Source organism: Anomaloglossus baeobatrachus, unplaced genomic scaffold (assembly GCF_048569485.1).
Source record: "Anomaloglossus baeobatrachus isolate aAnoBae1 unplaced genomic scaffold, aAnoBae1.hap1 Scaffold_2898, whole genome shotgun sequence".
Classification (NCBI taxonomy): domain Eukaryota; kingdom Metazoa; phylum Chordata; class Amphibia; order Anura; family Aromobatidae; genus Anomaloglossus; species Anomaloglossus baeobatrachus.
The window spans coordinates 53,679-125,767 of NW_027442351.1; the positions used below are offsets into that span (position 1 = coordinate 53,679).

Sequence of the window (72,089 nt, forward strand, 5' to 3'; positions counted from 1 at the left end):
TGCGGGCGCCCCCCGCCGCCTGTCTGTGCTGGAGGCCCGCCGGCTGCCTGCGTGTCCCTGCTGGAGGCCCGCCGGCCGCCTGCGTGTCCATGCTGGAGGCCCGCCGGCCGCCTGCGTGTCCATGCTGGAGGCCCGCCGGCTGCCTGCGTGTCCATGCTGGAGGCCCGCAGGTTGCCTGCGTGTCCATGCTGAATGGGTGTGGATGGGGAGTGGAAATGGGTGTGGTTAGGGGGCGTGGCCTAAAAACGCGCGCCGCAAACTTTGTCACTCTTTTCCTTCTTTAAAAGTTGGGAGGTATGCAAAAGGGTAAAGTCCGGATGGATTGGGTGGTGGCTGCCCCCTGGCGTATACCCAACAAACTCCCTGTCCAGGCTGAAGGTCAGTGGGCTCCGCAGGAGGAGTAGATCCTGATAAACTGGGACAATAGAATGCCATCCCCAGGGACCCCTGTCACGACTTATAGCTATCTCTGTGGGTGGGAGAAGGACCCCCGTACGGACCATATGAATCTGTCTGAAAGTATGAAGATGAGGGAGTGGATGAGAAGCTCTAGGAACAGAGAACCAGGGAAGTGGCTGGCCGGTAAATTGAGAGTAACTCCGGTTGCTAATGGTGACCACAGTGAAGAACCGGAGTAGAAATCCAGAGGACTGTGTAATTTGAAGTGTCTACCCGCTGTAACAGAAATAAGATGTGCCTGCCACTGGCGAGATGAACAATCAAAAAGACTGCTGGAACACCATTTCAAATGTGAACAGGGTGCTAGCTAAAAAATACACAATCTACAGTACAGATCAAAAGTTCTAGAGATGAAAAGGTGTGTCCAAACAACTGTTAAGAGGAGACTGTGTGCAGCAGGCCTTCATGGTAAAATATCTGCTAGGAAACCACTGCTAATGACAGGCAACAAGCAGAAGAGACTTGTTTGGGCTAAAGACCACAAGGAATGGACATTAGACCAGTGGAAATCTGTGCTTTGGTCTGATGAGTCCAAATATGAGATTTTTGAATCCAACCACCATGTCTTTGTAGAAAAGGTTTCTACATGGCTGGTTCCCACAGTGAAGCATGGAGGAGGAGGTGTGATGGTGTGGGGGTGCTTTGTTGGTGACACTGTTGGGGATTTATATACAATTGAAGGCATACTGAACCAGCATGGCTACCACAGCATCTTGCAGCGGCATGCTATTCCATCCGGTTTGCGTTTAGTTGAACCATCATTTATTTTTCAAAAGGAAAATGACCCCAAACACACCTCCAGGCTGTGTAAAGGCTATTTGACTAAGAAGGAGAGAGATGGGGTGCTACACCAGATGACCTGGTCTCCACAGTCACCAGACCTGAACCCAATCGAGATGGTTTGGGGTGAGCTGGACCGCAGAGTGAAGGCAAAAGGGCCAACAAGTGCTAAGCATCTCTGGGAACTCCTTCAAGACTGTTGGAAAACCATTTCCGGTGACTACCTCTTGAACCTCATCAAGAGAATGCCAAGAGTCTGCAAAGTAGTAATGAAAGCAAAAGGTGGCTACTTTGAAGAACCTAGAATATAAGACGTATTTTCAGTTGTTTCACACCTTTTTAAGTATTTCATTCCATATGTTTTAATTCATAGTTTTGATGCCTTCAAAGTGAATCTACAATTTTCAGAGTCCTGAAAATAAAGAAAACTCTTTGAATGAGAAGGTGTGTCCAAACTTTTGGTCTGTACTGTATATAAAGTGAAATCTGCACACCAAATTCAGAGAAATATGAATAAGCATAACTGCTCTATAATACATAAAGAAATGAAAAACACAATTAGCCATATGAAAAACTGGAAAAATTGAAAAATATGACTTTGCATGACTGCTAAGGATTATTTGAAAATAAGAGATATTTTGCAAATATATTGATCAATTTGTTACTGCCCGATACCACTTCATGGTAATCTCAGAGGTAACATTTGGTTAGGGACCTGATAAATAAGAGATTACCGTGAAGTGGTGATTTGGCAGTAATGAATTGATCAATATATTAGCAAAATATCTCTTTTTTTTTCAAATAATCCTTAGAAGTTATGCAATGTCATATTTTTCAATTTTTCCAATTCTTCATATCGCTAATTGTGTTTTTCATTTCTTTATGTATTATAGAGCAGTTATGCTTATTCATATTTCTCTTAATTTGATGTGCAGCTTTCACTTTATAAAGCTGGCGAGATGTAAGACCGTTTATGACTATGTTCAGTAAAGAGAAAGTTTTGGTTCAGAAGAATCTCGTCTGTGTGTGGTGTTTGAGGACACTGGGGCCTGCTGCAGTCGGCAGCTGTGAGACGGCCCCGAAGAAGCTAAAACCAGTCCTGGCCTTTGGCCTGGAAGTGGGTGTCCCGCACCACAGGTCCCAGCAACCCTTCCCCTGTAGTGGAATGGAGTGGAAAGTGCTGATCCAGGGCTGCGCAGCGGCCATACAGCAGTACCCGCTGCGACCACCCCCGCACCCCACCGTCCCTTCTACACAAGTATAGGAATTTACTTTATTTTTTTACCTATCAGATCCCAGAGCATAATAAGGGACATTAAATTTGCTGATAATTTTTTCAAATTGTGCCTGATGCGCTCATCTTTACCTTATACAGGTATTTTGGTGATAGACAACTACCGGTTATGATCCAGCACTGTCTTGATTAATCTGCCTGGTCCAGGTCCTGGATTTTGATAACATATTAATTCAGGTCATCGATTTCAGATCAGTGGGGTCCGACATCAGAGACCTCCAGTGGTCAGATGTTAGTAGGTCCCTGATAGCAGAATTCATTCAGTGTATGGAGCTGGAGCAGCACAGCTCCGCACATTGTGTAGTAGCCGTTCATATTCTGATGGTCAAGTAATCGGTTTTGCATGTGAATTTCGGATTGCAATTCTGCCACAAAGACTATACTTAAAGGGCTGGTTCACCAATATTTATTATTAGCCACATTGATATTATGTTGAGAAACAATGTTTCTCTCAAATACCTTGTGTTGCCAATAATGTCTGTGAGTTATTGTGCTCCACTCACCTCCTTCGTGTGACTCCCGGGGTCCGTGACCTCTGGGATCCGGGGATGTCACGTCAACTGAGGCCGGCCGCAGTCTCCGTTGGTGACTGGCCTGTGGGCGAAGTTTCACTGCTCAGCACAGCTCAGCGTCACAGCCCATCATCTCCCTGTCCTCTCCTCCTCCACAGCAGTGCCCTGCAAGCAGGAGACACAGACCAGTGATTCACGGAGACTGGAGCCGGCCGCGGTGATGTCACATGATCAGGAAGTTGACGTGACCTCACCTGATCTCAGAGGTCACGGAGCCGGGGGTCAGGTGATAGGGTGGAGCGGTCTGCAGTAGCGCCACTCACAGGCACTATTGGCAACACAAGGTATTTGAGAGAAATCTTGATTCTCAACATAATATCGATGTGGCCAATAATAAATATGGGTGATCAAATTATGTGAGCCTATCTGTCAATAACAAGTCAATCTCTTCAGATGGGATCCTACATTAACAGACTTACCATATTTTTTGGACTATAAAATGTACTTTTTTCCCTAAAATTTGATTATTAAAGACCGGATGTACCTGGCTAGCTGGTCGGGGGTGAGCGGTCTTGACAACGCAGCGGGGTAATAGACTTGTATGGGGCACCATTCACACGTTTCCTCTTTTTGGTGCTATTTTTTATATCAGTATACCGACTCGCAAGACATGAGGGACCTTTGGCGTTGGGTTGCGAGCTTGTGTATTTTGGCCAAAAAATTAACCACTACCTCATATATTTTTTTGCACATTATATTTTATACGCGATGCAGCCAGGCCCTTTAATACAGGCCTTGTAAACTGGGGTCTCTGTTCCTGGGTAGTGCACTTGTGACGCCCTGGCCTATCAGGTCGTCACAGGGTATTGTGCAATCTGCCCTTCTGCAAAGTATCCACCCTCCTTGGTTACGGGTCCTGGTCCTTTGGTGTTGCCAACAGCTGAGCCAATCAAAATCCTAGAGACACTTTACACTGTACCCACCAGACACACCATTGGGGGGCCTGAAGGGAATAGGGCCGCCCATATGGGGGGTTGGTAGGGGAAAGTGGAAAAAGTGAGAGTCGAGCAGAAGGTGTCGAGCAGAGCAGAGTGAAAGGAGAGGTGGAGGAGAGTGACCCTCGTGAGGAGAGGTCAGGGAGCAGGGCTCCTGTAGTTACTAGGTGGCAGACGTTGGTCTGGGCCTGGTAGGAGCTGGAACCCTGGTCGCAGGGGATTGTGTCAAGGGGCACGGACTGCCGAGGACAGCCGGTGGCCTTGAGCTATCACTGGGCAGGGGCCAGGGCACGATGGGGTACGTGGACCCTAGGCCGGGAAGTAGCTTCACGCGTCCTGGTAATTTACCCGACGGGGGGTGAAGACTTCAAGTGTCATCCCCAACCCGCTCCAAAATCGGGGTACTAGCACACCGATGGGATAGGACTTTCCCAATACAGTCCAAAGAAATCCTACGTGTGAACCCTGAGAGCAAGCTCACTCCATTAGCCATATGGGTGAGCGGGACCTGAAAAATTTCAGACTTGAGGGTCCAAAGAGAAACAGAGCTGCCAAGGAAAGTGCCACAGACTAACCGCAACACCAAGGACACAGACCCAAGCGTGCTCCCTCTAAGCTGCAGTGGTGCTCAGAACTCTGGTTTACAAGCTGTCGGTGTGGTTATTGCTGTACTGAGTGAGTATGTGACGCCCTGGCCAGCCAGGTAGTCACAGATAGGGCCCCACACTACACCGTTCCATAACAAGGTGTCAGCAGCCAAACATTTAAAACCCTAGTCAATCCCCCCAGTGCTTGATGGACACACCAGGGGGCGGAACCAGGCGGTTGGAAGATGCCCAACAAGGAGTCTCAGACAGCCTGGGGCTGGAAAGTTTAGTCTAGTCCTAAAGTTCAAGTCTAGAGGTCAGGATGAGAGGTGCGTGGGCTGGAGCTGTGTGCAGCCCCAGCACAGCAGTGACCCAAACTGAACCGGTGCCAGGGTAGGAGCCCTGGTACTGCTGGCTAGGAGGCAGACGGAGGCCTCTGTCTGCAGGAGCCGGGAAGACGGCTCGGTGGAACCAAGGTGGACCGGGACAGGATAGTGGCCCGCCGGTACCGACCCGGGGAACCGACCCGGAAACCGGAGCACAAAGGGGGGTACTCAGAAACTGTAGCTAGGTCCAGCAGCTACTGGGGGCTAGCTAATTAACTGATTGTGGCCAGGACTAGAGGTCCTGTCCCACCCAAAGTCCCAACTGAAGACAACAGCCCAACAAGGGCGATAGAAAGCTACCGCCACGACAGAGAGATCCCACGGGCCAGCATCTGCGGGCAAAGGGCTCCTAAGGCAACCACAAGCTGGGAGCGGACTCCTGAAGTTGCAAGCGCAGGTAGTCCACCATCACAAACAGGTGCAGGAGAAAGACAGAGCCCACCAGCCGGGTGGGGATCCAGACTGCAGCCGGCTGCGGGCACCGACCACCATCACCTTGATTTACCACAGACTCGTGTGTGTTTACTAATCGTGAGTACAACAGTGCCCTCCGACCGCCCTTCTCCCTGCACCGCCAACTACCCCCCAACGGGTCCCGGGGTCAACATCCCTGCCAACGGAGGGGTTAACAACTTGCTGTGCAACATTTCCTCCGGGTGCCCCGTAACTGCAGCAATGGTGTTCACATTCACCACATCCCGTGGGTGGCGTCACAAACTTAAAACATGGCTCCGGCCGTTCACCTACATCCCCGAACCGCCAATCCCCTTTTTGATCGACGTGACCGCAGGACCCACGGGTCCGGAGACCCTCGAGCCACCCACTGAAGGTCCAAATCCGAGCGGCTCGGCTGCTGAGCCCGTGGCGGCACACCTCGATTTCTGGCGTCACGAACAGGATACTTACCCATCCACTTACCTTGTGGAAGTGCGCCTTGAAGTGAAGTCAGCGGTGATCCGTTGTAAAGTTTTCAAAATCTGCCATCTTGCCGCCATCTTTTGGCGCGAAGATTCCCGCCAGAGTCTTCTTCCCCGCAAAAAGAGTGCGAAAGCTGAGGCCCCGCCCCCTGGGAACACGGCCGTAAAGGAAAGCCGGAAGTCGCAAAACGAAACTTACCGGCCGGCCAGAGGAGTGCCGCGAAAAGACCAAGGGGGAGAAGCAGGAAGATGTCCGCACCTAACCCCGACGGTGGAGCGGCGCCGGCTGCGAGAGCGGCGGCGCCTGCGGATGCGCTTGATGATGGGAATGTGGCGGCGGCCACTCCGGTCACACAAGCGGGAGAGGCCGTGGCTCCGTGGGTCACCCAGGTAATGCCAATCTCCTTGCCCTACGTGCCCGGTGCTGCCTGGCTACCCTAGTACGATGGGAAGCCTGATGCTTTGCAGGTGTTCCGGAAGAAAATATGCACGATCCTCGATTTATATGCCATGACCGGCAAGCAGCGTGCAGCGGTAGTGCTGGGGCAGCTGACCGGCGCCGCCGAGCAGGAGGTGGAGACCTGGGCAGACGCGGACCGGGCCTCGGTAACCGCCATTTTTTAAAAGCTCCAGATCGCATTTGAAACCCACAAAGAAGCAGAGTTGCGGATGCAATTTTATCACTGTCGGCAGCGGCCGAAGGACAGTATCCAAGACTATGCCTTGCGGCTGCAGACGGCCTTGCATACACTGAGGCAGGTGGACCCCATCAACGAGACTGACAGTAACAAAATGCTAGTAGAGCAGTTCCTGCAGAGACTGGGGTCCGCTGAAGATCGCAAACAACTGCGGCTGTGGTCTCTAGAGCACGCCGACCTGGACTTTGCAGTACTCAAAGAGCGGGCCATCAAAGCCCTACAGGCACCGGATGTTGGTGCCCCCGATCCACCATCCTGGCTGGCTGACACCGCTCCCGTCTCGGTAGTGCCCCCCTTGTTGGCCCTGCCAGCCCCTGCTGCAGCCACCGGAGCTCCGGAAGACCTGTCGTCGCAAGTCCGGTGCCTGAACGATGATGTCACCAGGATCCTCGCTGCCCTGCAGCTATCGACGAAAGTCAAGCCAGCGGAGAAGATACAGTTCGCCGACAGCCCGGAGGACATCCCCTGGATGCAGCGGAGGAGGAACGATTCTCGGTATGGACCGCCTGTTTGCTACAAATGTAATAAGACCAGCCACTACTCCAGACGGTGTCCGTTAAACGAGCAACCCCTGAGGCCAAGGGCCAATCCTCAGGAGTAGATCCTCAAGGCCCAGCTGATTGGCGGGATCAGTATGTTGGAGGTCGCCCCATCATCTTCCTGACGGTGGATGGTATCCCGACCGTGGCCCTTCTCGACACCGGATCGCAGGTAATGACTATGACTTACATGTTGTACCAACGGTATTGGTCTGATAGAGAACTTGCCCCTCCGGACGATAGTTTAACCATTATTGCAGCCAATGGACTCCCTATGACCCAGGTGGGGTTGAAGGAAGTGACTTTGACCATGGGGCGAACGGAGCTGAAACATCAGGGGATGATTGTAGTGCTGAATGATTCCAGTGATCGTAACCCAAAGGTGGTCCTTGGGACCAACGTGATTGAGAACTGCATGGGGGAGGTGTTGAGCCTGTTGCAATTGTTTGCCACTGCGGAAGGGGGTCAGCAGAGGGCTCTGCAACGTGAAATCCGGGCCCTCCTTCAGCGGTAGCAGGTGAACATGACAGATGGAGAAATTGGTGGCGTACGGGTGATGGACGCAGTGCTTTTGGTGGTACCGCCGTGGAGCAAGATGATGATTTGGTGTAGGGCAGCAGTAGGTCCCCAGGATTACCCGGCGATGATAGAGCCCTTGCCTTCGGAGCATTGGCCCACAGTAATGGCAGCCAGAGGGGTGATTGATGTCAAGAAGGGGAGAGTGGCTGTGAGAGTGATGAATTGTGGAGAGGAAGAGGTCAGGCTCCCCCGCTACGCCACCATAGCCAAATTATTCACTGTAGAGGCACATGCTATCCACGAAACAACCCCCACGACCACCACATCACTTTTGGGAAGCGACCCTCCACCCAAACAGTTAGAGGAGAGGTGCCGGGAATTGCATGTCGGCACCGAGTCCACACCCTTGCATCACAAGGAAGGGGTATACCGGGTAGTGCAGGAGTACAGGCAGGTTTTCAGCAAGCACCCGTTAGAATTTGGGAGAGTTAAAGGGGTTCAGCACCACATCCCCACGGGAACACATCCACCCATTAAAGAGAGGTACAGGCCAATCCCACCTGCACACTACCAGTGCGCCAAGGACATGTTGAGGAACATGAAGGAGGCAGGGGTCATCCGGGATAGTTATAGTCCCTGGGCAGCTCCGTTGGTGCTGGTGAAGAATAAGGATGGTACCATGAGAATGTGTGTGGATTACCGGAAGATTGACCAGATAACGCATAAAGATGCATACCCTGTCCCCCGCATTGAAGAGTGACGGGCTGCGCTGAAGACTGCTAATTATTTCTCTACCCTTGACCTTACTAGTGGCTACTGGCAGGTGGCGGTTGCAAAAGAAGACCGCAAGAAGACTGCATTTGCTACTACAATGGGACTCTGCGAGTTCAACAGTATGCCGTTTGGGCTGTGCAATGCCCCGGGGACCTTCCAGAGGCTCATGGAATGCTGTTTGGGACACCTCAACTTCGAGACTGTTCTGCTGTATTTAGACAACGTGATTGTGTATTCCAAGACATATGAAGCTCACCTGGAGCACCTGCTAGAAGTGTTCGCGGCCCTCTCCACGTACAGAATGAAATTTAAGCCCTCTAAGTGCCACCTGTTGAAACCCAAAGTGCAGTACCTCGGGCATGTGGTGAGTGCGGAAGGCGTGGCCCCGGATCCCGAATAGATTACCATTATCCAGAGCTGGCCGCAGCCGACCACCGTGAAGGAGGTGAGACAGTTCCTGGGCCTGGTGGGCTACTACCGTCGCTTTATCAAGGGATACACGAAGATGGCCGCGCCCATGCAAGACCTCCTGGGACAGACCAAGAATGGTAGGACTCCTGGCCCCCCGTTTGTCTGGGGTGAGAAGCATGAGGAGTCCTTCCAGCAGCTGAAGTCGGCCCTGACAGGAGAGGAAATCTTGGCTTACCCTGACTATGGCCTTCCGTTCATTCTTTATACTGATGCCAGCAATGTGGGCCTAGGTGCGGTCCTGTCCCAGGTACAAGATGGAAGGGAGAAGGTGATCGCCTACGCCAACAGGAAGCTCCGACCGACGGAGAGGAATCCCGAGAATTATAGCTCCTTCAAGCTGGAGTTCTTGACCCTCGTTTGGGCAATAACAAAAAGGTTTAAACATTACCTAGCGGCGGCGAGGTTCACTGCTTACTCGGACAACAACCCATTGACACATTTGGACACGGCCAAGCTGGGTGCCCTGGAGCAGCAGTGGATGTCTCAACTATCCAACTACAACTTCACCATCAAATACAGGGCTGGCCGTAAGAACACCAACGCGGATGCACTGTCTTGAATGCAACAGTTGCCCGATGAAGGAATAGAGGAAGACGGTCTGGAGGAGATTGAGCTACCCAAATTCCATCATCCAAAGGACGAGAAACCCTGTGTTGGCCAACAGCAGGCGAACCTTGACCCGATGCACAGCCAGGGGTGGCAAGAAGCCCAGGACCAGGAGCCCGCAATTCAGCTGGTCAAAATGATGATTGCCCAAGGCTCTTCCAGGCTGGACCCTACAGCCCCCTCTGAAGCTCAGCGGTTGTGGAAAGAGAGAGACCGCCTCTACCTGCATCAAGGGAAGCTTATAGGGGGTTAGTCAACCCGATGACACACGAAAAGTCCGATAGCTGGTGGTGCCCCAGGCCTGTGTGCCCAAGGTCCTGCAGGCCTACCATGACGGCGCAGGACACTTCGGCTGGAAGAAGCTAGAGATGCTGCTGAGGGAGCGCTTCTACTGGAGTGGGATGCGGGAGTCCGTAGAAGCCTGGTGCCGAGAGTGTGGTCCCTGTGCGCTGAAAAGACGGGACGAAACCAGTCAGAAGGAAACGCTGCAGCTGATTGTCAACCACCAGCCGTTGGAGTTGGTCGCTCTGAACATGTCAAGCTCACGCCCAGTCGGAGCGGGTACACCTACGCCTTGACCATTGTAGACCACTACTCAAGATTCATGGTGGTTGTCCCCGTCAAAGATTTAACATGCTGCACTGCAGCCAGGGCCTTCCAGGCCTACTTTTGCCGGCCGCATGGCTACCCAGAGAAGGTGCTCACAGATCAGGGTCTAGCCTTTGAAGCAGAGGTGTTTCAAGAGTTCTGTCACTTTTACGGGTGCAAGAAGATCCGGACCACAGCCTACCATGCCCAAATGAATGGGATGTGTGAGAAGATGAACCATCTGGTCCTTAATCTCCTCAAGACACTACCTTTGGAAATGCGGAATTTGTGGCCTGAGAAGCTGCCCGACTTGGTGGACATGTACAATAACATCCCCTGAAGCTCCACCAAGTGCACACCTACGTACCTGATGAGAGCTCGGCTGGGGCGGCTGCCAGTGGACCTAGAAATGGACGTAGAGGTACCTGAAGCTCTTTCCCACACTGCCAATTGGGATGCCAAGCGACAGGCGCAGTACCGACAGATCCAAGAGTATGTGGAAAGGAATCTGCGTCAAAGCCGGGAGAGGTAAGAACAGCGCTTCAACAAGCGGGCTCAGGCTGCCCCTTTCGGACCTGGATATGTGGTGCTGAAGCGTAAAAGGAGGACGCACAAGCTCGACGATCAATGGGAAAGGACCCCCTACGTCATACCGCCTACCGGATGGGAAAATGAGAAGACATATCTGATTAGTCGCGACCAGGGGAAGACCACAGCCACCCTTTCCAGGGACCACCTGAAGAGATGCCCAGGTCCCCTGAAGCTGACAAACGAGGTCCCCGTTCCCACGCCGAGCGTGGAAAAGAAGAAAGAGGTGATCGATACATTGATGGGTGACTTTCTAGCTGACTGGCCTATGCAGAATGGCGCGGTGATTGTTTTCGTGATAATGTTCCCACAACCCGTGGAAGAAATGGAGCCAGAGGTGTCTGTCAGCGAGCCACTCGAGCAAGCGCCCAGGGATGCACCTATACCACGCCCCCGCAGGTCTCTGCCCGCCATACCTGACGATCGGGAAGAGGGACCTGTCGTCCCCTCTGCCCCATTGCCCCCACCTGAGAGTATTGGGCCCAGGAGGTCCACACACCCTAATCTAGGTCAGCCCCCGCTTAAATACAGGGAGACCGCAATCTAGGGGTGTTGCATGTTGACTGTGTACATATGCGTGAATGAATGCCAATTAACCGAGATTCTCACCTGATTAAGAAGAAGACTGCTGAATAGGTAGTGGTTCCCAGCTACCTTCCTCCTGCCCCCATTGGGACCTTGTTGATTCCTGTTGTTTACCCCCATTTATACAAAAAGAGAAGGCCGAGAACTTGCAGGCCAACCCCAAAAACTATTGGGCTTTGTAAATACTCCCTGACCACCCTTTTTCATTGTCCTGCAGTCTCCGGAGAGGCTGGTTGGAGGAAGGGCCTGCGGGAAATTGAAGGCCGAGGTCTTGTCACCATTGAGACTGGTGACTTACCTCCAGGCCAGAGGTCCCCTGGACGTGGGGCCTCTGAGAGAGACTGCCGGGTAAGGAACTTATTACCCGGCCCGTGTGGGCAACACCCGGACCCGAACCCGTTTCCTGGACTGGGAAAAAGGGGTGCTGACCTGGTTTTTAGAGGCAGCATCAGGGCTAGGTTTGCTTGGGTGGGCAAAATGGAAAGGGTTCCGGTCCCGTCCCGTTCCCGGTTAATAAAAATGTTTTTCATATTGCAACGTTCAAGCAACCAGCCTCCCGCAAGGGAAGAAATCTAAAATATGCTTGATTGTACAAATGTTATTATGCTTGTAAATATGTTCTTATCTTTTTGAGTTAAAGCAAAAATAAACCGGTGGTGGTTGAACAGCCCGCGGACGGTCTGTGGTTAACCAAGAGGGAGTGTGACGCTCTGGCCAGCCAGGTAGTCACAGATAGGGCACCGCACTACACCGTTCCCTAACAAGGTGTCACAGCCAAACATTTAAAACCCTAGTCACCCCCCCAATGCTTGATGGACACACCAGGGGGCGGAACCAGGTGGTTGAAAGACGCCCACCAAGGAGTCTCAGACAGGCTGGGGTGGGAAAGTTTAGTCTAGTCCTAAAGTTCAAGTCTAGAGGTCAGGATGAGAGGTGCGTGGGCTGGAACTGTGTGCAGCCCCAGCACAGGAGTGACCCAAACTGAACCAGTGCCAGGGTAGGAGCCCTGGTACTGCTAGCTAGGAGGCAGACGGAGGCCTCTGTCTGCAGGAGCTGGAAAGACGGCTCGGTGGAACCGAGGTGGATTGGGACAGGGTAGTGGCCCGCCGGTACCGACTCGGGGAACCGACCCAGAAACCGGAGCACACAGGGGGGTACGCAGACCCTGAAGCTAGGTCCAGAAGCGACTGGAACTGGTTAATTAACTGATTGAGGCCAGGACTAGAGGTCCTGTCCCACCCAAAGTCCCGATTGAAGGCAAAAGACCACCGAGGGCGAGAACAGGTCACTGCTAGGGCTCAGAGATCCCACAGGCCAACATTTGCGGGCAAGGGCTCCTTAGGCCACATCCAGCTGGGAGCGGACTCCTGAAGTTGCAAGCACAGGCAGTCCACCATCACACAAAAGTGCAGGAGAAAGACAGAGACCACCAGCCGGGTGGGGGACCAGAACGCAGCCGGCTGCGGGCACCGACCACCATCACCTTGGTTTACCAGAGACTCGTGTGTTTCCTTCACTAGGGAGTACACCAGTACCCTGCGGTCGCCCATCTCCCTGCACCAGCGAATCACCCAACGGCTCCCGGGGCCACCATCCCTGCCCACGGAGGGGTTAACAACTTGCTGCACAACATCTCCCCCGGGTGCCCCATAACTGCAGCGGTGGTGTCCAAACTCACCACATACCGTGGGTGGCGTCACGAACCTAGTACGGCCCAGCCCGTACATATACATCCTATATCCACCATCCCCAAACCCTATTCATTCGGAGTGTCCGTGGGATCCCCCGGGTCCGGAGACCCTTGAGCCACCCACCGGCCCAGACCCAAGCAGTGGCAGGCTGCCGGCACGGGGGCGGCACACCCTGAAACTTGGCGCTGCGAACAGGGCACTTACCCATCCACTTACCTTATGGAAGTGCGCCTTGTATTGAAGTCAACGGTGATCCGTTGCAAAATTTCCAGAAACCACCATCTTGCTGCCATATTTTGTCACGAAGATTCCCGCCCAAAGTCTCCTTCCGTGAGAAAAGGGCGCAAAATCCGAAGCCCCGCCCCCTGGGAACACGGCCGAAAAGCAAGGCCAGAAGTCGAAAAATGAAACTTACCGGCCTGAGAAGTGCCAGGAAAAGACCAAGGGGGGGCAGGTGAAGATTCTGTGATATGTGACCGAGCAGATAAAGGGAAGGGACTCCAGGACCCTTCCACCCTTCTGGTTCCTGGACCTCGTGAGAGCAACATGGCCGCCCCGTCCAACAAGCCCGGAGTGCAAGAGCTCATGCCCGGAACAGCGGCATGGGTAGAAGCACAGACCGCACGGATGTGTCGCCGGATCCAGGCGCAGGCGCGCTTTATGCTGGAGCGGTGGACGGCCGAGATGGAGGAGCTGGCTGCGGCCGTGCGGGCATGTGAAGTGGAGGCAATCTTAGAGGAGCGGGTAAGCGACCCATGCCCTTATGTCCCCCAGGGACCGGCCGATCAGGCTGAGGGACCCTGTCTGCCCCTGCCCTCCATACTGCCTCCCTAGCCGCCCGTAGTGATTGCTGCTGACGCCCCGCTCGGTCCGCTGCCACCAACACCAGCAGCAGAGTCCGCCCCACTGCCCCGCGAGGACCAGCCCAAAGAAGCCGCCAGCAGTCAGCCCATCACCGCCCCGGCATCGACCCCGGTTCCACATACCACCAGCATCCGGAAAGTGCCCCGTTTTGCTCTGGACCCACCACCGATCCCGGAGGAGGCTGCGCCCGAGACGACAGAGGCATCGGCGGTCCGCCCAGCCATGGCAGAGGCGGTCCCTGACTGGAAGCCGGCGCGACAAGAAATGCTGGCCGCTCCCAAACTCCCGGCTGAGGTGCAGCTGTGACGCCCTGGCAAAACCAGGGTGTCACAGAGCCTGCAGAAATCCAGCAAAGTGCAGGCCATTCTCCTCCTTGGTAACCTGATCCCACACCAGTGCAGCAGGACAGACACACACCCCCAGTTAGGATCTAAACTGAGCTAAAGGGGAGAGGCTGGAGCAGAGTGTGTGAGGAGTGTGAGGAGAGCAGACCGGGAGAGGATAGCTCCTGGCTGCTGTAAGGAAGGGAAGTGTGAGGAAGGGGCCCAAGGTGACCGGGGCAGGGTCGTGGCACGCCGGTACCAAGGGAAGACCCGGATCACTGCAGGGGAGTGGGCTCCCCATTCCCGACTGAGGAAGGATAAAGAGGCGTCTGGCTGCAGGGCAAGAACCGGATCCTGCTGTACTGTGTGTGGGATCCAAACACCATCCATACCGAAGGCTGCGGACACCGGCAATTCCTAGTTTACCAGTGACTCTGTGTGAAATACTTGTGAGTAAACCCGTGCTCTCGGGTACAGCACCGCAACACTGCGCCCTGCATCCCGGCCCTCACCCCAACCGGGCCCCGGGACACACCGCCCCTGCCCACGGAGGGGTTAACATCCAAAGCTGCGCCCCAACACCGCTCCCGGGAGTCCCGGACCTTTACCGCAGCGGTGGTGTCCACCATCACCACAACCCATGGGTGGCGTCACGGACAATATCCCCTTTTACAATATCCCCTTTTTACAGTAGAGCCTGGGATCACAGACCGGGTCACGCCACCGTGATACTTACTGAAGTGACCCTTGGCCCGGATCTGAGTACCCCTATCCCTGGGCGGCACACAGCGGAAATGTGCCTGCGGGGCAGCCGTACGAGCCACGTCACAGCGAGGCCCTCCACTGCCGAAGGTGCTCCATATTGGGAGCGGCAGCAGCGCCAGCTGGGCCGAGAAATTGCGGCCCGTGAAAAAAGAAAAGCGGAAGTCCTATCCCGAACCATCCAGGAGAAGGACAATCTTAGGAACGCCACCTACCGGGTGAGGGGCCCCACACATGAAGGCCAGGTCCGGCACTTTAACCCCCGAAGAGGATGGGGTTTCATCTTTGAGCCGAGCATGGAGGCCGAAATATTTGTGTCCCAGAGGGATGTATACCCACACCTGCCCGTCGGCTATCCCGACCAGGACCTGGAGCCTGGAGAGCTGGTGACCTACACACGGCACTGCGGCGAGAGGGAGTGGTTTGCCCTGGATGTAAGAAGAAGGGTGACCATGGGAGCCCAGCTACACGTCCGCCCCTCTCCGCCATCCTCTGGTCCTAAGTTTGATTCAGAATGTTAGAGGTAGTGGTTACCGGCTACCTTTCTGCAAGTCCCCGTTGGGACCCTGTTGATGTTCCCGTTTTAGTTACACTTAAAACTTACCCTAGATCCACCACCCCCAAACCCTATTCATTCGGAGTGTCCGCGGCATTCCTCGTGTCCGGAGACCCTCAAACCACCCACCGGAAGGCCCGGACCCGAGCAGCGGCAGGCTGTGGGCATGGGGGCGGCACACATGAATTCTTAAAGGTGTTGTCCACTACTCAGACAACCCTTCTCAACCCTATATGTGCGCCATTACAATAATAACACTTATACTCACCCCTAAATGCCAGGGCCATTCCAGTAAAGTCTCAGGACTCGCGATGGGATAAGTAGGTTATCACGACACTCAGATGCATGAAATATGGCATTTATTGAAACAAAAGCTGCAGTATATCTGTATAGGTAATGAGGCCAACGTTTCGGTACACAAACCTTGTTCACGGCCTAGAATATAGAAAGAATGAATATAACAAAATGTATAATAAACAAATTCCAGATATACATTTCTACTGAAAAGTTTACACACCCTGGCAGATTTTTTGCTTTCTTGGCTTTTTTTCAGAGAATATGAATGATAACACAATCTTTTTCTTCCACTCATGGTTAGTGGTCGGGTGAAGCCATTTATTGTCAAACTACTATGTTTCTTTTTTAAAATCATAATGACAACCAAAAACATTCAAGTGACACTGGTCAAAAGTTCACATATCCCAGTTCTTAATACAGTGTATTGCCCCCTCTAACATCAATGACAGCTTGAAGTCTTTTGTGGTAGTTGTGGATGAGGTTCTTTATTTTCTCAGATGGTAAAGCTGCCCATTCTTCTTGGCAAAAAGCCTCCAGTTCCTGTAAATTCCTGGGCTTTCGTGCATGAACTGCACACTTCAGTTCTCTCCAGAGTGGCTCACTAATATTGAGGTCAGGAGACTGAGATGGCCACTCCAGAACTTTCACTTTGTTCTCCTGTAGCCAATGACAGGTCGACTTGGCCTTGTGTTTTGGATCATTGTCATGTTGCAAATGTGGCGCCCCTGACCTGGTCAGGCACCACTGAGTATTGCACCCATGCTGGGAGCAGTACAATACAGGTAATCCAGAAGGCTGACCGAGGTGTGATTACACAGGCGCATAGTAATCAGGTCTCCCACATGGACCTTTGAGTGGACCCCTGGGGAATCCAGGAGGGGGCGAGGCCTTCATCTCCACTCAAGGGGTGTGGTAGAGAGCCTGGTTGCTATGTTGCTTAGGCAGGCACAGTGGGGAGGAAGTAGTGGGCCAGTCTGAAGTGGAGTTCAGGGAGAGCAGACGCAAAGAGGAGACCTGAGGCTGCGACTAGTCAGACAACGTACATGCAGTGACTATCGACGGGGGAAATCACCTGGTAGTGCCACCCGAAATTCACCCAAGGCGAGAGAGAGCAAAGGGGTGGCTGAGTACGGGGACTGCCATGGAGGTACCAGGTCCGTAAGGGTAACAGTTCCCAGTGCAGAGATTCATTCAGTTTTCCCTGCCACACCTGCCGGAGGGGGCATTTCAGACCCTCACCATAACACAAGAGTCCGCAGCCACGTAGCAAAGAGAGGGCCCATAGCTCACAGGAGGCAAGCAGCCGGAGTGACCTGGTCCAGGCTACAAGCAAACGGGCCGAAAAGAGGGGAGAGTAAGCAGCAGCAACTTCCCTGGGCGACCCCAGCAGGAATACAAGTCGGGGTCACCCCAAAGACACCAGGGCTAGGAAGGCGAGTCGGTAGTCACCCTCAACAGTCAGCCTGAAGGAGCCTGGTTTCCTCTGGTTAATCCTAGCTACGCCCGGGGACTCACCCTGCCATCAATTGTGAGTAAAAACCCTGAAAGACTGTTTGGACTGTGCCTGAGTCATTCTGCGACTTGTGGTTCCACACACTTACACAGGGCCATGGGGCCTGCCTCACTCTCGGGAAGCCACTACATCTAGCTGCATTCAACATCAGCCCTAGGGGTCCCCTAATCTGCAGTGGCGGTCACCCTGACCGCAATACCGAGAGTGGCGTCACGAATCCTAAGAAGACAACTTACCTGTGACCAGACTGTTCCTCCACGTGGAGTCCCTGAAGGTAATGCACCACAACATAACACCCGTGGGGCTTCACACAATGTCCTAGTACGTCGCATGTGCAGCTTCCAGGCTGATAAGTGCAAATTTGCCTCCAGCATTTGCTGATAACCTGCTGCATTTATCTTTCCTTCAGCTTTGATCACGTTTCCTATGTGTAATTACTCTATATAATATATAATAAACACGTGAAATAGATCCGTGTGTAATGACTCTATATAATATATAGGAATAGATCCCTCTGTGTGTAATGACTCTATATAATATATAGGAATACATCCCTCTGTGTATAATGACTCTATATAATAGATGTGTTTCCCTTTTTGTATTGAATTACTGAGATAAATTAGCTTTTTGATGATATTCTAATTTATTGAGATGCACTTATATATATATATCATGACCTTGGTAGGTTAAGATACTGTGTAATCGGCTATAGTTACCACAGCAGGATATAGGGACAAATTTCTATGATGTGGTACAGTCTATAATTTTATTAATCACGTGTATGTTCACAATTTTCTAGGATTTTAGGAATTAAAAGGTATATTTTAATTATCACATTTTTTGCTTTTGTGTGCCTTGTAAAGGGACAGGAAGTAAGAGAGAAAGTGTTGGTGATTACGCTGTATTGTGACATCATTACTTTCCATATATGGAAGCACACAGTGATGTCACACAGGTGAGTGATGTCACAATGGAGTGCAGCCTATTAACATTCCGTCACATCTCACTGGATCAGACTTCTGCATTTTCTTAACATCATTGACTGTAGAATCTTCTATATTTGGAGGTAAGTCTGTGTGCTAAAACTTGTACAAAAAATGTGTAATCTCCAGCAACCAAATTCCTTAAAACCTTGAATTTATTTAGAAAAATATAAAATCACAGCATTCAATGCGCAGAATAAGCCCCGTCGGGCACCTGGTCAGCAGACATGTTTTGGACTCCCTTGCTCTTAAGCAGGCTTTACACACAGCGACATCGCTGGCGATGTCGCTGGTGAAAGGACCCGCCCCCTTCGGTTGTGTGTCACAGACAAATCGCTGCTCGTGGTGCACAACATTGCTTACACCCGTCACACGTACTTACCTGCCTAGCGACGTCGCTGTGTCCAGCGAACAGCCTCCTTTCTAAGGGGGCGGTTCGTGCGGCATCACAGCGGCGTCACTAAGCGGCCTCCCAATTGAAGCGGAGTGGCGAAGATGAGCGGGCCGAACATCCCGCCCACCTCCTTCCTTCCTCATTGCCGGCGGCGGCAGGGACGGTGATGTTTCTCGTTCCTGCGGTGTCACACGTAGCGATTTGTGCTGCCACAGGAACAACGAACATCCTACATCCTGCAACAGCAACTATAATCGGGATTAGAACGACTCGTCAACGATTAGGTGAGTAATTTTGATCGTGTAATGGTCGTTCGTGCGTTTCACACGCAACAACGTCGCTAACGTGGCCGGATGTGCGTCACGAATTCCGTGACCTCAACGGCATCTCGTTAGCGATGTCGTTGCGTGTGAAGTCCGCTTTAGTCTTTGCCTAGTCGATAACACCTGCTTACATCCTTTAATCTACTCCCTCACCTTCCGCCAAAGGTAGGGGTTAATTGGTACAATATGTTACATCAAAAAACTGCATTGTTATATTTTGAACTGTTTACATAGGACATATTAGCTGAAATTCAAATCACAATGATTATAATACATTACATGAAAAAAACATTGCCATATATGGAAGCACACAGTGATGTCACACAGGTGAGTGATGTCACACAGGTGAGTGATGTCACAATGGAGTGCAGCCTATTAACATTCCGTACTTTCTCACTGGATCAGACTTGGTATTTGTTTGTCTCCTGACAGCACGTACTTAGATCTTTTGCTTGTGGATTAGCGATTTACTTGTGTATTACTTGTGAATTAGCAGTTTACTTGTGGATTATTTGTGAATTAGCAGTTTACCTGCGGATTACTTGTGAATTTGCAGATTATTTCTGCATTTTTTTAACATCATTGACTGTAGAATCTTCTATATTTGGAGGTAAGTCTAATTTGGGCTGTTTTGTATAAAACTAGAAGTTTTTATCCTATTACTATTTTATCATGTATTCTAATGTATGGGAAGCCGCCATTGCCCCTAGAGATGAGTAACTCGTCCTGCACAAATCCTGGCACAATACAACAGATAAATCGTTTTCATGAATTTTGCTTCTTAATTACAATTCATGACACAAATCCGGTCCTCAATGATCCGATATTAAAGTAGAAATCCAGGGTAGCAAATATCAATGTCAGGTTTAGGGGAGAATTAGACACCATTTTATTTTATTTTCTGTAAGATCCGGCCCGCTGGGTCTGCTTTTCATTAATTTTTGGTCAGAATGTTCATTTTTACCGTCCATGTATCATCAAATTTTCTCAAATGGAAAAAAAAAAATTAATGAAGGTTTCCGAAGCTTCTTCAGGTGTCCAGTCAGCGAAACACTGACAGCACCCAGATGTGAGGAGGATGGCGGCACGTGTGGTCACTGAGCCATTCTCTGAATGGGTGAGCTTTGTCCATGAAACAGACCAGAATAAGACACGTCTTTGTGTGTTTTCTGCCAACCATCAGTAATTATAAAAAACTAGAAGGTGGCCCGATTCTACGCATCGGGTATTCTAGAATTTACGTATTGTGTAGTTCATGTATGATTTTTGTTATATATATATATATATATATATATATAGATGTTGTTGTGTGTAGTTACCAAGTGTTTGTGTAGGGCGCTGTACATGTTCTGGGTGTTGTCTGGGTGTGGCGGGGGGTGAGAGCGGTGTTGTATGTGTGTTGCGTGTGTTGCGTTGTTTGTGGAGCGCTGTGTCTGTAGCGTTGTGTGTGTGTGTGTTGCGCGGTTTGTGTGGGTGTGGTGTGTTTTGGGGGGAGGTATGTTTTGTGCAATGTGTGTGTTGTGCGGTATGTGCGTATATTTATGTATGCCACGGTGTTTGTGTGTTGGGTGTTGTGTGTGTGCGGCGTTGTCTGTGTGTGGGGGTGTCTGTGTATGGCGGTGTTTGTGGTTCCCAGTGTGTGTGTGTGGTGTGTTGGGGGGAGGTGTGCACCTCCCATCGTGCTCCATCCCCCATGCTGCGCACCCCCCATCGTGCCCCATGCTGCGCACCCCCCATCATGCTCCATCCCCCATGCTGCCCACCCCCCATCGTGCTCCATCCCCTATGCTGCGCATTCCCCATCGTGCTCCATCCCCGATGCTGCGCACCCCCCATCATGCACCATCCCCCATGCTGCGCACTCCCCATCGTGCTCCATCCCCCATGCTGCCCACCCCCCATCATGCTCCATCCCCCATGCTGCGCACTCCCCATCGTGCTCCATCCTCCATGCTGCGCACTCCCCATCGTGCTCCATCCCCCATGCTGCGCACCCCCCATCGTGCTACATCCCCCATGCTGCGCACCCCATCGTGCTCCATCCCCCATGCTATAATAGTTCTCCTATTATACTCAGAGAGGAGTATAATAGGAGGAATATAATAGGAGGAGTAGTCCTGGGGGGAGAGGAGTATAATGCCGGCTCCTTGCACATGTGTACCGGGAGCCGGTGTACACTGGTAACTATGATACACATCGGGTAACTAAGGGACCTTAGTTACCCGATGTGTATAATGGTTACCATCGTTCACCGCTCCGTCAAGATCCCAGCATCGCAAGGTTATGTCTGGCGCTGCTGGGATCGTGACGGAGCCGGTGTACACTGGTAACTATGATACACATCGGGTAACTAAGGGACCTTAGTTACCCGATGTGTATAATGGTTACCAGCGTTCACCGGCTCCGTCAAGATCCCAGCATCGCAAGGTTATGTCTGGCGCTGCTGGGATCGTGACGGAGCCGGTGTACACTGGTAACTATGATACACATCGGGTAATTAAGGGACCTTAGTTACCCGATGTGTATAATGGTTACCAGCGTTCACCGGCTCCGTCACGATCCCAGCAGCGCAAGGTTATGTCTGGCGATGCGTGCGGAGGGCCGGAGCGAGTGTCCAATCCATGCGAAGGGCGGGGCCAGGCCGAGGCGAGAGACCAATCCGTGGGGGGGGCGGAACCGAGGCGAGGCGAGCTGCCAATCCGTGCGGGGGGCGGGGCCATGGCGAGCCCAGTGGCCAATCAGCTTTGTGTCACCGTAAGAACACAATTTTGGAGCAAGACAGACAGACAGACAGAATAAGGCAATTATATATATAGATAGGAGTCACTGTATTTAGCTGAGTAATATCATATGTATGGCATAAGTGATGAGCAGATGACATCCCTCACTAATGGCTGCTGGAGGGGGGGCACACAGCGGTATTCATACAGCAGCTTCACCATAAGTTTAATGTGCGTCCAACTAAAGTGGAGGTGGAGAATTTGCAAAAAGTGCATCCAGCTATTCATAGGGGGGACAGGGGGGACACTAATGAGCAAAGGTATATCCAGCTATTTACAGGGGGGACACTAATGGGCAACATGTAAATCCAGCTTTTTACAAGGGGTGGGGATAATGAGCAAAGGTATATCCAGCTATTTTATATATGTATGTGAACCCTCTGCAAATGTACCACACTCTGAAATTAAAGAGGCGCCATGTATTATGGCAATATGTGCAACATTAAAACACTTGGCACCATGTAAGGCACATGTCTCCATGTATTGTGGCTCCATGCAATATGTCTCCATGTATTACGTCTCCATATATTACAGTGCCTACAAGTAGTATTCAACCCCCTGCAGATTTAGCAGGTTTACACATTCGGAATTAACTTGGCATTGTGACATTTGGACTGTAGATCAGCCTGGAAGTGTGAAATGCACTGCAGCAAAAAAGAATGTTATTTCTTTTATTTTTTTATTTTTTTTTAAATTGTGAAAAGTTTATTCAGAGGGTCACTTATTATTCAACCCCTCAAACCACAAGAATTCTGTTTGGTTCCCCTAAAGTATTAAGAAGTATTTCAGGCACAAAGAACAATGAGCTTCACATGTTTGGATTATCTATTTTTCCAGCCTTTTCTGACTAATTAAGACCCTCCCCAAACTTGTGAACAGCACTCATACTTGGTCAACATGGGAAAGACAAAGGAGCATTCCAAGGCCATCAGAGACAAGATCGTGGAGGGTCACAAGGCTGGCAAGGGGTACAAAACCCTTTCCAAGGAGTTGGGCCTACCTGTCTCCGCTGTTGGGAGCATCATCCGGAAGTGGAAGGCTTATGGAACTACTGTTAGCCTTCCACGGCCTGGACAGCCTTTGAAAGTTTCCACCCGTGCCGAGGCCAGGCTTGTCCGAAGAGTCAAGGCTAACCCAAGGACAACAAGGAAGGAGCTCCGGGAAGATCTCATGGCAGTGGGGACATTGGTTTCAGTCAATACCATAAGTAACGTACTCCACCGCAATGGTCTCCGTTCCAGACGAGCCCGTAAGGTACCTTTACTTTCAAAGCGTCATGTCAAGGCTCGTCTACAGTTAGTTTGCTCATGATCATTTGGAGGACTCTGAGACAAACTGGTTCAAGGTTCTCTGGTCTGATGAGACCAAGATCGAGATCTTTGGTGCCAACCACACACGTGACGTTTGGAGACTGGATGGCACTGTATACGACCCCAAGAATACCATCCCTACAGTCAAGCATGGTGGTGGCAGCATCATGCTGTGGGGCTGTTTCTCAGCCAAGGGGCCTGGCCATCTTGTCCGCATCCGTGGGAAGATGGATAGCACGGCCTACCTGGAGATTTTGGCCAAGAACCTCCGCACCTCCATCATGGATCTTAAGATGGGTCGTCATTTCATCTTCCAACAAGACAACGACCCAAAGCACACAGCCAAGAAAACCAAGGCCTGGTTCCAGAGGGAAAAAATCAAGGTGTTACAGTGGCCTAGTCAGTCTCCTGACCTTAACCTAATTGAAAACTTGTGGAAGGAGCTCAAGATTTAAGTCCACATGAGACACCCAGAGAACCTAGATAACTTGGAGAAGATCTGCATGGAGGAGTGGGCCAAGATAACTCCAGAGACCTGTGCCGGCCTGATCAGGTCTTATAAAAGACGATTATCAGCTGAAATTGCAAACAAGGGTTATTCCACAAAATATTAAACCTAGGGGTTGAATAATAATTGACCCACACTTTTAACTTCAAAATGTATTAAAATTTAACTGAGCAACATAACTTGTTGGTTTGTAAGATTTATGCATCTGTTAATAAATCCTGCTTTTGTTTGAAGTTTGCAGGCTCTAACTTATTTGCATCTTATCAAACCTGCTAAATCTGCAGGGGGTTGAATACTACTTGTAGGCACTGTATGTCTCCATGTAATATGGTTCCATGTATTATGGCTCCATGTATTACGGCTCCATGTATTATGGCTCCATGTATTACGGCTCCATGTATTATGGCTCTATGTATTATGGCTCCATGTATTATGGCTCCATGTATTACGGCTCCATGTATTACGGCTCCATGTATTATGGATCTATGTATTATGGCTCCATGTATTATGGTTCCAAGTATTATGCCTCCATGTATTATGGCTCCATGTATTACGGCTCCATGTATTATGGCACCCAAGAATTATGGCTCCATATATTATGGCTCCATGTATTACGGCTCCATGTATTACGGCTCCATGTATTACGGCTCCATGTATTATGGCTCTATGTATTGCTCCAAGTATTATGACTCCATGTATTACGGCTCCATGTATTACGGCTCCATGTATTATGGCACCCAAGTATTATGGCTCCATGTATTACGGCTCCATGTATTACGGCTCCAAGTATTATGGCTCCATGTTTTATGGCTCCAAGTATTATGTCTCCATGTATTATGGCTCCAAGGATTATGGCTCCATGTATTGGCTCCAAGTATTATGTCTCCAAGTATTATGACTCCATGTATTATGGCTCCAAGTATTAGGACTCCATGTATTATGGCTCCAAGTATTATGGCTCCAAGTATTATGGCTCCAAGTATTATGGCTTTATGGCTCCATGTATTATGGCTCCATGTATTATGGCTCCATGTATTATGGCTCCATGTATAATATCTCCATGTATTATGGCATTAATATTTTTTTTGTCTTTTTCAGATTTAATCCTGATTTTTCCTGGTTGAGGATCACCTCCCAGAGGGGAAGTCAGTGGACGCCCTGCACCAGCTGAGAAGAGACCTCCAGCGTGTACGGGATCGGAGCAGAACACCAGACATCTTTCCAGTGAGTAGAATGGCCGAGGCGCGGGCTCCTGGGTCCTTTTCTTCCTTCCATCTAACGACTATCAATATCATATTATATTATAGGTTGGAATAAACACTCCACTGTGTGACCGGTGTCACAGTTCTGTTTGTATTGGAGCATTCACCAGCATTCACTATTAGTGTGAGTATTCTGAGTGTAATATAATAACACGTCCTGTATAAAAATACAAGAATAAAATCTGACTGATCCATCGTTCATTATAACATTATTAATCTATTACAGAGCTGAAATCGTGACCAGAAGAAGATCCTTTCTGTTACTGAGATACGAGCTAAATCCTCTAGTATTACTATTGAGAACAGATTACTGGGATCAACTAGAAGAGTAAAGTAGGAAAAGGGTAACTAGACTTTTATGTGACATTTAGGAATAAGTTGTACTGTGTGTATGATGTGAGGAGCGGCGCTATTTCTGCCCATTACATGGTATTTTGCGTCATTTTCCAGTTTTCTCCCTACAGGCACTATGTGTAATTTGCCGTTGGCTTTGATCCAGTGTCTCCCATACAATAAGTATTTTCAGCTCTTTCCTTAGTCAGCACAGAGGCATGGAGGAGATTATACAGCAGTACTGAGCATTGTAGCTGTGACTGCAGCTCTGGTATAAGCGAATACACCTGCTAGAAACCTGCAGGACCATGTTTCTGTGCTTACTCCGGGCCGCGCTCCTCCTCTCACTCCTAACTTGTGATATCTCTGTGCTGAGCAGTTTATTCAGAGGTAATGAGGTCAGGAGACAAAGGCTCCATGTATTACTGCTCCAAGTATTATGGCTCCAAATATTATGGCTCCATGTACTAAGGCTCCAGGTAATATGGCTCTCTGTATTATGGCTCCAAGTATTATTGCTTCATGTATTATGGCTCTAAGTATTATGGCTCTATGTATTATGGCTCCATGAATCATGGCGCCAAGTATTATGGCTCCATGTATAATGGCTCCAAGTATTAAGGCTCCAAGCATTATGGCTCCAAGCATTATGGCTCCAAGCATTATGGCTCCAAGTATTATGGCTCCAAGTACTATAGCTCTATGTATTATGGCTCCAAGTATTATGGCTCCATGTATTATGTATCTCTGTATTATGGCTCCAAGTATTATGGCTCCATCCATGTATTAAGGCGCCATGTATTATGGCTCCATGTATTATGGCTCCATGTATTATGGCTCCATGTATTACGGCTGCATGTATTATGGCTCCAAGGATTATGGCTCCAAGTATTATGACTCCATGTATTACGGCTTCTAGTATTATGGCTCCAAGTATTATGGCTCCATATATTAAGGCACCATGTATTATGGCGCCATGTATTACGGCTCCATGTATTATGGCTCCAAGTATTATGGCTCCATGTATTAAGGCGCCATGTATTATGGCGCCATGTATTACGGCTCCATGTATTATGGCTCCAAGTATTATGGCTCTATGTACTAAGGCTCCATGTAGTATGGCACCATGTAGTATGGCACCATGTATTATGGCTCCATGTATTAAGGCGCCATGTATTAAGGCGCCATGTATTACGGCTCCATGTATTATGGCTCCAAGTATTATGGCTCTATGTACTAAGGCTCCATGTAGTATGGCACTATGTATTATGGCTCCATGTATTAAGACGCCATGTATTAAGGCTCCAAGTAATATGGCTCTCTGTGATATGGCTCCATGCATTATGGCTCCATGTATTATGGCTCTAAGTATTATGGCTCCATGTATTATGGCTCCAAGCATTATGGCTCCAAGTATTATGGCTCCAAGTATTATGGCTCTATGTACTAAGGCTCCATGTAGTATGGCACTATGTATTATGGCTCCATGTATTAAGGCGCCATGTATTAAGGCTCCAAGTAATATGGCTCTCTGTATTATGGCTCCATGCATTATGGCTCCATGTATTATGGCTCTAAGTATTATGGCTCCATGTATTATGGCTCCAAGCATTATGGCTCCAAGTATTATGGCTCCAAGTATTATGGCTCCAAGTATTATGGCTCCATGTACTAAGGCTCTATTTAATATGGCACCATGTACTATGGCTCCATGTATTATGTCTCCATGTATTAAGGCGCCATGTATTATGGCTCTAAGTATTATGGCTCTATATATTAAGGCTCTACGTATTATGGCTCCATGTATTATGGCTCCAAGTATTATAGCCCCAAATATTATGGCTCCATGTATTAAGGCTCGATTTAGTATAGCACCATGTACTATGGCTCCATGTATTATGTCTCCATGTATTAAGACGCCATGTATTATGGCACCATGTATTATGGCTCCATGTATTCTTGCTCCATGTACTATGGCTCCAAGTAATATGGCTCTATGTACTAAGGCTCCATGTAGTATGGCACTATGTATTATGGCTCCATGTATTAAGGCGCCATGTATTAAGGCTCCAAGTAATATGGCTCTCTGTATTATGGCTCCATGCATTATGGCTCCATGTATTATGGCTCTAAGTATTATGGCTCCATGTATTATGGCTCCAAGCATTATGGCTCCAAGTATTATGGCTCCAAGTATTATGGCTCCAAGTATTATGGCTCCATGTACTAAGGCTCTATTTAATATGGCACCATGTACTATGGCTCCATGTATTATGTCTCCATGTATTAAGGCGCCATGTATTATGGCTCTAAGTATTATGGCTCTATATATTAAGGCTCTACGTATTATGGCTCCATGTATTATGGCTCCAAGTATTATAGCCCCAAATATTATGGCTCCATGTATTAAGGCTCGATTTAGTATAGCACCATGTACTATGGCTCCATGTATTATGTCTCCATGTATTAAGACGCCATGTATTATGGCACCATGTATTATGGCTCCATGTATTCTTGCTCCATGTACTATGGCTCCAAGTAATATGGCTCTATGTATTATGGCTCCATGTATTATGGCTCCATGTATTATGGCTCCATGTATTATGGCTCCATGTATTATGGCCCCATGTATTATGGCTCCATGTATTATTGCTCCATGTATTATGGCTCCAAGTAATATGGTTCCATGTATTATGGCTCCAAGTATTATGGCTCCATGTATTATGGCTCCAAGTATTATGGCTGCATGTATTACGGCTCCAAGGATTATAGCTCCAAAGATTATGGCTCCAAGTATTGTGGCTCCATGTATTATGGCTCCAAGTATTATGGCGCCATGTATTGCGGCTTCTAGTATTATGGTTCCAAGTATTATGGCTCCATGTATTATGGCTCCATGTATTATGGCTCCATGTATTACGGCTTCTAGTATTATGGTTCCAAGTATTATGGCTCCATGTATTATGGCCCCATGTATTATGGCTCCATGTATTATGGCTCCATGTATTATGGCTCTAAGTATTATGGCTCTATATATTATGGCTCTAAGTAATATGGCTCTATGTATTATGTCTCCATGTATTACGGCTTCTAGTATTATGGTTCCAAGTATTATGGCCCCATGTATTATGGCTTCATGTATTATGGCTCCATGTATTATGGCTCCAAGTATTATGGCTCCATGTATTATGTCTCCATGTATTATGGCTCCATGTATTATAGCTCCATGTATTATGGCTCCATGTATTATGGCTCCATGTATTAAGGCTCCATGTATTATGGCTCCATGTATTATGGCTCCATGAATTATGGCTCCAAGTATTTTGGCACCATATATTATGCATCTATGTATTATGGCTCAATGTATTATGGCATTCATTTTTTTTGTCTTTTTCAGATTTAATCCTGATTTTTCCTGGTTGAGGATCACCTCCCAGAGGGGAAGTCAGTGGACGCCCTGGACCAGCTGAGAAGAGACCTCCAGCGTGTACGGGATCGGAGCAGAACACCAGACATCTTTCCAGTGAGTAGAATGGCCGAGGCGCGGGCTCCTGGGTCCTTTTCTTCCTTCCATCTAACGACTATCAATATCATATTATATTATAGGTTGGAATAAACACTCCACTGTGTGACCGGTGTCACAGTTCTGTTTGTATTGGAGCGTTCACCAGCTATTAGTGTAAGTATTCTGAGTGTAATATAATAACACGTCCTGTATAAAAATACAAGAATAAAATCTGACTCATCCATCGTTCATTATAACATTATTAATCTATTACAGAGCTGAAATCGTGACCAGAAGAAGATCCTTTCTGTTACTGAGATACGAGCTAAATCCTCTAGTATTACTATTGAGAACAGATTACTGGGATCAACTAGAAGAGTAAAGTAGGAAAAAGGTAACTAGACTTTTATGTGACATTTAGGAATAAGTTGTACTGTGTGTATGATGTGAGGAGCGGCGCTATTTCTGCCCATTACATGGTATTTTGCGTCATTTTCCAGTTTTCTCCCTACAGGCACTATGTGTAATTTGCCGTTGGCTTTGATCCAGTGTCTCCCATACAATAAGTATTTTCAGCTTTCCTTAGGCAGCACAGAGGCATGGAGGAGATTATACAGCAGTACTGAGCATTGTAGCTGTGACTGCAGCTCTGGTATAAGCGAATACACCTGCTAGAAACCTGTAGGACCATGTTTCTGTGCTTACTCCGGGCCACGCTCCTCCTCTTACTCCTAACTTGTGATATCTTTGTGCTGAGCAGTTTATTCAGAGGTAATGAGGTCAGGAGACAAAGGCTCCATGTATTACTGCTCCAAGTATTATGGCTCCAAGTATTATGGCTCCATGTACTAAGGCTCCATGTATTATGGCACAATATATTGTGGCTCCATATATTATGGCTCCAAGTATTATAGCCCCACGTATTAAGGCTCTATGTATTATGGCTCTATTTATTATGGTTCTATGTATTATGGCTCCAAGTATTATGGCTCCAAGTATTATGGCTCCAAGTATTATGGCTCCATGTGTTATGGCTCCATGTGTTATGGATCCATGTGTTATGGATCCATGTGTTATGGATCCATGTATTAAGGCACCATGTATTACGGCTCCAAGTATTATGGATCCATGTATTAAGGCACCATGTATTATGGCTCCAAGTATTATGGCTCCATGTATTATGGCTCCATGTATTATGGCTCCATGTATTATGGCTCCAAGTATTATGGCTCCATGTATTATGGCTCCATGTATTATGGCTGCAAGTATTATGGCTGCAAGTATTATGGCTGCAAGTATTATGGCTCCAAGTATTATGGCTCCAAGTATTATGGCTCCAAGTATTATGGCTCCAAGTATTATGGCTCTATGTATTACGGCTCCAAGTATTACGGCTCCATGTATTACGGCTCCATGTAATATGGTTCCATGTATTATGGTTCCAAATATTATGGCTCCAAGTATTATGGCTCCACGTATTATGGCTCTATGTATTATGGCTCTATGTATTATGGCTCCAAGTATTATGGCTCCACGTATTATGGCTCCACGTATTAAGGCTCCATGTAGAATGGCACCATGTATTATGGCTCCAAGTATTATGGCACCATATATTATGCATCTATGTATTATGGCTCCATGCATTATGGCATTAATTTTTTTTGTCTTTTTCAGATTTCATCCTGATTTTTCCTGGTTGATGATCACCTCCAAGAGGGGAAGTCAGTGGACGCCCTGCACCAGCTGAGAAGAGACCTCCAGCGTGTACGGGATCGGAGCAGAACACCAGACATCTTTCCAGTGAGTAGAATGGCCGAGGCGCGGGGCTCCTGGGTCCTTTTCTTCCTTCCATCTAACGACTATCAATATCATATTATATTATAGGTTGGAATAAACACTCCACTGTGTGACCGGTGTCACAGTTCTGTTTGTATTGGAGCGTTCACCAGCTATTAGTGTAAGTATTCTGAGTGTAATATAATAACATGTCCTGTATAAAAATACAAGAATAAAATCTGACTCATCCATCGTTCATTATAACATTATTAATCTATTACAGAGCTGAAATCGTGACCAGAAGAAGATCCTTTCTGTTACTGAGATACGAGCTAAATCCTCTAGTATTACTATTGAGAACAGATTACTGGGATCAACTAGAAGAGTAAAGTAGGAAAAAGGTAACTAGACTTTTATGTGACATTTAGGAATAAGTTGTACTGTGTGTATGATGTGAGGAGCGGCGCTATTTCTGCCCATTACATGGTATTTTGCGTCATTTTCCAGTTTTCTCCCTACAGGCACTATGTGTAATTTGCCGTTGGCTTTGATCCAGTGTCTCCCATACAATAAGTATTTTCAGCTTTCCTTAGGCAGCACAGAGGCATGGAGGAGATTATACAGCAGTACTGAGCATTGTAGCTGTGACTGCAGCTCTGGTATAAGCGAATACACCTGCTAGAAACCTGTAGGACCATGTTTCTGTGCTTACTCCGGGCCACGCTCCTCCTCTTACTCCTAACTTGTGATATCTTTGTGCTGAGCAGTTTATTCAGAGGTAATGAGGTCAGGAGACAAAGGCTCCATGTATTACTGCTCCAAGTATTATGGCTCCAAGTATTATGGCTCCATGTACTAAGGCTCCATGTATTATGGCACAATATATTGTGGCTCCATATATTATGGCTCCAAGTATTATAGCCCCACGTATTAAGGCTCTATGTATTATGGCTCTATTTATTATGGTTCTATGTATTATGGCTCCAAGTATTATGGCTCCAAGTATTATGGCTCCAAGTATTATGGCTCCATGTGTTATGGCTCCATGTGTTATGGATCCATGTGTTATGGATCCATGTGTTATGGATCCATGTATTAAGGCACCATGTATTATGGCTCCAAGTATTATGGATCCATGTATTAAGGCACCATGTATTATGGCTGCAAGTATTATGGCTGCAAGTATTATGGCTGCAAGTATTATGGCTCCATGTATTATGGCTCCAAGTATTATGGCTCCAAGTATTATGGCTGCAAGTATTATGGCTGCAAGTATTATGGCTCCAAGTATTATGGCTCCAAGTATTATGGCTCCAAGTATTATGGCTCCAAGTATTATGGCTCTATGTATTACGGCTCCAAGTATTACGGCTCCATGTATTACGGCTCCATGTAATATGGTTCCATGTATTATGGTTCCATGTATTATGGTTCCAAATATTATGGCTCCAAGTATTATGGCTCCACGTATTATGGCTCTATGTATTATGGCTCTATGTATTATGGCTCCAAGTATTATGGCTCCAAGTATTATGGCTCCACGTATTATGGCTCCACGTATTAAGGCTCCATGTAGAATGGCACCATGTATTATGGCTCCAAGTATTATGGCACCATATATTATGCATCTATGTATTATGGCTCCATGCATTATGGCATTAATTTTTTTTGTCTTTTTCAGATTTCATCCTGATTTTTCCTGGTTGATGATCACCTCCAAGAGGGGAAGTCAGTGGACGCCCTGCACCAGCTGAGAAGAGACCTTCAGCGCGTACGGGATCGGAGCGGAACACCAGACATCTTTCCAGTGAGTAGAATGGCCGAGGCGCGGGGCTCCTGGGTCCTTTTCTTCCTTCCATCTAACGACTATCAATATCATATTATATTATAGGTTGGAATAAACACTCCACTGTGTGACCGGTGTCACAGTTCTGTTTGTATTGGAGCATTCACCAGCTATTAGTGTAAGTATTCTGAGTGTAATATAATAACACGTCCTGTATAAAAATACAAGAATAATATCTGACTGATCCATCGTTCATTATAACATTATTAATCTACTAGAAGGTGGCCCGATTCTACGCATCGGGTATTCTAGAATTTACGTATTGTGTAGTTCATGTATGATTTTTGTTATATATATATAATGTTGTTGTGTGTAGTTACCAAGTGTTTGTGTAGGGGCTGTACATGTTCTGGGTGTTGTCTGGGTGTGACGGGGGGTGAGAGCGGTGTTGTATGTGTGTTGCGTGTGTTGCGTTGTTTGTGGAGCGCTGTGTGTCTGTAGCGTTGTGTGTGTGTTGTGCGGTTTGTGTGTGTGTGGTGTGTTTTGGGGGGAGGTATGTTTTGTGCAATGTGTGTGTTGTGCGGTATGTGCGTATATTTGTGTGTGCCGCGGTGTTTGTGTGTTGGTTGTTGTGTGTGTGCAGCGTTGTCTGTGTGTGTGGGTGTCTGTGTAGGGCAGTTGTTTGTGGTTCCCAGTGTGTGTGTGTGTGTGTGGTGTGTGGTGTGTTGTGCAGTGCGCGCTCGTGCGTGCGTGTGTGTGTGTGTGTGTGTGTGTTGGGGGGAGGTGCGCACTCCCAAACGTGCTCCATCCCCCATGCAGCGCACTCCCCATCGTGCTCCATCCCCTATGCTGCGCACCCCCCATCGTGCTCCATCCCCTATGCTGCGCACCCCCCATCGTGCTCCATCTCCCATGCTGCGCACTCCCAAACGTGCTCCATCCGCCATGCTGCGCACTCCCAAACGTGCTCCATCCGCCATGCTGCGCACTCCCAAACGTGCTCCATCCGCCATACTCCGCACTCCCCATCGTGCTCCATCCCCCATGCAGCGCACTCCCTATCGTGCTCCATCCCCTATGCTGCACACCCCCCATCGTGCTCCATCTCCCATGCTGCGCACTCCCAAACGTGCTCCACCCGCCATGCTGCGCACTCCCAAACGTGCTCCATCCCCCATGCTGTGAACTCCCCATCGTGCTCCATCCCCGATGCTGCGCACCCCCCCATCATGCTCCATCCCCGATGCTGCGCACCCCCCCATCGTGCTCCATCCCCCATGCTGCACCAGCATCAGCCTCTCTGCCCCCAGCATCAGCTTCTCTGCCCCCAGCATCAGCTTCTCTGCCCCCAGCATCAGCCTCTCTCCTCCCAGCATCAGCCTCTCTCCTCCCAGCATCAGCCTCTCTCATCCTAGCATCAGCCTCTCTCCTCCCAGCATCAGCCTCTCTCTTCCCAGCCTTCCCCAGCATCAGCCTCTCTCCTCCCAGCCTCCCTCCTCCCACCCTCCCCCAGCATCAGCCTCCCTCTACCAGCCTCCCCCAGCATCAGCCTCTCTTCTCTCAGCCTCAGCCTACCTCTCCCAGCCTCCCTCAGCATCAGCCTCCCTCTCCCAGCCTCCCCAAGCATCAGCCTCCACCAGCCTCCCCCAGCATCAGCCTCCGCCAGCATCAGCCTCTCTCCTTCCATCCTCCTCCAGCATCAGCCTCCCTCTCCCAGCCTTCCCCAGGATCAGCCTCTCTCCTCCCAGCCTTCCCCAGCATCAGCTTTCCCCTCCCAGCCTCCCTCAGCATCAGCCTTCCCCAGCATCAGCCTCTCTCCTCCCAGCCTCAGCCTCTCTCCTTCCAGCCTCCCCCAGCATCAGCCTCTCTCCTTCCAGCCTCCCTCAGCATCAGCCTCCCTTTCCCAGCCTTCCCCAGGATCAGCCTCTCTCCTCCCAGCCTCCTTCCTCCCAGCCTCCCCCTCCCAGCCTCCCTCAGCATCAGCCTTCCGCTCCCAGTCTCCCCCAGCATCAGCCTCCCCAAGCATCAGCCTCCACCAGCATCAGCCTCTCTCCTTCCAGCCTCCCCCATGATCAGCCTCTTTGCTCCCAGCCTCCTCCAGCACGCCGTGCTCCTCTGCCGACACTCACACACCCGATCGCATCCACTCACACACACCCGATCGCATCCACTCACACACACCCGATCGCATACACTCACACACACCCGATCGCATACACTCACACACACAGACACTGACGATATCGCACATACGCGCTCACAGTCACAACATCCGGGAGATATCACATGCTTCTGGCCATGTGATCCTCCGGCAGGTCCTGGAAGCTCACAGCACAGTATCGAGGCCGAGAAGCAAGCGATATCGCCGGATGCTGTGAGTGTGTGGATGCGATGTGTGTGTGAGGTGTGTGTGAGGTGTTTGTGAGAGTGAGTGCGATCTGATGTGAGTGATGATCTGATGATGCGTGTGTGTGTGCTGTTATGTTTGTGCGTGTGGAAGTCCCGCCGCTGCAGGACCTTGATTTACTGGTAACTATGCAAGCATGGTTACCAGCGCAACACGTCCCCCGCTCGCACGGGAGCCCACACCAGCATACGGCGGCGTACGCTGATGTGGGCTCCCGTTGGTGAGGGGGGAAAGGGGGGGGAGTACAGTACTCACCTGGGATCCGTGGCTCCGTGACCGTGTCAGTTTGGGCAATGCGGGGGGGGGGGGGGCGAGAGCTAACGTCTATTGCGTGAGGGGGCGGGGCGTGGCGTGGGCGAGTTGCCAATGCCTGCAGGGTGCCGGGGCGAGAGGCCAATCTGTGGAGGGGGCAGAGCCTGGGCGAGCGGCTGGCCAATCCGTGTGGGGGCGCAGCCGGGGCGAGAGGCCAATCCGTGTGGGGGGGCGGGGCCATGGCGAACCCAGCGGCCAATCAGCTTTGTGTCACCGTAAGGACATGTCACGGTGACACAATGTCACCGTGACACAATTTTGGAGCATGACAGACAGACAGACAGAATAAGGCAATTATATATATAGATTACAGAGCTGAAATCGTGACCAGAAGATCCTTTCTGTTACTGAAATACGAGCTAAATCCTCTAGTATTACTATTGAGAACAGATTACTGGGATCAACTAGAAGAGTAAAGTAGGAAAAGGGTAACTAGACTTTTATGTGACACTTAGGAATAAGTTGTACTGTGTGTATGATGTGAGGAGCGGCGCTATTTCTGCCCATTACATGGTATTTTGCGTCATTTTCCAGTTTTCTAACTACAGGCACTATGTGTAATTTGCCATTGGCTTTGATCTAGTGTCTCCCATACAATAAGTATTTTCAGCTCTTTCCTTAGCCAGCACAGAGGCATGGAGGAGATTATACAGCAGTACTGAGCATTGTAGCTGTGACTGCAGCTCTGGTATAAGCGAATACACCTGCTAGGAACCTGCCGGACCATGTTTCTGTGCTTATTCCGGGCTGCGCTCCTCCTCTCACTCCCAACTTGTGATATCTCTGTGCTGAGCAGTTTATTCAGAGGTAATGAGGTCAGGAGACAAAGGAAGGGAAGAATCGACTCCTGAGGATACAATGACGTTGATTTCTCTGATAAGATATATAGGGTGCTTTACACGCTGCGACATCGCTAACGATATATCGTCGGGGTCACGTCTTTAGTGGCGCTCATCCGGCGCCGTTAGCGACATCGCAGCGTGTGACACCAAGGAGCGACGATCAACGAGCGCAAAAACATGGAAAATCGTTGCTAGTTGACACGTCGCTCCTTTTCAAAATATTGTTGCTGCTGCAGGTACGATGTTGGTCGTCATTCCTGCGGCAGCACACATCGCTACGTGTGACACCGCAGGAACGACGAACATATCCTTACCTCCGTCCACCGGCAATGAGGAAGAAAGAAGGTGGGCGGCATGTTCCGGCCGCTCATCCCCGCCCCTCCTCTGCTATTGGACAGCTGCAGTGTTACGTCGCTGTGACGCCGCACGAATCGCCCCCTTAGAAAGGAGGTGGATCGCTGGGCAGAGAGACGTCGCAGGGAAGGTAAATCCGTGTGACGGTTGTTAGCGATGTTGTGCGCCACAGGCGGCGATTTGACCGGGACGCACAACCGACGGGGGCGGGTACGCTCGCTAGCGATATCGGTACCGATATCGCAGCGTGTAAAGTACCCTTAAGACAAAGCTACTTATAGTCACTTATACTATTGATTTATGCCCTTTGTTGGAGGTAGAGGTCTCATGTAGTGAATACTTTCTCTAAATTCTGCTGTTTCAGGTTGTCCTCCTGCTTTATCAGCTCAATCCTGTCATACGACTTATTGTGACTATTACCAGGAACAGATCAGGTTAGAGGAGTTTTATTTTACTAAATCTCTTACTTTTGGCCTATAACTAATACATGAATGTCTGGATTTAGGAGTCCAGGTTGATTATTAATTTTTTGGGGTGGAGAGGGGGCTGATTCAGACTTTTGTTTTGGGTCTTGAAAGTTATCTCCATCTTCAGGAATGTTGTACATTGACGGGCAATGGCATAAAAAGGCTAAACCACCTCAGGACTTACCTTACCCGGGACGGTGACACCCCCAGTGCCCATGGGTAACATATGTAAAAATAAAAGCGCCATCTGTTTTCCACAGTTGAAGATAACAGCAGATTCTCTGTATCTGAGCCATGGACACCCTTTTTTTCCTTGTGTTACCCATGGGCACCGGTGAGACCACCCTGTAGGGTCCGGTGCCGTCAGTCCTGGAACATCTGAGAGTTCCTTAGGCCATTACACATCAGTATAAAAAATTACTGAAATTTGAGGACTGTAATTCTGTAATTTGAAATATAATTTTATTTTTTTGCATTTATCTTCTATTACTTATAATTTACCTGATGTTTCCTCTAATATCATTTTGAATTTTTTGGCAGATTACGTCTGATTATTTATGATGAATCATTGCATCATGGTATCCAGCGATCGCTGTAAACATTGCAGCATGGGATCCAGCAATCGCTGTAAAAAGCTGTTGGCCTCGCTGGACCTGCTCAGTGTCCCTCTTCTGGAGGACAGTATTCCAGGCATTGTCTCATCATTTGAGCTTGGAGTAATAAAGACAATGACCAGCGATCTAATCAAACATCTGCGTGATCTGGATGGACAGGATTTGATGAATGCCCTCCTGTTCTTGTCAACTGTAAGCTCTGTCGGAGTGGAGACTGCCAGCTTTCTGACTAGTGAACTTATCGATCAGACCTACCGCCACATGCGGAGAGCGGAAAGTAAGAGACAACCCGGAATAACTGGCGCAGCTATGACGCTCCTGGCTAATATTGCAATTTATAGCGGTGAAGAAGTCATGGAGCGTTTGGAAAAGGATGAAGAGCATCCACCAAGCAGCTCGTTCAAGGTATTGGACCTGATTTCCACCAAATCCAGCAGAGACTGGAAAGAGAGAAGCTATGATTTTTTCTATCACCTTCTGCACCCCATGTATGGGTTCAGAAACTACCAGGATGACTTTGTTCTCTTCCATGACACAGACACTACGCAGGCTGCGATGTGTCATTATATTACTTGTGTCTTAACTGATGAGGAAAGGAGGAAACTCATCCCTTACCTGCGTATACCAATGAGATATTCATTCAGAACAAGCAGAATCACCAGTGTCATGTTCGTCTCGGAGCTCCTACACCATCCTAACCTGGAGAAGAATGTGGCAAAAAATTTAATCTCATTAATGGCTTTAAAAACTTACAGCTCGGATGAGCTTGAGGTCTGCCATGTTACAGAAGCTATTGGTAATGCTTGTAAAGGTGCCCCTACCGAGGTGCATCAACTGAAAGACTTCATATTTGACTGCCTGCGCAGGAAATTATATGGTTGTAAGAATCCAAAAGATATCATCAACATCTTACAAGTCCTGTCAAAATTAGTCACCTTGCTGAAAAGATCAAAACTTGGTAATACTTTTGGGGAGATTGTCAATCTTTGTACTTGCTATCTAAACCACTCGAACCCTCTGGTCCAGGTATACGCCGCTTCACTATTTGCTGATCTCGCCAAGAACTGTAACCAGAGCAAGAAAGACTTCAGCCAACACATCAGGAGTTACCTAGCAGCCTTACTGATAATGTTACACAGCAAAAACCAGCAGGTTAAGGCAGCCAGTATTGCAGCCTTGTTGCATTGTCTTCCTTACGTCGGATGTAAAAATGTAGAAGAGCTGTTAAATAGAGGAAAATACTGCAAGATATATGAACAACTTGGGCAAAAAGAACCGGTTTATCTGGTGAAGATGATATTCACTTTTTTTAAATTACTGTTTATGGTTCATGATTTGGACGCTCTCCTGGAGCACCTCACTATGATAAGAGACGCTTTACCCTATGAAGAACTCTATCCGACGGCATTATGTCATGTGTTTAAAGAGTTGAGGGCCCTCACTAAATTGCATCAACGGTATCCTCCGAAATTGAAGGAGGCAATTAACCGTGCCATAGACATCCTGGCTAAGAAGTGGAAAAGCATTGGAACTGTTAAAGTGGTTAAAAAAGGTACCTACATAAAAACCGAAGAATAGAATCAATATTTCACGAGTAGTGTTGAGCGGGGTTTGAGCAGCGCTCTCTCTCTCACCTAAATTCATAGAACTGCAATAAAGATTAATAAACAAAACTCCTACTCTATTTTGTTTTTTGCTGTTAGTAACTGGCGGTACATTTTTCGCATTTCTAAACACTTCCCATACTGGAGCTGAGCGAATACATTCAAATGGAATTCTACTGGAGTTCGCCAAAAATTTACATTCACCAAAATGCAGACTTTTTATATTTCACTTCCACACGTATTAAGCAAAATGTCCATCAAAATTCTAAAATAAAAATCCTTATACTCACTTTATCGCTCACATCTCCAGCTCCTCCACTCCTCACAATCACTCTTCCAGTCCTCGTCACATCTTCAGATCAGCAACTCTTGCAATTAATTCCTCGGGAATCTTCAGTGCATAAATTCTAGATTTTGGCATATACCATGACGTCATGACACACACTTGCGAATAACCTTCCAAGGACTCATTAGACCACGAAGTCCTGGCCCAACATGAGAGACCAAATGAATTCAACACAAATGGTGGCAATCTGAAGATGCAACGAGGAGCAGATGGGTGACGGTAAGGAGGTAGTGGCCGGAGAGGTGAGCGGTGAGGCAACTGTAAGGGGGTGTAAGGCTCTGCCGCCCAAGACCTGCAAATCCCGTGCCTGTAAATGTACTGTTTAATGTTGATATAATACTGTAGATACGGTTTATGATATATTCTGTGTGCGGCCACTAGATGGCCACATGGGATAAGCTACTTCCCTTGGTGCTCTCAGGCTAGGGAGAGCTAATGGCTGGGAGGAGCTTAGTTAGTAAAAAACCTAGGAATACATGAAATGACAGGAGAGTCCCAGAGAGCAGTGTAGAGAGACCCACACCTGTGTGAGGAGAAGCCCCCAGGAGAGGTGATTCTGACCCTCTGGGTCGTATCCCGGCACCAGACACGTGGGACCCTGGTGAGAGGTGGGCTGACCGAACCACGTCCCAAAAGGGTAAAGTCCGGATGGCTTGGATGGTGGCTGCCCCTGGCATATACCAAACGAACCCCCTCTCCAGGCTAAAGGTCAGTGGGCTCCGCAGGAGGCGTAGATCCTGATAAACTGGGACAATAGAGTGCCATCCCCAGGGACCCTTGTCACGGCTTATAGCTATCCCTGTGGGTGGGAGACGGACACCCGTGCGGCAATATGAATCTGTCCAAAAGTATGAAGATGAGGGAGGGGATGAGGGGCTCTAGGAACAGAGTACCAGGGAAGTGGCTTGGCGGTAAATTGAGAGTAACTCCGGTTGCTAATGGCGACCACAGTGAAGAACTGGAGTAGAAATCCAGAGGACTGTGTAATTTGACGTGTCTACCCGCTGTAACAGAAATAAGATGTGCATGCCACTGGTGAGATGTAACAATCAAAAAGACTGCTGGAACATCATTGCAAATGTGAACAGGGTGCTAGCTAAAAAATACACAATCTATATAAAGTGAAATCTGCACACCAAATTCAGAGAAATATGAATAAGCATAACTGCTCTATAATACATAAAGAAATGAAAAACACAATTAGCCTTATGAAAAATTTGAAAAATTGTAAAATATGACTTTGCATGACTGCTAAGGATTATTTGAAAAAAAGAGATATTTTGCTAATATATTGATCAAGTCATTACTGCCCGATGACCACTCCATGGTAATCTCATAAAGGTAACATTTGGTTAGGGACCCGATAAATAAGAGATTACCGTGAATTGGTTATTGGGCAGTAATGATTTGATCAATACATTAGCCTAACTGCTCTATCTAATATATAAAGCTGAATGTGTGTGTGTGTGTGTGTGTGTGTATGTCCGGGATTGGCATCTGCACCGTCGCAGCTACAGCCACAAAATTTTGCACACTCACACTTCTGGACCCCGAGAGCGTGATAGGCTATGTTTTGAGGGGAAATTTTAACCCCGCGCTTTACAGTTATTCACCAAACAACCTGTCTCCATTAAAGCGAATGGAGCTGGGAGATACAGTGCAGCCAGAACATAAGAAGAATGCGCAGCCACGCCCTTAAATGGAATGTTGGCGTGTCACAATGCAGCCAGTGAAACAGACAGACACAGACAGGGTAAGAGACAGACAAAAAGAGACAGACACAGAAAAAGAGACAGACTGACAGGGAAAGAGACAGACAGGGAAAGAGAGAGACAGGTTAAGAGACAGACACAGACAGGTAAAGAGACAGACACAGGGAAAGAGACAGACAGGGAAAGAGAGGGAAAGAGACAGACAGGGAAAGTGACAGAGATAAACAGACAGGGAAAGAGATAGACAGACAGGGAAAGAGATTGAGACAGACGGAGAAAGAGACAGAGACAGTCAGAGACAGACAGACAAAGAGACAGACAGACAAAGAGATAGAGAGAAAGACAGAGAGATATAGACAGAGAATGGGAGAGAAACAGAGAGACAGTTACTATCCCAGGCGTTAATACATTCTATTTATTATACATTCTATCCCGGGAATGTTAATACATTCTATTTTGTTAACAGCAGTTATTAACCCGGGCAAAGCCGGGTAGTACAGCTAGACCAAGAGATATATACAGAGGGGGAGACAGACATTATAATTACATTTAAATCTATTTGTTTTGTGGTTTTTGTGTGCAGAATACATTTGTGTTAATACATTCTATTTTGTTAACAGCAGTTATTAACCAGGGCGAAGCCGGGTAGTATAGCTAGTAATACATAAAGAAATGAAAAACACAATTAGCCATATGAAGAATTGAAAAATATGACATTGCATGACTGCTAAGGATTATTTGAAAAAAAGACATATTTTGCTAATGTATTGATCAAATCATTACTGCCTGATGACCACTTCATGGTAATCTCTTATTTATCGGGTCCCTAACCAAATGTTACCTCTATGAGATTACCATGAAGTGGTTATCGGGCAGTAATGAGTTGATCAATATATTAGCAAAATATCTCTTTTTTTCAAATGATCCTTAGCAGTCATGCAATGTCATATTTTTCATGTTTTCCAATTTTTCATATCGCTAATTGTGTTTTAATTTCTTTATGTATTATAGAGCAGTTATGCTTATTCATATTTCTCTTAATTTGGTGTGCAGCTTTCACTTTATATAGCTGGTGAGATATAAGACCGTTTATGACTATGTTCAGTAAAGAGAAAGTTTTGGTTCAGAAGAATCTCGTCTGTGTGTGGTGTTTGAGGACACTGGCGCCTGCTGCAGTCGGCAGCTGCGAGACGGCCCCGAAGAAGCCAAAACCAGTCCTGGCCTTCGGCCTGGAAGTGAGTGTCTTGCACCACAAGTCCCAGCAACCCTTCCCGTGGAATGGAATGGAAAGTGCTGATCCAGGGCTGCGCGGCGGCCATACAGCAGTACCCGCTGCGACCACCACCGCAACCCACCGTCCCTTCTACACAAGTATAGGAATTTTCTTTATTTTTTACCTATCAGATCCCAGAGCATAATAAGGGACATTAAATTTGCTGATAATTCTTTCAAATTGTGCCTGATGCGCTCATCTCTACCTTATACATATATTTTGGTGATAGACAACTACAGGTCATGATCCAGCACTGTCTTGATTAATCTGCCTGTTCCAGGTCCTGGATATTGATGACATATTAATTCAGGTCATCGATTTCAGATTAGTGGGGTCCGACATCAGAGACCTCCAGTGGTCAGATGTTAGTAGGTCCCTGATAGCAGAATTCATTCAGTGTATGGAGCTGGAACTGTGTGCCGCCCCCGCGACAGCCGACGGGCTGCTCAGACTGGATCCACAGTGGCTCGAGGGGTCTCCGGATCCGAGGCGGGGTCGCGCGGCTACCCGGAATAAAAAGGGGGGATTGTTTGTGGATAGTGAACGGGATAATATTCGTGACACCACCCACGGTGCGTGGTAACGTGAGGGACCACCGCTGCTGTTTGGGGAGCCCGCTGGCGATGGTGTGGCAGCTAGAGATGTTAACCCCTCCAAGGGCAGGGGAGTGGTGTCCCGGGACTCGCTGATGGATTGAACAGGGGGACCCGTCGGGAGTAGAGGGATATCAGGTACTTACACAGTCCAAAGTCACTGACGCTGACACCAGGTAAACCAAACTCTTGTATGCTCCGTTGCTGTTGGACGAGCACGCTGGGTCCGTGCCCCTTTGGTGTTGCTGGTTTGTCTGAAGCCTTGTTCCTTGGCACAGTGTGTCTCTTAGGTGGATCCCTTTCGCCTAGAACTACTCAGGTCCCGCTCACCTGCGTGACTAGCAAGGTGAGCTTGCGCTCAGGGTTCACGCTTGGGATTTTCTGGACGGTTTTGGGACGTCCTATCCCCCTCGTTGCACTAGTACCCCGATTCTGGAGCGGCTGGGGAACGGTTCCTGAAGACACCTTTCCCATCGGGTGAATTACTGGGCTGCGTGAATCTTCTTCCCAGCCTAGGGTCCACGTACCCCGTCGTGCCCTGGACTCTGCCCGGTTGTAGTACAAGGCAGCCGGCCTGCTCTCTGTAGCAGCACCGTGCCCCCTGTCACTACTCCCTGCGACCAGGGTTCCAGCTCCTACTGGCGAGGCCAACATTTGGCACCTGGGACGGGTACAGGAGCCCAGCTCCACAGCGTGACCTGTCCTGTCACCGCTGCTCAACTCCTCCACTCAACTGAACTGTACTGACATCTCTGACCCCCCTCTTCCATCCCCCCATCTGGGTGGCCCTATTCCCCTCAGGCTGCCCAATGGGTGACTGGTGGGTGTGGTGCAGAGTGTTCCTCAGGATTTTTGTATACCTGTTGGTAGCAACACCAAGTTGACAGGACCTGTAACCAAGGAGGAGCGGGTACCATGCAGAAGGGCAGATTGCACAGCACCCTTGTGACGACCTGATACGCCAGGGCGTCACAGCAGCACAGCTCCACACATTGTGTAGTAGCCGTTCAAATGCGGAGGGTCAAGTAATCGGTTTTGCATTTGAATTTCGGATTGCAATTCTGCCACAAAGACTATAGTTAAAGGGGTGGTTCACCCATATTCATTATTAGCTACATCGATATTATGTTGAGAAACAAGGTTTCTCTCAAATACCCCGTGTTGTCAATAGTGCCTGTGAGTTATTGTGCTCCCGGGCTCCGTGACCTCTGGGATCTGGTGATGTCACGTCAACTGAGGCTGGCCGCAGTCTCCGTGAGTGACTGGGCTGTGGGTTAAGTTTCACTGCTCAGCACAGCTCAGCATCACAGACCATTATCTCCCTGTTCTCTCCTCCTCCACAGCAGAGTGCTGCAAGCAGACGACACGCTGGGCTGTGACGAGCGGTGAAACGCTGCCCAAAACCCAATGACTCAGAGACCGGGGCCGGCCGTGGTGATGTCAGGTGAACAGAAAGTTGACATGACATCACCGGATCCCAGAGGTCACGGAGCCCGGGGGTCAGGTGATGGGGAAGAGTGGAATAGCGCCACTCACAGGCACTATTGACAACACAAGGTATTTGATAGGAACCTTGATTCTCAACATAGTATCGATGTGACCAATAATTAATATGGGTGATGAAATTGTGTGAGCCTATCTGTCAATGACAAGTCAATCTCTTCACATGGGATCCTATGTTAACAGACTTACCATATTTTTTGGACTATAAGATGTACTTTTTCTCTAAAATTTGAGTATTATAGACCGGATGTACCTGGCTTGCTGGTATGAGGGAGCGGTCTTGGCGACGCAGCGGGGTAATAGACTTGTATGGGGCACCATTCACATGTTTCCTCTTTTTGTTGCTATTTTTTATATATCAGTATACCGACTCGCAAAACATGAGGACCCTTGAGTCAAGGGTCAGCTGCTGGCTCATATCGTTAGGGTGGTGGGCTCCCCATAACGTGACGCTCTCCATCCTGACAATACCAGCCTCCAGCCATGTGGCTTTATCCTGGCTGGTAACGATATTGGGGGAACCGTATTTTTTTTAAATTTATTTATTTATTTTACTGCACGATATAGACCCGCCCACCGGTGGCTGTGATTGGTTGCAGTGAGACAGCTGTCTGACTGCAACCAATCATGGGTGCCGGTGGGCGGGGAAAGCAGGGAATACCAGATTGAATAATGAAGTGGCAGCCATTTTCAAAAGAGGAAAAGCCGCCGGAGCTTTGTGACAGCCGTGCAGCGAGGCGCCCGTGATCGGTGAGTAGGAGAGAGAGAGGGATTGTGCTGGGGACTCAGGACGCATGCAGATACGCAACGTGCGCACATAGCCTTACTGTGAAAAGCCACGCTTTTCGTGATCGAACAGTTATCGAACATAACTCGAACTGCCGAAGTTGAAGCAAATCGTTCGAGTTCGTCGAACGACTCGAACACCGACCAAAATCACTCGAATTTGAAATTGGCGAACCGTTCGAATCGAACATCGCTGAACTCTACCCTTGACATTGGGCTGCGAGCTTGTGTATTTTGGCCAAAAAATTAACCACTAACTCATATATATTTTTCTGCACATTATATTTTTATACATGATGTAGCCAGGCCCTTTAATGCAGGCCTTGTAAACTGGGGTCTCCGTTCCTGGGTGGTGCACTTGTGACGCCCTGGCCTATCAGGTCGTCACAGGGTATTGTGTTATCTGCCCTTCAGCACAGTATCCACCCTCCTTGGTTACGGGTCCTGGTCCTTTGGTGTTGCTAACAACTGAGCCAATCAAAACCCTAGGAACACTTTACACTAAACCCACCAGACACACCATTGGGGGGCCTGAAGGGAATAGGGCCGCCCACAAGGGGGGTTGGTAGGGGAAGTGAAAAAGTGGCAGCTGAGTTGAGTTAAGGGAGTTGAGAAGGGAGGTGGTAGAGGAAGGAGGTGAAGTGACTCTCGGGAGGAGAGGTCACGGAGCAGGGCTCCTGTGTACTAGGTGGCAGACCTTTGGTCTGGGCTTGGTAGGAGCTGGAACCCCGGTCACAGGGGATAGTGTCAGGGGGCACGGACTGCCAAGGAGGGCAGCCGGAGGCCTTGAGCTATCACCGGGCAGGGGCCAGGGCACGACGGGGTACGTGGACCCTAGGCCAGGAAGTAGCTTCACGCGTCCTGGCAATTTACCCGACGGGGGTGAAGACTTCAAGTGTCATCCCTAACCCACTCCAAAATCGGGGTACTAGCGCACCGATGGGATAGGACTTTCCCTACACAGTCCAGTCCACCCCTACATCACCATCATCGGGCTCCCGGGGCAAACCCCCACCCACCCACGGAGGGGTTAAAACACCTTGCTGCCACACCATCGCCACCGGGCGTCCCCAACAGCAGCAGTGGTACCCTAACTTACCACACACCGTGGGTGGCGTCACGAACTTTCCTAATCTCGTGTATATGTGTCGCCCTGGGCAAGCCAGGGGTCACAGGTCACAACACCACCACACCCCACACCCCAGGTAGGCACACCTAAGCTGAACCAAAAATCCTTGTTGCCTTCCTCCAGGAGTCTGATGATGCACACCAGGGGGTGGGCCAGGCGGTTGGCTCCGCCCACCGAGGAGCTCACAACTCTGGAGGCGGGAAAACCAGGCAGTTTAGCCCGGGTAGGGCAAGAGTGAACAACGGAGTTGAGTGAGGAGCAGATAAGAGAAGTGAAAGTGAAGGAAAGAAAAGTTGAAAAGGAGGAAAGCAAGAAGTGGTGACAGAGCAGAGAGTGTGCAAAGCCTGAGAGCCCAGCTTTGTGTAGGGCCAGAACAGCAAGGTCAGCGACGGCGGTGACTGTCCGGAGGGGGACCGTTTGGAAGTTCCTGGAAGGACCCCGTTGGCTGTGTGCCCGGTGGTCTGGAGCAGTGTTCCGAAGGACAGTCAGCACCAGGGCAGGGGCCTCTCGGACCCCGGAAAGGCTAGGAGTCGCCCAATTTGCCGAATCCGTCAGTGAAGGGGACGTAGATTCCCCCAACAACCAAGTCCCGATTGAAGGCAACAGCCCAACCCGTAGAACAGAGGCACCGCCACCGCCAGGGCACCAGTCTCTGAGGGCCAGCGCCTGCGGGCAAAGTGTAGTGCTCCTCCGGCCCAGCTTGAAGCCGGGGAGCGGGTTACCGGTGGGGACCCATCGCAACCAACCGTACATACAGGTGCAAGGAAGAGGGACATTACCGTCACCTACCGGGGAAGCGAAGCAGCCGTCTGTGGGACCGTCCTACCAGCCGTTTGGTTTACCGTACAAACTGTGTCCACGTCTCAGGCTGAGTGAGTACCACAGTGCCGCAAGGCACAGCGCTGTCCCCGCGTCCCTGCGCCCACCAAGCCCTGCACCTCCCAAGCCATCACCGGGCCCCGGGATCACCAACCCCTACCCACGGAGGGGCAACACAACACCTGGCTGCTCCCCATCACCATCCCCGGGATCCCCGCATTAAGCAGCGGTGGTGCTACACATCACCACAACCGTGGGTAGCGTCACGGACATTATCCCAACATCCCAAACCCCCCTTTCACTCACGGGCGAGGAGTGCCGCTCGAGAAAAACCCCCGGGATCCGGCCTACGGCTCGAGCCACCACTGAGCAGCTGCCAGACCCGAGCAGAAGGGGTGAGCGTGGTGTGCTGACACCCTCCTCCCCGCCCGCGACAACTTGGCGTCACGAACAGGATCCTACCGCTCTGCCGTCTGGTAGAGGTGCGCCTTGTTACCGCCGGAGGTGTCCGGCAGAAAAATTGCAGAAGCCGCCATCTTTGGCGCGAAAAGTTCCCGCTCGAGCGTCTTCTCGAGCAGTAGAGGCGCGAAGGCCAGAACCCCGCCCCGAGAGAGGAGGGGCCGGAAAGAGCTAAGGGGGACGGAAACAAGATGTCTGCGCCCGACGGAGCCGCTGGAGGAGCGGTGGTCGCAGCCGCAGCGGCACCCGCGGATGGGAATGGGCCTGCCCAGGTCCCGGCCGTACCGGCGGGAGGTGCCGCGGCCCCCGCGCTCGCTCAGGTCATGCCGTTTTCCTTGCCCTATGCGCCCGGAGCTGCCTGGCTACCGCAGTATGACGGGAAACCGGATGCCCTACAGGCCTTCCGGAAAAAGCTTAACCCGTTGCTAGAGCTGTACCCCCTGACTGATAAGCAACGTGCAGCGATAGTGCTAGGCCAGTTAACCGGTGCGGCGGAGCAGGAAGCGGAGACCTGGGCCGAGGGGGACCGGCTCTCTGTAGCCACCATCTTTGAGAAGCTACAGACTGCCTTTGAGACCCGGACTGAAGCCGAGCTGAGGATGCAGTTTTACCAGTGCCGGCAACGAGCTGGGGATAGCATTCGGGACTACGCTCTACGTCTGCAGACCGCCCTCCGCACGCTGAAGCGGGTGAACCCTATTAATGAGGCGGATAGCAACAAGATGTTAGTAGAGCAATTTTCGCAGGGGATGAGGTCCCCTGAGGATCGTAAACAACTCCGGCTGTGGGCCCTGGAACACCCTGATGTGGACTTTGCTGTGTTAAAGGAGCGGGCCATTAAAGCACTACAGCCTCCAGCAACCGAAGTTCTGGAACCCGCCCCGTGGCCCGTCGAGACGGCTCCCGTTATGGCGGCCTCAGCCAAATCTACCTCTCCAACACCTGCAGCCCCGAGCAGCACAGTGGAAGAACTGGCAGCCCAGGTCCGTCGCATGGACGGAGACCTTGCCAAAATCCTGGCTGCCCTACAACCTCTGACCAGACCTCAGCCTCCGGCGCAGATACAGCTTGCTGACAGTCCCGAGGACGTTCCCTGGATGCAGCGGAGAAGTGCCGACAACCCGCGGAGCAGACCCCCAATCTGCTACAAGTGCCATAAGCCGGGTCATTACTACCGACAGTGCCCGTTAAACGAGCAACCCCTGGGGCCCCGGGCCAATCCTCAGGAGTAGAACATCGTGGCCCCCCGGACTGGCGAGACCGATATATCGGGGCCCGCCCTATCATCCCCGTGGCTGTGGACGGCATACCAGTGATGGCTCTCTTGGACACTGGATCACAGGTAACTACCATACCGTACACGTTGTACCAGCGGTACTGGGCCGTAGACGAACTGGCGCCCCCAGACAATAGTATAACATTGATTGCCGCTAATGGACTCCCATTGACCCAGGTGGGGTATAAGCAAGTGGCTATGACAGTGGGGCAAGCCGAACTGCAACACCAGGGTATGATTGTGATCATGAATGAGCCCAGTGATCATAACCCGAAAATAGTGCTGGGAACCAATGTGATGGAGCACTGCATGGCTGATGTGTTAACCCTATTACAACAGCTAGCCGCCACCGCAGCAGGGAGCCGGCAGAGGGCTGTGCAGCGTGAGATCCGAGCCCTGATGTACCGCCAGCATGTAAGCTCAACAGGAGGGGAGATTGGTGGAGTAAGAGTGATGGATGTTGCTCCATTGACTGTGCCCCCTAGGAGTGAGATGATGATCTGGTGTAGGGCAGCAGTAGGGCCTCAGGGGCGTGACTACCCTGCGATGATGGAGCCCATGCCTTCTGAGCACTGGCCCACTGTGATGGCCGCCCGAGGGGTGGTGGATGTGAAGAAAGGGAGAGTGCCTGTGAGAGTGCTGAACTGTGGAGAGGAAGAAGTCAGGCTTCCCCGGTATGCCACCATTGCCAAGCTGCTCACCCTGGACCCTCACACTATCCATGAAGCCAGTCCATCCACACTTCCACCTACCACCAGCACTTCCCCACTCCGGGAGGAGACAAAGGAGTGGCATCAACAGCTACACGTAGGCACTGATGATACCCCTACACATCACAGGGCAGGGGTACACAGGGTGGTGCAGGAGTACGAACAGGTTTTCAGTAAGCACCCCCTAGACTTTGGGCAGATCAAGGGGGTCCAACACCACATTCCCACAGGTGAACATCCCCCTATCAAGGAGAGGTATAGACCTATTCCCCCTGCACATTACCAGTGTGCCAAAGATATGTTGAGGAATATGAAGGAGGCAGGGGTTATTCGGGACAGCTGTAGTCCCTGGGCCGCTCCGTTGGTACTGGTTAAGAAGAAGGATGGTACCATGCGGATGTGTGTGGACTACCGGAAGATCAACCAGATAACCCATAAAGATGCCTATCCATTACCTCGTATTGAAGAGTCTTTGGCTGCACTGAGAACTGCAAACTACTTCTCGACCCTTGACCTCACCAGCGGATACTGGCAAGTGGCCGTGGCCCCCGAGGACCGGGAGAAGACCGCCTTCACCACCCCGATGGGGCTCTGCGAATTCAATAGCATGCCGTTTGGGCTGTGCAATGCCCCCGGGACCTTCCAACGGTTGATGGAGTGCTGTCTGGGACATTTAAACTTCGAGACCGTCCTGCTGTATTTGGATGATGTGATTGTTTATTCCCAGACGTATGAAGCCCATCTGGAGCACCTGGCCGAGGTGTTCGCGTCCCTTGCCAAGTTCGGGATGAAGTTGAAGCCCTCAAAATGCCATCTGTTGAAACCCAGGGTGCAGTATCTAGGGCATGTGGTGAGTGCGGATGGTGTCGCCCCTGACCCTGAGAAGATCACTGCCATCCAGAGCTGGCCGAGACCAACTACAGTGAGGGAAGTAAGGCAGTTTCTGGGTCTGGTGGGGTACTATCGGCGCTTTATAAAGGGGTACACGAAGATGGCTGCCCCCATGCAAGATCTCCTCATGGGACAGACCAAAGGTGGTAGATCCATTGGAGCCCCACTGTCGTGGGAGGACAAGCATGAGGAGTCCTTTTGTCAGTTGAAGGCGGCCTTGACCGGAGAAGAGGTCCTGGCGTACCCTGAATATGGGCGCCCGTTCATCCTCCACACGGACGCCAGTAACGTGGGGCTAGGAGCGGTCCTATCCCAGGTCCAGGATGGAAAGGAGAAGGTGATTGCCTACGCCAGCCGAAAACTCCGGCCGACCGAAAGGAACCCTGAGAACTATAGCTCCTTCAAGCTCGAGCTATTGGCGTTGGTGTGGGCTATCACGGAGCGGTTCCGCCACTATTTGGCGGCGGCAAAATTCACCGCGTTTACGGACAACAATCCGCTGACTCACCTAAACACGGCCAAGTTGGGCGCGCTGGAGCAGCGGTGGGTAGCCCGGCTAGCCAACTATGATTTCACCATAAAGTACCGAGCTGGTCGTGTCAACATAAATGCTGATGCACTCTCCCAGATGCCCCATTTGTCAGAAGAGGGGTGCGAGGACGACGACCTCGAGGAGATCGAGTTGCCTGCGTTTCACCAGCCGCCTACTGAGAGGGTACAAGTATGTCAGCAAAGGGTGGATCTGGACCCGCGGCCCAGTCAAGAGTGGCAGGACGCCCAGGACCAAGCACCGGCTGTCCGCCTTGTCAAGACTCTGGTGGAACAAGGTGCTATGGGAATAGACCCTGCCGCTCCAGCCGAAGCCCAACGCTTGTGGAAAGAACGGAAACGGCTTTACCTACACCAAGGGAGGCTGTACCGTGAGCTGATCAACCCGAAGACCCATGAGAAAATATGCCAGTTAATCGTTCCTCAAGCTGATGTCGCTACTGTACTGCGGGCATACCATGATGGTGCTGGCCACTTCGGGTGGAAGAAGCTGGAGATGCTGTTGAGGGAGCGGTTCTATTGGAGTGGGATGCGTGAATCGGTGGAAGCCTGGTGCCGAGAGTGCGGTCCTTGTACGCTGAGGAGAAAGGACGAGACTAGCCAGAGGGCACCGTTACATCCCATAGTCACCCATCAGCCGCTGGAGCTGGTCGCCCTAGACCATGTCAAGCTTACCCCTAGCCGAAGTGGGTACACCTACGCATTGACCATGGTAGACCACTACTCAAGATTTATGGTGGTAGTCCCCGTTAAGGACCTGACTGGTCGAACCGCTGCTCGAGCGTTCCAGGCTTATTTTTGCCGACCCCATGGGTACCCCGAGAAGGTACTGACTGACCAAGGCCCGGCTTTTGAAGCAGAAGTGTTTCACGAATTCTGTCAGTTGTACGGCTGCAAGAAGATCCGGACCACTCCATACCACGCCCAAACCAACGGCATGTGCGAGAAAATGAATCACTTGGTCCTGGGGCTCCTCAAGACGCTGCCGCTGGAAGAACGGAACATGTGGCCGGAAAAGTTGCCCGACTTGGTCGACATGTACAATAATATCCCGTCCAGCTCGACGAAGTGCACCCCAGCGTATCTGATGAGGGCTCGGCCTGGCCGCCTGCCGGTGGATCTGGAGATGGGGTTGGAGGCCCCGGAAGCACTCCCTTCAACGGCAGAGTGGGAAAGTCGGAGGAGGGCACAGTACCGGCAAATCCAGGAGTATGTGGAGAAAAACCTCAGTTGAAGTCGAGAACAGCAAGAGCACCGGTTCAATCAGAAGGCGCCCGCAGGTCCTTTCCAGCCAGGAGATGTGGTGCTGAAACGGAAGAGAAAAGCCCACAAGCTGGATGATCAGTGGGAGCAAGTCCCTTACGTCATACAACCCACAGAATGGGGAGATGGGAAGACCTATCAGATCAGTCGTGACCAAGGGGGCACCCTGGCCACAGTTTCCCGGGACCATCTAAAAAAATGCCCCCCAGCGTTGAAGGCAGAGGCTGAAGTACCGGTTCCTCCACCCGTGGAGAAGGCAGCAGAGGTAATCCACACTGTAATGGGTGACTTCCCAGCAAACTGGCCTACACAGAACGGCGCGGTGATACTTCCAGTGATACTGTTCCCACAACCCGTGGATGAAGAAGTAGTGGAAGCGGTTAACCGTGAGCCAGAACCAGTGCCAGTGCCCAGGGATGAACCTGTACCCAGCCCCCCTACACCTCCGCCTGCTCCACACTATAGCAGGGAGGAGGAACCGCTTGTTACCTCTACCCCACTGTCTAGCAACACTGACACCGGGCCCCGAAGGTCCACCCGTTCTAACCTAGGTAGACCCCCACTTAGGTACAGGGAGACCGTTCTATGAGTAAAAGGGGTCCGCAAATGTGAAGGAGTTGTTGTTTGTTTGAAAGTTCTACTGAAGTTGAAAATGATAAGTGAAAATGATCCGAAGTTCACCTGATTCACCGTGTGATTTGCAACCGGCTGGAGCCGGCACCGTTGTCCCTGTGGGGACCGTTTAAAATGCATGGGAACTATCCATGGACAAGCCCGTGAACTTGCAGGGCAACCACAGACGTTAGTGGCTTGTAAATATGTTGGTTACCGTTACCGTTTTCCGCAGTGCCGCCTCCGGAGAGGCAGGTTGGAGGGAGGGCCCTGAGCAGAGCAGGCCAGGGCCCAGCCACCAAAGGAACCGGTGGCTACCCTCTGGAGGGAAAGGACAGATCCCGCTCGGGTACCGTGTGCTGGACTGTGGGTCAAGGGGTGCTGCCTGGGTTTTAGGGGCAGCATCAGGGCCAGGTTACTTGGGTGGGAGAGAGCGGAAACCGTGACCGTAAACCGTTGCAACGTTAAAAGTAAATGTGCCTCCCGTCTTGGGAAGAAGTTATTAAAAATGTTATTTATGTTTGTTTAACCCTGTTATCCCCTTTTTACAGAAAAATAAAACCGGTGTAAGACGGCAGCCCGCGGACGGTCTGCATTTTGCTAAGGGGGAATGTATCGCCCTGGGCAAGCCAGGGGTCACAGGTCACAACACCACCACACCCCACACCCCAGGTAGGCACACCTAAGCTGAACCAAAAATCCTTGTTGCCTTCCTCCAGGAGTCTGATGATGCACACCAGGGGGTGGGCCAGGCGGTTGGCTCCGCCCACCGATGAGCTCACAACTCTGGAGGTGGGAAAACCAGGCAGTTTAGCCCGGGTAGGGCAAGAGTGAACAACGGAGTTGAGTGAGGAGCAGATAAGAGAAGTGAAAGTGAAGGAAAGAAAAGTTGAAAAGGAGGAAAGCAAGAAGTGGTGACAGAGCAGAGAGTGTGCAAAGCCTGAGAGCCCAGCTTTGTGTAGGGCCAGAACAGCAAGGTCAGCGACGGCGGTGACTGTCCGGAGGGGGACCATTTGGAAGTTCCTGGAAGGACCCCGTTGGCTGTGTGCCCGGTGGTCTGGAGCAGTGTTCCGAAGGACAGTCAGCACCAGGGCAGGGGCCTCTCGGACCCCGGAAAGGCTAGGAGTCGCCCAATTTGCCGAATCCGTCAGTGAAGGGGACGTAGATTCCCCCAACAACCAAGTCCCGATTGAAGGCAACAGCCCAACCCGTAGAACAGAGGCACCGCCACCGCCAGGGCACCAGTCTCTGAGGGCCAGCGCCTGCGGGCAAAGTGTAGTGCTCCTCCGGCCCAGCTTGAAGCCGGGGAGCGGGTTACCGGTGGGGACCCATCGCAACCAACCGTACATACAGGTGCAAGGAAGAGGGACATTACCGTCACCTACCGGGGAAGCGAAGCAGCCGTCTGTGGGACCGTCCTACCAGCCGTTTGGTTTACCGTACAAACTGTGTCCACGTCTCAGGCTGAGTGAGTACCACAGTGCCGCAAGGCACAGCGCTGTCCCCGCGTCCCTGCGCCCACCAAGCCCTGCACCTCCCAAGCCATCACCGGGCCCCGGGATCACCAACCCCTACCCACGGAGGGGCAACACAACACCTGGCTGCTCCCCATCACCATCCCCGGGATCCCCGCATTAAGCAGCGGTGGTGCTACACATCACCACAACCGTGGGTGGCGTCACGGACATTATCCCAACATCCCAAACCCCCCTTTCACTCACGGGCGAGGAGTGCCGCTCGAGAAAAACCCCCGGGATCCGGCCTACGGCTCGAGCCACCACTGAGCAGCTGCCGGACCCGAGCAGAAGGGGTGAGCGTGGTGTGCTGACACCCTCCTCCCCGCCCGCGACATATATACCCCCCCACTTTTTGATTCGAGTGTCCGCGTGGACCCCACGGGTCCAGAGACCCCTCGAGCCACCGCGACTCCGGATCCAAGTGGCTCGGCTGCTGCTACGTAGCGGTACACACTTATATAGTGCTGGGCATCCCACCTAGTCTAATAGTATGGGCATCATCAATAGGCTGTAAGCCACGCACTGTGCACCTACATATGTAAACAGCAGTCTATACAAGCCATTTGTGTGCAATTTTATCCAGAAGCAACCCCCACCTCCATGCATTGGCAGTGTGTGTGGTTACTTTATTAGTGTTTTGCACCTGTGATATCTATATCTTAATTGGGGGCTTTGCTGCATCCTGTCAGTACATTAAATCCTTTGGCCTGGGAAGGTTAAAACTGTTGCCCTCTTGTTTCTGTAAGTAATTGTTGAATTTTTGGGGGAAATTATATTCCTCTTTTTGTTGCTTTTTTTTTGATAAATACCGTATTTTTCGCTTTGTAAGACACACTTGTAGAGCCCCACGGGGCAGGTGTTTTAACCTACTCTCAGCCGGGCTGGGGGTGCAGATCCTCTGCGTCGTGACGGGGGCCTTGGCCTGGTTCCGTTGCCCCAAGGCGTTCAGGAAGGGAAAGATGGCGGTGGACAGGAGGCAGTAATGGAGGATGGGGGTGGTAGTGACTGTTAGGAAAGTCTTTTTAGGATGATCGTGACGCCACCTGTGGTACGCGGCCAGGGATGGGCCACCGCTCCAGGATCTGTCACTGGGGCAGATGTTGGGGTCCAGCCGGGATGGTGTCGCTGTCCACAGGCGGAGCAGGATTACCCTGGGGAGGATGGCGGGGTGGTGTTAGTCCCCGTTGGTGCCGCAGCGCTGGGCAACGACGCCGAAAAAGGAGAGGCAGAGACAGGGGCTGCAGTTTCAGGTCTTTTTACTCACAAGTCTTTCAGATGCTACCCAGGGTACTGTTCTCTGCCACGATGGGCTCCAGCCGATCCTGGATCCGTGAAAGGTCAGGTCCGGTGTGTGTGTGTCAGCCTGTGAGCCCTTTCCTCCTTTGATGCGCTAAGTATTGGACCCCCTTGGCATGAAGCCCTTGAGGGATCCGGTGTCAGTAAAGTGTCCCATTCTGTATGCTGATAGCATGGTTCCGTTATGGGGCCGGTCCTCAACCCCAGATCCTATATGCTATTTGCTGCAGAACTCGTGGGACGGGTCCAGTAACTGTTCTAGCCATTCCCCGTGACCCTTGCAGAGTTGGTAGGCAACGTGAAGTATGCCTGCCCTAGGATTCTGTATCCCGACAGCACCGGTCCTGTGGAAGCAGCTTCCCTGCTTCTCCCCAGCGACTGTGTTGAACGCCTTGGCCCACAGAGCCGCTTGTGTCACATCCACTCTGCTCTGTGTCTGAAGCTGTTCTACTCTCTGGTTGTTGTGTTGTGTGTTCCAAGCTATTGCCCCCAGTCGCTGCCACCGGCTGGTTCACTACTCTCACTAGGTCAACCTGCTCTTCCCACTGTGTGCTCCTGACTCTCCCTGATGGTTGCTTCTCCCTGTCCCTGAGTCCCCAGTCCAGTGGATCTGGGGAGCGCCTGGTGCGGTGGCGTCCTGTAAACCCACTGCTGTAGTAACCCTCTACTGTGATCCCACCCTGGCCTGGTCCCCATTGGGGAGGACAACCCAGTGTTACTGTATGTTTGTGTGGGTGAAAACCGGTACTGACCTTCCCAGAACCCAAGAAAAGTACTACACCCTAATGCGGGTGCAGTACCCTGTGGCGCCACACACTTTTTTCCCCAAAACTAGGGATAAAATGGGGGTGCGTCTTCCAAAATGGATATGGCTTACTGGCATGGCAATGATCGAGTGGCGTCATAGGAGATAAGCTCTCAGGACGCAATTAGGGGTATTGCAGCAGGCGGCATTGATCTGCAGGTGGGTGGGCTACAACGGTTTCTCGGCGGCGGGTGTGTTGATCTACGGGTGGTCTGCGAGGCTGTCTTGCTGGCAAGTGCATTGAGCTGACTCCCTGCTCAATTGAATCGCCCTCGGTTGACGTGATGAACTGCAAGAAAATGGCCGTGGAGGCGGCGCGTGCTCAGATAGGACTCCGCAGCCATTTTCTTGAAGTCCATCTTGTCAACCGCGGGTGATTCAATGGAGCCAGCAGTGAGCTCAAAGCGCCTGCCACCGAGACACCCTCACAGTCCGCCCAACCGCTAATCAATGCACCCGCCACCGAGAGACCCTGTGCTGTGACACCTCCACAGACTGCCCACCTGCAGATCAATGGCGCCCACCACGACACCCCTGAGCGTGTCCTGTAATCTGCCTCCAATGACCCAGCTCCACCACCGTCGCCCTGGTAATTCATACCCGGGTTATACAATTGTGCCCGCCACTACCCCCCGAGCCCGCAGTATCGCTGACCCTCCTGAACTTCAGCATCGCCTACCCAGCCTTCTGTGATCTTCCTGAGCCGCTCCACCACCGCTTGTCCCCCTTGGTGAGCATTGGGATTAAGACGCACTAGGATTATAAGACGGACCCTCATTTCAACATTAAAAATTATTTTTTCCTATATTCCTCCTCTAAATTTGGGGTGCGTCTTATAATACAGTGCGTCTTATGAAACGAAAACTATGGTACTTGGGGAAATGTTAACTCTAAAGGAAGCAGATAGTAATTACCCGGTCATCCATGCAATCGGCAACCGTCCACTGTGCAAGAACTTCACCAATTAGAAAACTCATATTTACCTGTTAATATGTCGATTCCACAGCCCCAAAAAATTCTTAAAGGTGTTGTCCACTACTCAGACAACCCTTCTCAACCCTATATGTGCGCCATTACAATAATAACACTTATACTCACCCCTAATGCCAGGGCCATTCCAGTAAAGTCTCAGGACTCGCGATGGGATAAGTAGGTTATCACGACACTCAGATGCATGAAATATGGCATTTATTGAAACAAAAGCTGCAGTATATGTGTATAGGTAAAGAGGCCAACATTTTGGTACACAAACCTTGTTCATGGCCTAGAAAATAGAAAGAGCCTCCAGTTCCTGTAAATTCTTTGGCTTTCGTGCATGAACTGCGTGCTTGAGTTCTCCCCAGAGTGGCTCACTGATGCGGTCAGGAGACTGAGATGCCACTCCAGAACCTTCACTTTGTTCTGCTGTAGACAATGACAGGTCAACTTGGCCTTGTGTTTTGGATCGTTGTCATGTTGGAACGTCCAAGTACCTCCCATGCGCAGCTTCCGGGCTGATGAGAGCAAATTTGTCGCCAGTATTTGCTGATAACGTGCTGCATTCATCTTTCCTTCATCTTTGGTTAAGTTTCCTGTTCCTTTGTAGCTCACACATCCCCACATCATCAGCGATCCACCTCCGTGCTTTACAGTAGAAATGGTGTTCCTTTCGTCATAGGCCTTGTTGACACCTCTCCAAATGTAAAGCCTGCTTTACACGTTGCAATTAGTTGTACAATCGCATTTGCGATGTGACACGCCCAGGTTGCATACGGGATCCTATGAGATTGCACGTAGGTCGTTCATTTGCTGTCACACGTGCGTTAGTAGTCTATGTTAAATTGATCAATTTTGTGTGCGATACTTTAGATCATGTGTTCTGTGACGTATGCATTGGGCACCTTTTTTTTTTTTATTTATTGACTTGACAAGCGTGTGTAATGTGTAGGGATGCGTTTTTACTATGTCATCTGCCATTCAGCTCTGCTACATGGCCGCTGACAGCAGACACAGACAGCCATGCAGCAGAGCTGAATGGCAGATGACAGCAGACACAGACAGAGCCGCACTGTCAGAATGAACTCGGGTGAACTTCACCCGACTTCATTGTCATGCTGCGGCTCTGTCTGTGTCGCGTCCTGATTAGCGGTCACCCCTGAAGGACTCACCGGTGACCGCTAAACTCCTGAGTAACTGAATTGAGAGGCCCTCTCTCATATACTCACCGATCCCCGATCCCCGGCGCTGCACGGCGTTCACACTGCTCCGGCGGCTTTTACTATTTTGAAAAAGCCGGCCGCCCATTAAACAATCTCGTATTCCCTGCTTTCCCCGCCCACCGGCGCCTATGATTGGTTACAGTGAGACACGCCCCCATGCTGAGTGACAGGTGTCACACTGCACCCAATCACAGCAGCCGGTGGGCGTGTCTATACTGTGTAGTGAAATAAATAATTAAATAATTAAAAAAAACGGCGTGCAGTCCCCCCCCCCAATTTTAAAACCAGCCAGATAAAGCCATACGGCTGAAGGCTGGTATTCTCAGGATGGGGAGCTCCACGTTATGGGGAGCCCCCCCAGCCTAACAATATCAGCCAACAGCCGCCCAGAATTGTCGCATACATTAGATGCGACAGTTCTGGGACTGTACCCGGCTCTTCCCGATTTGCCCTGGTGCGTTGGCAAATCGGGGTAATAAGGAGTTTTTGGAAGCCCATAGCTGACAATAAGTCCTAGATTAATCATGTCAGGCGTCTATGAGACACCCTCCATGATTAATCTGTAAATTACAGTAAATAAACACACACACACCCGAAAAAATCCTTTATTAGAAATAAAAAACACAAACATATACCCTGGTTAACCACTTTAATCAGCCCAAAAAAGCCCTCCATGTCCGGCGTAATCCAGGATGGTCCAGCGTCGCTTCCAGCGCTGCTGCATGGAGTTGACCGGAGCTGCAGAATACACAGCCGCTCCGGTCACTTCCACACAGCAACTGAAGACAGCCGCGCGATCGGCTGAGCTGTCACTGAGGTTACCCGCTGTCACTGGATCCAGTGGTGGCCGCGGGTAACCTCAGTGACAGCTCAGCTGATCGCGCTACTCACCGCCGCTCCTCTCACCTCCACGCAGCAACTGAGGTGAGTAGCGCGATCAGCTGAGCTGTCACTGAGGTTACCCGCGGCCACCGCTGGATCCAGTGACAGCAGGTAACCTCAATGACAGCTCAGCTGATCGCACGGCTGTCTTCAGTTGCTGTGTGGAGGTGACAGGAGCGGCGGTGTCTTCTGCAGCTCCGGTCACCTCCATGCAGCAGCGTTGGAAGCGACGCTGGAGCATCCTGGATTACGCCGGACATGGAGGGCTTTTTTGGGGCTGATTAAAGTGGTTAACCAGGGCATATGTTTGTGTTTTTTATTTCTAATAAAGGATTTTTTCGGGTGTGTGTGTGTTTATTTACTGTAATTTACAGATTAATCATGGAGGGTGTCTCATAGACGCCTGACATGATTAATCTAGGACTTATTGTCAGCTATGGGCTGCCAATAACTCCTTATTACCGCGATTTGCCAACGCACCAGGGCAAATCGGGAAGAGCCGGGTACAGTCCCAGAACTGTCGCATCTAATGTATGCGGCAATTCTGGGCGGCCATTGGCTGATATTGTTAGGCTGGGGGGCTTCCCATAACGTGGCGCTCCCCATCCTGAGAATACCAGCCTTCAGCCGTATGGCTTTATCTGGCTGGTTTTAAAATTGGGGGGGACCGCACGCCGTTTTTTTTAATAATTTCATTATTTATTTCACTACACAGTATAGACACGCCCACCGGCTGCTGTGATTGGGTGCAGTGTGACACCTGTCACTCAGCGTGGGGGCGTGTCTCACTGTAACCAATCATAGGCGCCGGTGGGCGGGGATAGCAGGGAATACGAGATTGTTTAATGGGCGGCCGACTTTTTCAAAACAGTAAAAGCCGCTGGAGCAGTGTGAACGCCGTGCAGCGCCAGGGATCGGTGAGTATATGAGAGGGGGATAGACTGACATGGACAGAGAGTGAGGGACAGAGATAGTGACCGACTGACAGAGATTAGTGAATGACAGACATTGTGAGGCGCTTCAGAACGCAGCTTTTCAGCTGCGCTGTGAAGCGGACCTTTTTTAAGCTGCGGTGCAGAGCGCACACCTGCGCACATAGCCTCAGACATCAAAATCGTATGAGGGATGTCACACGTTACAATTCACTAGGTTCGTGCAACAAAACGCTCAATTCTAGACAAAGATACGATGTGTTTGCGATCAACAGTTTTGCGTTCAATCCTGATCGCATGTAGATGTCACACGCAGATACCTCACAAACGATGCCCGATGTGCGTCACTTACAACTTGACCCTAACGACGGCTTGTGAGATATATTGAAGCGTGTGTAGCGGGCTTAACGTTTATGGTTTTGGTGAAAAAGTTCAATTTTTGTCTCATCACTCCAAATTACCTTGTTCCAGAAGTAAATTTTCTTGTTCCAGAAGTTTGGAGGCTTGTCTCTGAGCTGTTTGGCATAATGTAGGTGGATACTTTGTTGTATTTGCACAGTAATGGCTTTCTTCTGGTGATTCCACCATGCAGCCCTTTTTCTTCAAGTGCACCACACCGCTAGTTTTCAGTGAGTCCTGTATTTCAACTAATGTTATTTGTGGGTTCTTGTTATGATTCAGTGACCGAAAAGGATCCGAAAAAGGACAAAAACTAGGAAACCCAGAATGTTACAAGAGTGGTTGGAATCTCAGCAAACTGCAGACGTAACACTAACACACAACTAGAAGTAGCCTTAGGACGTGCCTACGATGACCTTCTCGCCTTGACACAGCCGGAGAACTAATTATTTCTACAGAGAGAAATACAGGAAAGGCTAATTTGCCTCGGAGCAGTTCCCAAAGATATAGATAGCCTCTCACATATATAGATAACTGTGATGTAAGAAAACACTATACACAGGAAAACAGATTCAGCAAAGATGAGGCCCAAAATCTCTAAATAGGAAAGGACAGAAAAGCACACTGCCTGCAGCCGTGCAATACCCTAGAAAAAAAAACAACACGCCTGATATGGAAAAATACTGAGCCCACATGGACTCTCCCCCACTATATCAGTACTTCGGTATTACTGGGATCCAAACAAAACGCATATAGTGGAGGAACTGAAATTAGTACCAAGCATGACAAAACAAAATACATAGCAGAATATGGAGCAAAGTACACAGACATTCCCAGCAGGGAATGATCCAACTCCTCCCAGAACTCCACACAGGGAAAATAGAAAATAAGACTTAGTACCTAAACAGAAAAAACAACAAGAAGGTAGAAAACACCAGGAGAGGTACAAAGACCAAACTTATCTGAAAGGAGTTCTGGTAGACACAGAAGCAAGGGCTGGCTTCAGAATGTCCTTAGCACAGAGGAAACAACATTGAGCACCGGCCAGGAACAAGAGAACACTACTCAGTTATATAGGCCCTGTCAGAATAACCTGATTGCCAATCATCCCCAGCTGTCTGGTTTCTATTCAGCAAGCAAACTTCACTACCAGCACTGACCACAAGAAGGAGCCCCAAACTGGAACCTAGTCCAAATGTATTCACAACAGGTTCTTCTTTGTATCCAGAACAATTTTCCTGGCAGTTGTGGCTGAAATTTTTGCTAGTTTACCTGATCATGGTTTGGTTTTTACAGAGCCCCTGATTTTCCATTTGATAATCACAGTGTGAACACTGCTGACTGGCATTATCTTTTTGTATCCCTTTCCAGTTTTATACTGTTCAACTATCTTGTCCCAAATATTCGTTGATAATTATTTTGCTTTCCCCATGACTCATAATCCAGCAATCACAGTGGCTGGATGAAAGATGGAAGAGTCTGTCTGGATTCCAGAAACTCACTCAGCTTTTATACACACACTGATTACAACCAAACAGGTCACAGGTGAGGATGTTACCTTTATTAGCCATTCAAACCCATTTGTGTCATCTTCTGCCCATGTTATCAGGCCAAAATCACCAGGGTGTGTGAACTTTTCATCAGGGTCATTTGGATGTTTTTTGGTTGTCATTTTGATTTAAAAAGAGAAAACACAGTAGTTTGACAATAAATGGCTTCACCCAACCACTAACCATTAGTGGGAAAAATGTTTTTGTGCTATCATTCATATTCTCTGTAAAAAGGACAAGAAAGCAAAAAATCTGCCGTGGTATGTAAACTTTTGAGAACAACTGTAATAGCATGATTAAAATTAAAACAAATATAGCAATAAAGAAATAAAAACATGATTCTTATTGTCATCATATAACAAATTATATATGTACACAATATATAATTCATCAAAATAAAGCAAGTAGTTTAGTAATTAAAATATGCTGCTTGAGTATCTGAGATCAAAAGATTGAAGATAGGAAAAAGTTATTTTTCTAGAAAAAAAATATAAAAAAATTGATGAAATAAAAAATGCGAAAGAAAGAAAAATGTGGAAAAAAATTAAGTATCAAATGGCATAAATGAAAAAATGAGAGAAATGAAAAAAGAGAAAAAATAAAAAAATTAATGAAATGAAAAAAGGAGGGATAAAACAAAATTAGAAAAATGAAAAAATGGAAGAATGAAAGAACAAGAAGAAGAAATGAAAATAAGACAAGTGAGATCAAAATGAAAAAAAATTGAAAATAGAAAAAAAATGATATGAGTTGAAAAAAACCCCCAAAAAAACAAAAATAAAATAAGCAACAGAGAAAATAACATGGAAGTATAAGGGAGATGAATGGAGGAAATTCCAGGACTCGCGTGACATCACTGCAGCCAATCAATGCTGGCTTCTGTAATGCAAAGTATGGGTTAAGTACCAAGCAAAGGTGAAAGGTAAGGGAAGGGAAACCCTGCGTCTAGGGAAGGGGAAGATGGTGACCACTGACCAAACCTACCACTGGCTCCTTGGGTCCCTCAACACCCTAGATAGGTTCTGCAGCTATGCGCTGAGCTGGATACCTGACCCTAAGATGACCCTAGAGCTGGGCCCTAGAGAAGAAATGGGTGGGATGAGCTCTTCATTAACCCCACTAAACAACTATAGAAGACACACGGAGCACACATAGGGTGAAAGCCCATGAGCAACTTATCTACAGATGCCTCAGGAAGAAGTTCAGCAAATAACAGCAACCATCCCACAGATTCCACCTGCTTGCATCCAGAGCTTGTGAAGGAACTAGATATCACCAGCACAAGGCCAAGGAAAATGAGAGAATTTAAACCCAAGGGGAATTGTAGATGATCAGCGAGTGTAAAGGGTGCTTTACACGCTGCGACATCGCTAGCTTGTTAGCGATGTGACACGCCAGATCGCAGATGTGAGCTGCCGAGATCGCACATAGGTCGTTTCTATAGCGCCGGTCACATGTGCGATGTCGGTAGATCGCATCTGCGATCTGGCGTGTCACATCGCTAACGAGATCATTAGCGATGTCGCAGCGTTTAAAGCACCCTTAAGTGTTATTATTTTAATAGGGTCAGTCATATGGAATGAGAAATGGTCGTCCATGTAGTAGACAATCACTTTAATATTTATGTAAAAAATGATTTATTTTTTTCCAAAAATTTTATTTAAGAAGTTTCAAAAATTTAGTTTAATAACAATTTTTCCCTTTCTAACCTGCTCTTCACAAGGATCGCGCAAATGGAGAAGTGTTGACTTTGCAGGGAGAGGAAAGTGATCTCCTGGTAAGACATATGGTCAGGAACCATTCGTCAAAAGCTACACTGATTAGGGAACATTTTCCTGTAATATGGTAATTCCACTGCCCAATACATTTCTGAACAATTTTGGAAAATATTTCTAAAAAAATGTATTTCACTTATGAAGTTTAAAGTAGTTTGGTCGGTTAATGTTCAACAATTTTGCCCTGCATGGCTTTTTTATTCAATAAATTAGTGAACCAGGAAAAGAGTCGGGGAGTGTTTTTTAAAACAATGTGTTTTTTTCTTTTCACTTTTTGAGTTAGTAATGGAATTGTCTGATAGACGCCTATCCATTACTAACCCCTGGGTTTGATGACAGCTATGTTTTTGGACACCGCTGACATCAACTCTAAAAAACATTACCCTAATTGCACCAGGAAAATCTGTGGCGCCCCTGAGGCTTCCATCGCCACAGAGACATTGCACCCCATCCAGAGGTGTGATGTCCCATCCTGGGTAGGGAAAGAGGTACATGCCAGTTCCCAGGTAAACCTGCACTGCACCCATTGGTAGGCACACACAGGGACAGGGGACTGTGGCAGCAACCCTCGTGGCTGGCTCGCCTTGGAGGGCCGGTAAGTCCCATCCCCTATCCGATTGGGTGTTAGCTTAGCAACTGGGGAGGTGGGAGGAGCCACCAGAGAGCAGACAGAGAAAGGAAGGTCAAGTTTGGGCAGTCTGAGAGAGAGGGGAGAAGGAGGACGAGGTCTGCGGGAGGCATAGGAGAAGGAGAGAGAGAAAGAAAGCTCTAGTCAGTCAGGAGCTAAGGAGAAGAAAGTGACGCTTCCTGGTGAAGACCCTGGGACTCAGAGGGTCCAGGTGACACCAAGCAGGGAACGAAAGGATTCCAGGGCCACAGATAGCTTTTGAGCTGGTGGCCTGTTCCACAGGAACATCGGTGGAGGGATCAAGCTGCATCCAGGGGACGGTTCCTAGTCACTGGAGGAGGCGAAGTCAACTCCAAAGGTAACAACCGAGGTCCTGGGAAGCTGCATGCTCCCCGGACCACAGCCCACAGCAGAACCTCTAGAAAAGGGGCAAATAGCCGACAGGCGAGCTCCCAGCCCAGAGGCTGCAGTGGAGGCCGAGCCACGTTCAGCCAACAAGGGCAAGGCTTGAGAAGTCAGCTGAGAAAGGAACACATAGAGGGGTGCACTGGCATTTACCCCCAGATCTACCCGGGATTGGCGGAGGTCCCTGACAGGGGATTCCAGCACACCAGTGGGCAACCGGACAGCTGCCGTGTCAGATAACTAACTGAGTAAACATCTTGAAACTGCAGTCCCTGGTGTTGCTTCTGTTATTTCATCTGCATAGACTTCCATCACACCATAGACTCCTACGAGCACCACTGTGCCCCGGGGTACCGCTCCACCTGTGGGGAGCAGGACCACCCAAGCTGCCCTATCTCCAGCCCTGGAGGCCTCATACAGCAGCAGCGGCTTAATAGCCGCAAACCACAGGTGGCGTCACGACAATTATAAACTCTAACAATCACCCCCACTGAAGCCACTGTAATTGTCACCCACCAGGGTCACGGAGTCAGGCCCCGCCACCACTGACGACCCCCGGACTTGTCCGGCCCGGCACCGGGTGTCCCATAGCCCTGGGGTGGGTGAGTCAACTTTGGCGTCATGAACAGGATTTCATGCCCGATCCCACCGGGTACTGTGCGCCTGAAGAATTGTGCTTAAAAGACTGTGTTATTGTGAAAACCGCAGTCATTACAGCTAGCAAAGCGCGCGAAGAAGGGGGGCGTGCCAGAAGAAAGGGTGCAAAAAGAAGCCCCGCCCCCTTGGTCTTGTCCAAGAAGCGCGAAGCGGTGCCCGCTATGGAAAGCGGAAGAAGAAGACATGGCGCCTAGAAAAGCTGGCTGGCAGAACGAGTCTAAATGCCAGACCAGACAAGTGCAAGAATGTACCTGATAGTAAGGGGAGTGATGCCGGCCATGATGGGCTGGGCGCCAGTCTGGCGCCAGATGCTGCTGCAGCCCCCGGCCCCGCCTCCAAGAATGGAAAGGGTGCAGCCGAGTGGCGTGGTCGAGCACCCGACCAGTGCAGCAGCGAGCATTCCCCAGGAAGGCAGCATGTCGGAGAAGCAGCGGCCAAGCACACCAGGGACCCGAGAGATGGACACCGAAATGCACCTGATCCGGGAAGAAATGGGATACCTCGCCCGGAGGCTGAGCGCGCTGCAGATGGAGGTGGACTGGCGGGGAGGAAACCGGACGGCACCTGAGTACGTGGGCCACAGGATGGAGGCCGCGGAGCAGTACCCGGGTGAGCAAAGCACTAATCTGACCCGTCCAGACCCCCGGCCCTACCAAGCGCCAGCGCCCAGCCCCTCCACAGCCCTGCTGGGCTTCCTCACCAGCCCCGCTGACACTCCAAGGGGCACCGGAACCCTTCCAGAGGGCCCCGAAGATGGCGCCTGGTGCGACTTGGGCCCTGAGCCGCTGGTGGGCCCCCTTCCGAGTCCCCCTGTTAGCCTCCTGGGAGCCACATCACCGGAAGTGAAATAGGACGCTGCGCCCATCGACAGCAGGAGACTGCAGCAGCCCCTGCGCCCCAAGGAGACCCAGATGGCCACTGAAGTGGCCTGCCAGAAAATGCTGGAGGAATACCAGCAGGAGCGGGAAAGACGGGAGGAGAGACGCCGTACGGAGGAGGCGTCCAACCTGGCTGCTAAGGCCCGGATCCAGCGGTTCCGCAAGGAACACCAGGGCCCAGTGCGGAGAGGCCAGGTGATTGAGTTTAAAATGAAGGAAGGTTGGGGGTTCATCAGTCCGGGCTAGGAAAGAACGTCTTTGTCGCGCGCCGCGACATAGAAGAGCACCTCACTAAAGGCCACCCAGGGCGTGATGTGAAGCCGGGTGATGTGCTGGAGTACACCAGGCTGATGGGGAGCCGTGGCTGGTATGCCCTGGGCGTCCATATCGTGCGGGAAGAAACATCCCTGGAGGAGCCAGAGTGGCGCCGTACCGCCGGTAACCCCTTGCAGGCCAGCAGCCCTGCGCCAGCCAGTAACCCTCTGCAACCCAGCAGCCCCACTTCGGCGAGCAGCCCCACTCCAACCCAGGCTGCAGCGCCCCGCAGCAGGCTGGCCACCAACACCCAGGAGACCCAAACCCTGATCTCCTCGGCCTACTTGTTGCCTGAGGCAATGCCGGAGTGGGACCCCCGCATCTATCCCCGCAAGTAAGAATGAAAAGGAAGAAGAACTGAACTGTAAATAGCCCTGTCTGCCCCTTACCCCTTTGTGAAGACGTCCCCTTTGTTTTGCCCTTACGTTCTTTTTGAAGATGACACCCTTTCCTGCCTTACTGCCCCCCTGTGCTTTTTGATGATGTCACCCCCCCTTGTTTATATGTTACCGGGCCACCGGACTGGAATGTGGTCCCCGGTGAATGTGAGTGTGTTATGTGTCCTGTGTTACCAGGCCACTGGACTTAGTGGCTGGTTCGTTTTCTTTGCAACCCCCCTAAGTTAAGAAAGTTAAAAGACGTTTTGGGCCACTGGACTGTGTGGTCAGAAGATCCCCATGTAAATAGTTGCACCTGTTGTGCCCCCTACCAGAATTATGGTAGAAGTGCCAAACCGTGCAATGGACTGGAAGTACACATTTGGAATTTTCTTTATAAGAATGTTTGCAACGTTAAAGAGAAAGCACCTCCCATAAAGGGAAGAAAATTTTTATTGTTTTAATGTTATGCATAACAAAAATGTTTTTGCAGTTTCCACCATTGTTTTGTTGTTTCAGCCCGAGGATGTGCTGGGATTCGCTGTGGGGGAGTGTGGCGCCCCTGAGGCTTCCGTCGCCACAGAGACATTGCACCCCATCCAGAGATGTGATGTCCCATCCTGGGTAGGGAAAGAGGTACATGCCAGTTCCCAGGTAAACCTGCACTGCACCCATTGGTAGGCACACACAGGGACAGGGGACTGTGGCAGCAACCCTCGTGGCTGGCTCGCCTCGGAGGGCCGGTAAGTCCCATCCCCTATCCGATTGGGTGTTAGCTTAGCAACTGGGGAGGTGGGAGGAGCCACCAGAGAGCAGACAGAGAAAGGAAGGTCAAGTTTGGGCAGTCTGAGAGAGAGGGGAGAAGGAGGACGAGGTCTGCGGGAGACAGAGGAGAAGGAGAGAGAGAAAGAAAGCTCTAGTCAGTCAGGAGCTAAGGAGAAGAAAGTGACGCTTCCTGGTGAAGACCCTGGGACTCAGAGGGTCCAGGTGACACCAAGCAGGGAACGAAAGGATTCCAGGGCCACAGATAGCTTTTGAGCTGGTGGCCTGTTCCACAGGAACATCGGTGAAGGGATCAAGCTGCATCCAGGGGACGGTCCCTAGTCACTGGAGGAGGCGAAGTCAGCTCCAAAGGTTAACAACCGAGGTCCTGGGAAGCTGCATGCTCCCCGGACCACAGCCCACAGCAGAACCTCTAGAAAAGGGGCAAATAACCGACAGGCGAGCTCCCAGCCCAGAGGCTGCAGTGGAGGCTGAGCCAGGTTCAGCCAACAAGGGCAAGGCTTGAGAAGTCAGCTGAGAAAGGAACACATAGAGGGGTGCACTGGCATTTACCCCCAGATCTACCCTGGATCGGCGGAGGTCCCTGACAGGGGATTCCAGCACACCAGTGGGCAACCGGACAGCTGCCGTGTCAGATAACTAACTGAGTAAACATCTTGAAACTGCAGTCCCTGGTGTTGCTTCTGTTATTTCATCTGCATAGACTTCCATCACACCATAGACTCTTACGAGCACTAACTGTGCCCCGGGGTACCGCTCCACCTGTGGGGAGCAGGACCACCCAAGCTGCCCTATCACCAGCCCCGGAGGCCTCATACAGCAGCAGCGGCTTAATAGCCGCAAACCACAGGTGGCGTAACGACAATTATAAACTCCAACAATCACCCCCACTGAAGCCACTTTAATTGACACCCACCAGGGTCATGGAGTCGGGCCCCGCCACCACTGACGACCCCCGGACTAGTCCGGCCCGGCACCGGGTGTCCCATAGCCCTGGGGTGGGCGAGTCAAATCAGGATGAGCAGAGTCAAAGGGCCAGAATTGGGCCCTCTAATGGATGCGTCACTTCTTTGGGCGGTTGCAGACTGTTATTATTAGGCTGGGAAGGGCCCAATAACCATGGACCTTTCCAGCCTGATAATATCAGCCCCCAGCTGTCTGCTTTACCTTTTCTGGTTATTAAATATAGGGGGATTCCATGTCGGTGTTTTTTTCCAAGTATTTATTTATTAGGTTAAACCAGGCTAAACACCCTTTAGTGCCACATGAAAGTTGATAATGTGTCGGGGGTTGTGTCAATATATAGCTGCAGGATATCTATCTTCTATCTATCTAATATCTTTTTGTCACCTATCTATAGCTTTATATTCTTTTTTTTTCCTTTGAGATGTGTGTGAGAAAAAAAACAGATGGCATAAGGATGGTCCGTCTAGCGTCCATTTTTGTTCTCGCACCCATTGTCTTGCATTGGCAAGTCTTGTTCGAAATACATGACCGTGCACACCATGCTGCAGTTTCTTTCTTCAGTCCTATTTCAGCTGAAGAAAAACTTGCAAATGAACACTGCCTCATTAAATAACATTGTTGGGAGGGCAATGTGATTTTTTTTTTATCAGACTGCATTGGCTGTTTTTAATCGCAAGTGTGAGCGAGGCCTAAAGTTCAGTCTCTATTCCCAATGGATGATCCCATCATTCCACTAAAACTGCCCTAAGGCGGGCTTTGCACACTGCGACATCGCAGCCCGATGCTGCGATGCCGAGTGCGATAGTGCCCGCCCCCGTCACAGCAGCGATATGTGGTGATAGCTGGCGTAGCGAAAATTATCGCTACGCCAGCTTCACACACACACTCACCTGCCGTGCGACGTCCCTGTGGCCGGCGGCCCGCCTCCTTGTTAAGGGGGCGGGTCGTGCGGCGTCACTGTGACGTCACACGGCAGGCGGCCAATCGGAGCGGAGGGGCGGAGATGAGCAGGATGTAAACATCCTGCCCATCTCTTTCCTTCCGCATATCCTACGGAAGCCGCAGTGAGGCCGGTAGGAGATGTTCCTCGCTCCTGCGGCTTCACACACAGCGATGTGTGCTGCCGCAGGAGCGAGGAACAACATCGGACCGTCGCGTCAGCGTAATCATGGATTACGCCGACGCTGCACCGATGATACGATAACGACGCTTTTGCGCTCGTTAATCGTATCATCTAGGCTTTACACACTGCGATGTCGCATGCGATGCCGGAAGTGCGTCATTTTCAATTTGACCCCACCGACATCGCACCTGCGATGTCGCAGTGTGCAAAGCCCGCCTAACTAAAGTTATCAATGACTTACTAACCGCTATAGCCAAATGACACTACTCTGTCCTCCTCCTCCTGGACCTGTCTTCTACGTTTTACACAGTGGACCATTCCCTCTTGCTACAGATTCTCTCAGCTCTTGGTATCACAGACTTGGTCCTATCCTGGATCACTTCCTATCTAACAGACCGGACTTTCAGCATCTCCCACTCTCAAACTACCTCCTCATCTCGCCCCCTGTCTGTCGGTGATCCCAAGTGTTCAGTTCTTGGACCCCTCCTCTTTTGTATTCACACCTTTAGCCTGGGACAACTGATAGAGTCCCATGACTTCCAGTATCATCTTTATGCTGATGATATACAGATCTTCCTCTCTGGACCCGATATCACCTCCTTACTAACCAAAAGCCTCTGCTAGTTCATCCTCTTCTCTGCTCGATTTCTAAAACTGAACATAGACAAAACAGATTTCATTATCTTTCCCCCATCTAACTCTAGTGCATGCCATTATTATCTCCCGGCTCGAATACTGCAGCCTCCTGCACTTTGTCCTCCCTTCTAAAATTCTTGCACCCCTACAATCTATCCTAAACTCTGCAGCCTGATTAGTCCACCTCTCCCCTCGCTATTCCCCAGCCTTGCCACTATGCCAATCCCTTCACTGGCTTCCCATTGCCCAAAGACTCTGTTTCAAAACACTAATCATTATCTGCAAACCTATCCACAACCTATCTCCTCCATACATCTGTGACATAGTTTCCCATTACCTACCTGCACATAACCTTTGATCTTCACAAGATTTCCCTCTCTCCTACCCTCTTCTCTCCTTTACCCACAACCACATACAGTACTAGATTTCTCCTGTGTCTCCCCCATACTCTGGGACTCTCTATCACAATATATCAGACTCTCGCCTACCGTGGAAACCTTCAAAAGAAACTTGAAGACCCACCTCTTTCAACACTCCTACAACTTGCAATAACCCTCAGACCACTATACCACTACCCAACCAGCTGTCCCATCACCTCCTGTATCCTCACCCATCCCCTGTAGACTGTGAGCCCTCGTGGGCAGGGTCCTCTCACCTACTGTATCCTCACACATCCCCTGTAGACAGCGAGCCCTTGCGAGCAGGGCCCTCTCTCCTCTTGTATCCTCACCCATCCCCTGTAGACTGTGAGCCCTCGTGGGCAGAGTCCTCTCTCCTCCTTTATCCTCACCCATCCCCTGTAGACTGTGAGCCCTTGCGAGCAGGGTCCTCTCTCCTCCTGTATCCTCACCCATCCCCTGTAGATTGTGAGCCCTCGTGGGCAGGGTCCTCTCTCCTCTTGTATCCTCACCCATCCCCTGTAGACTGTGAGCCCTCGTGGGCAGGGTCCTCTCTCCTCCTTTATCCTCACCCATCCCCTGTAGACTGTGAGCCATTGTGGGCAGGGTCCTCTCTCCTCCTGTATCCTCACCCATCCCCTGTAGACTGTGAGCCCTTGCTGGCAGGGTCCTTTTTCCTGTACCGGTCTATGCCTTGTACTGTTCATGATTAATTTACTTGTCTATGTATGTTTCCCCCTTTTCACATGTAAAGCGCCATGGAATGAATGGCATAATAATAATA

At 50.1% G+C, this 72,089-nt stretch overlaps 1 protein-coding gene and 1 long non-coding RNA gene across 2 annotated transcripts; both read left to right on the plus strand.

The window, feature by feature from the left end:
* Positions 1-19,426: 19,426 nt before the first annotated feature.
* Positions 19,427-28,714, plus strand: LOC142266683 (uncharacterized). Its single transcript, XR_012732718.1, has 5 exons — positions 19,427-19,614; positions 24,701-24,826; positions 24,910-24,988; positions 25,091-25,208; positions 28,595-28,714. It is a non-coding gene; the product is annotated as an uncharacterized LOC142266683 (long non-coding RNA).
* Positions 28,715-28,823: 109 nt separating this feature from the next.
* On the plus strand, positions 28,824-38,908 carry LOC142266682 (uncharacterized). The gene is made up of 9 exons (XM_075332316.1): positions 28,824-28,876; positions 28,979-29,096; positions 30,377-30,502; positions 30,587-30,659; positions 30,762-30,879; positions 32,160-32,285; positions 32,370-32,442; positions 36,544-36,613; positions 37,187-38,908. Exon 9 carries the CDS (start codon positions 37,204-37,206, stop codon positions 38,836-38,838), a length of 1,635 nt encoding a protein of 544 aa, XP_075188431.1. The 5' UTR covers positions 28,824-28,876; positions 28,979-29,096; positions 30,377-30,502; positions 30,587-30,659; positions 30,762-30,879; positions 32,160-32,285; positions 32,370-32,442; positions 36,544-36,613; positions 37,187-37,203; the 3' UTR covers positions 38,839-38,908.
* The last annotated feature ends 33,181 nt before the right edge of the window (positions 38,909-72,089 follow it).

What these genes read in the sequence shown, in the direction of transcription:
- LOC142266682 (XM_075332316.1), top strand. Translation starts at nt 37,204, where the DNA reads ATGATGAATCATTGCATCATGGTATCCAGCGATCGCTGTAAACATTGC.